This window comes from Aegilops tauschii, chromosome 6 (genome assembly GCF_002575655.3).
Source record: "Aegilops tauschii subsp. strangulata cultivar AL8/78 chromosome 6, Aet v6.0, whole genome shotgun sequence".
Classification (NCBI taxonomy): Eukaryota; Viridiplantae; Streptophyta; class Magnoliopsida; order Poales; family Poaceae; genus Aegilops; species Aegilops tauschii.
The window spans coordinates 472,747,562-472,819,650 of NC_053040.3; the positions used below are offsets into that span (position 1 = coordinate 472,747,562).

At 44.9% G+C, this 72,089-nt stretch overlaps 3 protein-coding genes and 3 long non-coding RNA genes across 6 annotated transcripts; 4 read left to right on the forward strand and 2 right to left on the reverse strand.

The window, feature by feature from the left end:
- The first annotated feature begins 326 nt into the window (after positions 1-326).
- On the forward strand, positions 327-1,894 carry LOC109770913 (BTB/POZ and MATH domain-containing protein 1). The gene has a single exon (XM_020329628.4). The coding sequence runs from the start codon at positions 500-502 to the stop codon at positions 1,553-1,555; it is 1,056 nt and encodes a 351-aa protein (XP_020185217.1). The 5' UTR covers positions 327-499; the 3' UTR covers positions 1,556-1,894.
- Positions 1,895-8,414: 6,520 nt separating this feature from the next.
- On the forward strand, positions 8,415-12,779 carry LOC120966655 (uncharacterized). The gene is made up of 2 exons (XR_005760828.3): positions 8,415-10,087; positions 10,969-12,779. It is a non-coding gene; the product is annotated as an uncharacterized lncRNA (long non-coding RNA).
- A 4,408-nt stretch (positions 12,780-17,187) lies between these two features.
- On the reverse strand, positions 17,188-19,879 carry LOC109770912 (uncharacterized). Its single transcript, XR_002234697.4, has 4 exons — positions 18,968-19,879; positions 18,757-18,876; positions 18,193-18,310; positions 17,188-17,826 (listed from the first exon to the last, which is right to left on the reverse strand). It is a non-coding gene; the product is annotated as an uncharacterized lncRNA (long non-coding RNA).
- A 26-nt stretch (positions 19,880-19,905) lies between these two features.
- LOC120966656 (uncharacterized) lies at positions 19,906-21,949 on the reverse strand. The gene is made up of 4 exons (XR_012188208.1): positions 21,838-21,949; positions 20,947-21,093; positions 20,612-20,750; positions 19,906-19,968 (listed from the first exon to the last, which is right to left on the reverse strand). It is a non-coding gene; the product is annotated as an uncharacterized lncRNA (long non-coding RNA).
- Positions 21,950-63,172: 41,223 nt separating this feature from the next.
- Positions 63,173-64,726, forward strand: LOC109785521 (BTB/POZ and MATH domain-containing protein 1-like). Its single transcript, XM_020344114.3, has one exon. The coding sequence runs from the start codon at positions 63,246-63,248 to the stop codon at positions 64,317-64,319; it is 1,074 nt and encodes a 357-aa protein (XP_020199703.1). The 5' UTR covers positions 63,173-63,245; the 3' UTR covers positions 64,320-64,726.
- Positions 64,727-69,681: 4,955 nt separating this feature from the next.
- On the forward strand, positions 69,682-71,268 carry LOC141026210 (uncharacterized). The gene has a single exon (XM_073502206.1). The coding sequence runs from the start codon at positions 69,682-69,684 to the stop codon at positions 71,266-71,268; it is 1,587 nt and encodes a 528-aa protein (XP_073358307.1).
- Positions 71,269-72,089: the final 821 nt, after the last annotated feature.

The window sequence follows — 72,089 nt, forward strand, 5'->3', positions numbered from 1 at the left end:
CGCCCTCAATCAGGCCGCCTAGCAGAAGAAGGTGGTTAGGATTAGCAGCGGTGACACCCTGCTTCTATGTCAAAGAGGAAATCGCCGACGCTCCAACCCGAGCCGTGCCAGTCGCCGCTTCAGCCAACACCGACGATGCCGGCTCTGATGTGTCCTCGAAGTAGGTGTCTTCCATGGCTAGAACTATGATGATTTATTAATAAGTTTAGAATAATTATATTATATTTGTATGCCAAATGCAATGGTGTATTTGCATTTTAAGGAGAAAATTGAGGGTGTCGTTTGAGATTTACCCTTAGAAGACTTGCAGACGAAGCCATGTGGGCCCCGGCGGCGAGTCTTCCAGAGTAAGCCATCAGCTCCATCTCCTTCCTCCGTCCGGCCGTCCCCCTTTCCCCTTTCACACCGCAAGAAAACCCTCGCCCAAATCTACAGCAACCAACGCCCCCGTTTCATCTACGAGAGCTGCGAGCTCACAATTCCGCGGAGCAGCTCGGCCATGGCGTCCTCCGTCGCCGGCGGGTTGCCGTCGAGGTCCGCCATCGTGGCCGACACGACCAGCGGGCACCACCTTCTCACCATCCACGGCTACTCCCGCACCAAGGACATACCCACCGGAGAGCGCGTCAAGTCTCACCCTTTCATCATCGGCGGCCATCGCTGGCGGATCGACTACTACCCCGGCGGCGTGCGCCCGGAGGTCGCGGACTACGTGTCCCTCTCCCTGATACTAGAGGAAGATGGCCCGGCGCCGGTGAAGGCCCAGTACGACATCTGCCTCGTTACCAAGGAGGAGGAGGCGGAGCAAGCCGCGTCGATGGCGTCGGCACCGGTCGACGAGTTCGCTCCCCGGAAGGGCTGGGAGTACTCCAAGTTCGTCAGGAGGGTGGAGCTGGAGAGCTCAAAGTATCTCACCAACGATTCGTTCACCGTCCGGTGCGATATCGTTGTCGTCCATGGTTACCGCGCCGCGGCCGGCATGGCGGCCTTGGTCTCTGTGCCCCCATGTGACCTGCGTGAGAACCTTGGCAGGCTCCTCGACACCGGGATGGGCGCCGACGTGGTGTTTGAGGTCGGCGGCGAGACCGTCGCGGCACACCGGTGCGTGCTCGCGGCCTGCTCTCCGGTGTTTGCCGCCCAACTCTTTGGACCCATGAAGGAGGGTAATGCCGGCGTCGTGCGCGTGGAAGACATGGACGCGGAGGTGTTCAAGGCGTTGCTCCGTTTCACATACGCCGGCTTGCTGCCGGAGACGTTCAAGGAAGACGCAGTCGTATGCCAGCATCTGCTCGTTGCTGCGGACAGGTATGGCATGGGGCGGCTAAAGCTGATCTGCGAGCAGAAGCTGTGCGAGTACATCGACATCGGCACGGCAGCAACCATCCTGACGCTGGCCGAGCAGCACCGCTGTGAGGGGCTGAAGAAGGCCTGCTTCGATTTTCTCGCCGCTCCACCAAATCTGAGGGAAGTCGTGGCCACCGACGGCTTCCAGCATCTGATCGCGAGCTGCCCTTCTCTTATGGTCGAGCTCATGGCTATGTCCCCTACACATTAGCCAAGTGATGGATATGCATGCCTCTGAGTGTTGTAGCAATGGTGAAACATGGTTTCTAGGCTCATGTACTAATCTGGGTACCTCTCTTGGTGTATCCGTGGCTCTACCTAGTTAACAACCGAGATGCAAAAATTAGCCTCATTTCGCCCCTGTTTTATCAGTTCATTGCATCTCTAACTGTGCCTATTAACCAGGACGTGCGTTGGAATCAGAGGTGATAAAATGCTCAGGTTTTTAGGCAATGGTAGCTTGTGGTTTCAGGTCTTTGTTATCTGATATTGCGCTTGTGGTTCCATGGTTTCTGAACCTTATTGAGATAATACTATTATGTTCTTATTATCACCTACTGTGCTAGTACATGATTTCATCTACATTTCTCAAGGAGATGTCAACACATTCTTTTATCTACTCTGCTTGTTAATCAAATGGTATTTTGTTATCAGATAGCTTGATCATGCATCTACACTGGCCCTGTTATTTACTCCATTTTGCCCTCTCCTTGTGCGTCAAAAAACAGGGTTGACACTCACACTAGTTGGAAATGAATTTATTACCATGGAGTTCTGCAGCTATAACAATTAATACACATACCTTTGAGGTTTTGGGGATGTGGGAACAGGGGCATCATGGAGATTCTGTCAAATCATGAAAACCAGTTTGCCGCTAGGATTGTCGTTGTTGGTATCTGTTAAGGACAACAATTTGATTCTGTCAGAGGTATCATGTTGGTTAAGGCCAGTCGCATTACAAGAAATTTGCATGGGGGTCATGGGATGCTATCCCAGTTCAGCAAATTAGAACATCCAACATTTTCTTTTCTTGTTTTCAATGCGATCCAGGTTGCCTGTGAAATTGTAAGTCGATCTTCAGGGAGCAGCAAAGCCATTTCCTATCTTATATTGAAAGCAGGCAAGTGCTCATTGGTAAAGAAAAGGGGAGCATGTGTTTTGTGTTGGTGATAGGTACTATCAACAGAAAGACAACACTCTGTTCTTTGATTACCAGAATTTTCGTACCAAAAGATTCTAATTGATGTGGTGTTGCTGTTTCCCAATAGAACTGAAGTCTCGCAGCAGGCATGAATAGTTCTGTTGGCTGGACCGCTGCGCCAAGAGGTTCTTCTCCGAGGACGAGTTCCCCTCCATCCCTGAGTTATCCACTAACCCAGGTACGCAGAGTTTTGGTTGCTTTGTCCCTTTTTGTACTAACTGATTGATTGCATGTGCCGATTGATGGAGCGATCTCTTTTTTATGTACTGTCCTCTGATTATGCTGTTGCTACAATGCTACTTAGCTTAACTGATTCCCTATGTTTACCAAGAGAGGTACTGATTTACATAACCCTCAGCGCTCCCCTGTAAATTATGGGAAAAATTAAATTAGGTTTTACACTATTTTCGCACAAACATGTTCACGGGAGAAGAACCTTTATGATACTTAGCTTAACTGATTCCCTATGTTGGATGAACTCGAGCCGGAGACCATCGTGGTGCTGGGGCGCACGGCGATGGCGGAGAGTGGGCGAGGTGGTGGAGCTTCCCGTGAGCACCGCGCTAACCCTAGATCGGTAGGGATTGTAGGTGGGGATTGTGGCAGCGATTAACCTCGTAAGTCGTGCCCCGGCCCCCACCTCTGTTTATATAGCGCGGGTCATAGGGGCCCACCAACCATGGTTTGGTTGGGCGCCCCCGATCAGGGCGCGCGTCAGGGGCCTGTTCGACCCGTTGGGTTCGAACGGGAGAGAGATCAACCTAACATTCTCCCCCTTGATCTCAACTTTACTTTTAACTTTATACTTTCTAGTTTATTTGTTTCATCACATATTGGTACATAGAGCATGTTTCATCGTCACGACTTAATTGCCGTTAGAATCATACAGCTACAACATGCGTTATGTTCAGAAACAAATTCTGTTCCTTTTGGGCCTATCCAGGAATCATAAGGCTTTCCCTTAAACCCATGCCGGCTAAGTGTTCCTTGAACACATTGGGTGCTAAGCCTTTCGTTAGCGGATCCGCAAGCATATCCTTTGTCCTTATATGCTCGAGACTTATAGTTTGATCCTGGATTTTATCTTTCACAACATAATACCTTATCTCTATTGTTTTGGCAGCATTACTCGACTTGTTGTTGTGAGCGTAAAATACCGCGGGCTGGTTGTCGCAGTACATCTTTAGTGGTTTGTGAATACAATCTACCACTTTCAAGTCGGGTACAAATTTCTTTAGCCATATCACCTGCCCCGTGGCTTCGAAGCATGCTATGAATTCTGCATACATCGTGGATGACGCAACTATCGACTGTTTGGAGCTTTTCCACGAAATAGCTCCCCCAGCGAGGGTGAATATGTATCCTGACGTGGATTTTCTATCATCTCTGTCCCCCGCAAAATCTGCGTCTGAATACCCTTTTATCTCTAGGGAATCACTTCTCCTGTATATTAGCATGTAGTCCTTCGTGCCTTGCGCATAACGCAATGCTTTCTTTACCATCTTCCAGTGCTCTAGGCCTGGATTCTCTTGATATCTACCGAGTACCCCGGTGATAAAAGCTAAGTCAGGGCGAGTGCACACTTGTGCATACTGTAAGCTGCCAACTGCCGAAGCATATGGTACTGCTTTCATTTGATCGATCTCATACTCGTTCTTGGGACACATTGGAATTTCCCAAAACTGTCGCCCTTGACTATTGGAGCAGGTGTGGCTTTACTCGCATGCATATTATACTTTCTAAGAACCTTCTCTAAATATGCCTTTTGAGATAGTCCTAAGACTCCATTGTTCCTATCTCGATGAATTTCTATGCCCAAAACATATGATGCTTCACCAAGATCTGTTATGTCAAAATTTGAGGATAAGTATTTCTTTATTTCTTGTAGTAGACTAACATCACTACTAGCAAGCAGGATATCATCCACATACAAGATTAGGAAAATATATTTCTCATTTTTAAACATTTCATAAATGCAATTATCCTCAATATTTTCTTTAAATCCAAAACTTTTAATCGTTTGATTAAACTTTAGATACCATTGCCGAGAGGCTTGTCTTAATCCATAAATGGATTTCTTCAGGCAGCATCCCATATTTTCCTTGCCTTCCATGATAAAACCCTTGGGTTGTTTCATGTAGACATTTTCTTTTAAATCACCATTCAGAAATGCCGTCTTAACATCCATTTGATGTAACTCTAAATCAAAATGAGCAACTAATGCCATTATGATTCTGAAGGAATCCTTACATGAGACTGGAGAAAATGTCTCATTGTAATCTATCCGTTCTCTTTGGGTAAATCCTTTTGCCACGAGTCGTGCTTTATACTTTTCTATATTCCCTTTAGAGTCATACTTAATTTTGTAGACCCATTTACAGCCTACTGTTTTGGCTCCTTTGGGAATTTCCTCTAAGTCCCAAACATCTTTGGAACTCATCGATTTCATCTCGTCTTCCATTGCCTTCATCCACTTCGATGAATGAGGGCTTCTCATGGCTTCTTCATATGAGGTGGGATCTTTTTCCATATGAACCATTTCTGTGTTATAAACTTTAAAGTCAGTAGAAATAGCTGACTTTCTTGGTCTTGTAGACCTTCTAAGGGCCTCAGTTTCTGGCACATTTTGTGCCTCAACTTCTGGCACTTCTTCTAAAATTTGCTATTGCACCTCCCTTTCATGCTCAACAATGGGTTCAGTCGGCTCCTGACGGACAGGTTCCGGGTCTTCCCTCATAGCTGTCATGGGTGGAGTTGCAACTGGTAGTGAGAAAAATGGCTCCCGAATCATCGGATTAGGTGCATGTACCCTCTTCTCCTCAAGATCAATTTTCCGAGCTACCAAGCTCCCCCTCATCATTTCGTCCTCTAAGAAGACTGCATGTCTCGTTTCTACAAACTTTGTATATCTGTCAAGGCAGTAGAAACGAAAACCTTTTGATCTGTCTGGATAGCCAATGAAGTGGCAACTTACTGTTTTGGGATCTAACTTTGCAATGTTTGGATTAAACATTTTGGCCTCAGCAGGGCACCCCCACACCCTGAAGTGTTGTACTGAGGGCATCCTTCCTGTCCATAGCTCGTACGGTGTTTTGGGCACCGACTTGCTTGGTACTCTATTGAGAATGTGAATGGCGGTTTTGAGCGCCTCCATCCATAATCCCAATGGCAAGTTGGAATAACTCATCATGCTGCGCACCATATCCATAAGGGTGCGGTTGCGCCTTTCAGCTACTCCATTTTGCTGAGGCTCGCCCGACATTGAATACTGGGCTACTATGCCAGTCTCCTGCAAGAACTTTGCAAAAGGTCCAGGGACTTGGCCATATGGAGTGTGTCGACCGTAGTACTCTCCCCCACGGTCGGACCTTACTATCTTTATTCTTTTATCGTGCTGATTTTCAACTTCAGCTTTGAATATTTTAAATTTATCCAACGCTTCCGATCTTTCTTTGATTGGATAAATATAACCATAGCGAGAGTAATCATCTGTGAATGTTATGAACGAGTCATATCCATCCACACTTTTCACCGGAAATGGTCCACAAATATCAGTGTGAATGATTTCTAGTGTGCCCGTGCTATGGATTGCACCTTTTTTGATTTATTTTATGTACTTTCCTTTAACGCAATCTATGCATTGTTCTAAGTCTGAAAATTCTAACGGAGGAAGAATTTCACTTTTGACTAATCTTTCTATTCTCCCCTTCGAAATATGGCCCAAGCGACAGTGCCATAATTTCGATGAGTCGAATGTTCTTTTTCTTTTCTTTTGTTCTTTATTCGACGCGGAAACATGTTCTTTCACATTGCAAACGGAATAAACTTTTTCACGAAGTGATAACAAATAAAGGTCATCATGTAGTAAAGCATCACCCACATAAGCATTATTTAACCAAATGGCACACTTGCCATGTCCAAAATAACATTCATAATTATCTTTGTCTAAACAAGAAACACTTATTAAGTTTCTATGACATGATGGAACAAATAAAACATCTCTAAGTAGAAGATTGAATCCATCAGCTAACTCCAAGGAGATATCACCTACAGCTTCAACTTCTGCTTCAACTCCATTCGCCACTTCAATGCGTCTTTCGCTTCTTAGCGTAGTCTGCGTCGAATGGAATCCCTGTAAAGAATTTGCAACATGTACAGTTGCTCCTGAGTCAATCCACCAAGTGGATTTTGAAAACTGTGCATACAGGGATTCATTTACAAATGAAACTATATTGTTACCTCTTTTTGCCATGATTGACTTTAGCCAATCAGGACAGTCTTTCTTGTAATGCCCGGTCTTCTTACAGTGGAGACAAGTGTCTTTGTCCACTGAGAAAGGCTGTTGCTGACGCTGATGCTGATAGGAAGCTTTTCCTTGTGGCTTTGAAGGAGAACTTTTGTTGTTTTGATTGTAATTCTTTCTCTTGTGACCCTGCACATAGTTGAGTGTACCACCATGTGAGGCTTTGAGTCTATCCTCTTCTTGGACACACATTGCTATTGTCTTTTCAATGTCCCATGTTCCAGGTGACATATTGTAGTTCACAACAAAAGCTTCAAACTCCTTCGGCAGTGAAGCCATGACAAGGTGGACCAGGAGCACTGGTTTGATCTCCAGATCCACATCCATGGGCTTGAGCTTTGCTGCCATATTGCTCATCCTGTGGATGTGCTCTCTTATTCCATGACTACCACCTGTGTAGCGTTCTGTCACCAGTTGCTCTAACACCTGGGTGGCATATATCTTTGAAGAGCCAGTTCACTGGCTCTTTATCTTTGAAAGCAACTCCCCTGCGGAAGTGCACTCTGCAATGGAGCCCACAATGGCGCTCTCAATTGTATTCTTTATAAAGGCCATGCACTTTTTGTTTGCATTGACCCACTTTTGGTTATCTATGAGGTAGGACATAGTCCCCTTTCTTTTTAGCCCATGCAGCATCATCATCAGTGGCCTCTCTTACTGGCTCTGTGGGTCTGACCGGCTGTGGTTTCTTCACAACCCAGTCAAGATCAGCACAAACAAATGCCAATTCAACTTTCTTCCTCCACCCAGTGTGGTTGTCACCTCTGAGTGTCGGAACTTCTTTTAGGCAACTCATCAAGTGAAAGCCTCCTGAAATCACAATTTAAGTGACATCAATATAACAATCATATGCATTAATCTAACATTGGTCAAATTAAACATATAATTGTCTATGCAATTAAACCTATATTACCGTTGGGCAAAAATTAGGAATAAATGCACCTTTAAATTTCAATAATAAAACATGATCATGTTATTAACAACGTTGGTCATAAAAAATAACATAATCATATTCATTTTAATAGTCACTTTAACATGCTCTTAAAAACTTAATACTATGTAAACTTTTATTTTCTTTGTAAAAGAGCATTAATTATTTACGCAGCGGAAAAACATGAATAAAAATTCACAAACTTTTTACATTTTACAGAAACTTTTCTATGACCGAATAAAAAATCAAGAACTTTTTAGTTCTACAGAAACTTTTACTTTATAAAATACATAAACTTTTCTTTTTCTGAAATTTTCTATTCTCTGAATAAACAGAATTAGGTGCAGCAGAGAAAAATGCAGCTGGCCCGGCCTACCGCAGCCCAGCCGACCTTTGCTCAGTGCGGCCCAGCCGTGCGGCGGCGCCCGCAGCTGCTGGGCTCGGCCCAGCGCGCGTGGCGGCCTTGCCGCAGCCGGCCTCCTGCCACTTACGGCCCAGGGGGGGCCCGTGCCAGCTAGGGTTTGGCTCCTGGCCGTCGGATTCAATCCGACGGTCCAGCGCGCGGATCGGGCGAACAAAAACGCCCCCCGGTCGATCCGGCCGTAACCCTAGCGCAGTCCGCCCCCACGCGCCTCTCTCGCTCGCTCTGGTGTGAGCACGGAGCTGCGCCTCGGCCGTCCTGTCCGGCCGCCGCCGGCGGCGGCGAAAGCCACCGCGCCGCGCGCGCGTCCTCTTCCTTCCCCTTTCTCTGTTTCTCCCCATCTCCCGCAACAGAGAGCGTGAGAGAGAGCAGAGAGGCGCAGCCGGCCTTCCCGATGCGGCGGGTGGAGCCACGCCGGCCACCGGCGACGGCGTCGAGCCGCGCTGTGCGAGCCTTCCCTTTCCCCCTTCCTTTCTCTTTCCCTTTCTCTGTTTCACCCATCCACCACCTCCTTCTTTTAGAGAGAGAGAGAGAGAGCCGTGAGCTGCGGTGCGCGATACGGCGGCGCCCTCCCTGTCCCCTTTGCCGGCGTGCGCGAGCACCTCGATGGTGAACGCGCCGCCGTCAAACGGCTCGGTGGCGGTGCCTGTACTTTGCCCCTATGGGGGGGGGGGGGGGTGGTTCTTCGTCCCTGTCGCCTCGGCTTGCCGATGCGCGACGGGATCGAGAGGAACAGGCGCGGCCTTACGGCGGCGCTCTTTTCTTCTTTGCCCTTCTAGGGTTCTTTGGGGGAGGGTAACTTTTTTCTTTGTGATCTATTTCAACTGAAAAAATCCTATACCCAACCTGTCTGATACCATTGATAGATCCATGGGATCGTGTAGGGTAGGATTAGATCCGGTGAACCTACCTTCTCCAGCAGTGGATGAACTTGAGCCGGAGACCATCGTGGTGCTGGGGCGCACGGCGATGGCGGAGAATGGGCGAGGTGGCGGAGCTTCCCGTGAGCACCGCGCTAACCCTAGATCGGTAGGGATTGTAGGTGGGGATTGTGGCAGCGATTAACCTTGTAAGTCGTGCCCCGGCCCCCACCTCTGTTTATATAGCGCGGGTCGCAGGGGCCCACCAACCATGGTTTGGTTGGGCGCCCCCGATCAGGGCGCGAGTCAGGGGCCCGTTCGACCCGTTGGGTTCGAACGGGAGAGAGATCAACCTAACATCTTCCACATTTGAAGGCATCATAGTTTTCTTTCTCCGTAGAACTTGGTGTCTCATATGCCATATACCGAACAAAAACATCCGGCTCTGTTGATTTTCCTTGCTCTAAGTTTGACCGTCAAAGCTATACTTTGGGAATTCTGCAGTGGCAACTATAGATATGGGTCTGGTTTTGAGTTTCCATTTCTCCTCTTTCATGCAAAGGTTGCTATGTATGGTTGATTGATTGAGCTTTACGGATTATGTTTCCTTCCTCTCTACCTTCAGCGAGCGCAAGGGTCAGCATTCAGCAAAAGATTGAGTGTAATGCTTAACCATGTTTGAATTTAGCTTCTTGTTTTTTTCTCTCTTTTGATTTTCGAAACGAGTATATGTTGATTATGAACTTATTGCCCTCATGATAACTCATTTTCCGGTTTTGATTTTGTTTTATGTTTCATGGAACAGTGACATTTAAGGTGTATGGTATCGATGGGCAAGGGGGGAGTAACCTTCAGGGACCTGGTAGAGGTTTTATGGGACCCATAACATTCTAACAGGGGCATCCATGTCAGAGCAAGAAAGATGTGACCGTTTCCTCATTTCTTCTTCACATAACTGGCATCCTAACATCAAAAACACATCAAGGGAGAATAAATACTTTTCCGAAGCGCTCCATGCCACTCAATCGTAGGTTTCTCTGTAGCTGCAAATGTTTAAATTAGCATGCTTCGCAGTGCAAAATTCTATGTCAGAGCAGCAAACAGAGGTTTTCATTTCATGCAAATCCTGTATTTCCTGGCGTAGTGTATTAACTCGCAAGTAACTAACTAAATAGACAAAAAAAATGTGACATTTTCCTTATTTTCTCTTCAAATAATTAGTATCCTGCCATGATGAACGCATCAAGTGAGCATAACATCTGAAGGGGATCCTGACACTAAGTTGCCCTAGGTTTCTTCATAGCTTCAACTGTTCGAAGTAACGCCTGCCTATGCTGTGCAAAGATAATACTGTGTAATGCAGCCTTTTATTATTAGTTCAAAATAATTATTATTTAGGAACCCATCCTTTCTTAGTCAAGTGCTCATTACCAGTTACATCCTTAAGACTTAGCATTAGCATGTAGTAACCGTTCACCCTTATATAAGGAAGAATTTCAGTGTCACTTCGAACTTGTTGTGTTATGCTCTTTTCAAGCTCATATACAACAGTACAATCTCAAAGTAACGCGATTTGAATTGGCGCCTTTCAGCAAGTACAAACAAAGGTGTTTGAAGAAGCCGGGTACGCATGGGATTGCATGCTGTCATTAGAAGATTTTATGACGCTACATAACTGAACCTTGCTTACCACTCTTATGCGAGCTGTAATACCATGGCAGGTTCATATGGACAAAAACAAATAATAGCTTATGTAGTAGTTATACTGTTATCCAGTGTGTCTATTACTAGTACTCACCTATAAACTACATTTACAATTCTATAGCATTTCTTCTCTGTATGTTGCTCTTGTTCTGTACTGCTGGATTGGAATTGAAACTTAACGCAATTTGAATTGACGCCTTTCAGCAAGTACTGACAAAGGTGTTGGAAGGAGCCGGGTACACACAGGATTCCACGCTATCAGTAGAAGATTTTTTGACGGTACAAAGCTAAACCTTGCTTACCTTTCTTATCATAGCTGTAATACTGTGGCAGTTTTGTCTGAATAATAGAAAAACATAGCTAATTTGGTTATACTATTACCCAGTGTGGCTACTAGCACTCATCTACAATCTATATGGACAGTTGCATAGCTATATTGTTTTTGTTCTGTAGTTAGGATGGCGCGTGCAGGTTTCAGTAGATGAGGATGCAAGGAGCTCTCTGTCTGCTGGAAACAAGTGCCCATAGCCAATACAGCGTGCTGACAGAACTGTTTGAGTTCTTGCGTACCTGTCCACATAATGCCCGAATCTTACAATGCAGTGCCAATTTAGAGTCATTTTTCTTTCTGTGTTTCAGGGTATTAATGATGCTGTGTCAATATAGAGTGCATCTTGTTACAGTTTCCAAACTTTCAAAACGTTGCAAACTTAAATTGTTAAGTACAGGAAGTCAGTATTTGTACGGGAAATCATAATCTCACCTTGGGTTCATGTGAACTAGGTATTTGTAACTTGGCGAAAATTCATATATAGTATTTTAAAAATTGTGAAAAAGCGTGCTGGACGACACACATAACATGTGAAAAGTGGAAAATATAATTAGTTATGCTACTTATATTTCCTTTTTTCCGTCAGCTAGAAAATGCTCTTATTTGCTCCCCAAATTTCAAGAGTATGTGTCTTCTTATCCTCGATATTGATTATTGTTTTGACTTTTTTTAAACTTGTTGATACGATTTTCCGCTAATGTTAATGTGAAATTCAGTAGACCCGCAGACCAACATGCTTTTGATAATAATCTTGCTCGTAATTTGGTCGATGAACCCTTAGATGTCATCGTAGAAAACCTTGCAAACGATGTACTCCCTCCGTCCGAAAAAAGTTGTCCGCACCTTAGTTCATTTGTAATTTTGTGAAAAAACCCTTCCACCTTTTAAACTGTTGCTAATCAGCCCCCCACTGCTTCTTCCTCCTTCCTCCGTCGCCCGCCCGCACCGTGGTCGCCCCAGCCACCACCGGCACCAGCTGTCGGGCCCAGAGATCGACGACGGCCAACCTGCGCCGGCCACACGGAGACTGCTCAAGCTCCTGCTGCTCCGTGTTCATCGAGAAGAACTGGAGCCCCCACCAGCGAGGCCCTGGCCCCCGATCCGGACCCCAATCCGCCCCCCGGCAGCGAGGCCCTGGCCGTGCTCTTCCTCCGTGCCTCTGGACTGCCCGCGGACTTCGCCGCCGGCGGCCACGAGATCACCGGGAAAGACGAGGATGAGGGGTACGTGACGGCCGCGTCCAGGGGCGGGAGCAGCACGGCCGCGTCCCGGAGGAGGGAGGAGTTCCAGGGGCTCGAGGAGTAGGACGGCTGCAGCGACGCCGGCCCGCCCAGTCCCAGCAGCAGCGGCTACGCCGGCGAGCAGGGGAAGAAGAAGGTCCTGCTCTTGCTGCTGTTGCTCCTCCGCCCGGAGCTCCTCTGCAGGACCGTCGGCTGCTGGTGGTGGTGGTGGTGGACGCCTCTGCTGCCACCCCTCTGCCCGTGCACGTGGCAGTGCTGCTACTCCTCTGCCCTGCTCCTTGTGCTGCCGCTAGAGCTTGTGTTCCTCAGGAAGAAGGATGTAAAATTCAGTTAAAATTTCAGGGTTCAATTAATCTGTACTCCAAAAATTTATTGTGTAATTTCAGCAATGCAGCATTGAGCCTGAACCTTTTTGACAGTACACAAGTTTGAATTGTGAGTAATATCCTAATCTGTATAGTGACTGTAAATTGTCCCAGTGATGCATTCCCAAGTTTCAGAAATCCCAGAAACAGTTAACAGTTTCAGTTAACTGTTTTTCAGACAAAACGGAATTTACCAAGTTGTTGCTGCACCCGTTTAGTCCTATTATCATCACTTGTCACTAGATCTAGTGGTAGATCAAATTTCAGTCACGATGTTTATATTAATAAGAAAACAAAAAGGAACAAGTCTGTGAGGATGATATCTCTACTGCTTGCTTTACGTCAATGTTTTAAACTTTTGTTAGCTCGCAGCTCCTGAAGGTTCAGACTTTTGTTGGATTAAAAGCTTCTTGCTAAATTATTGGATTAGATTATAATGCCATGCAACTTCTTGGATTAAGAAGTTGACTAAATTATTCAGCTGTAGTAGTTTGATGTTGACCCTCCTCCTACATGACACTGGACAATTGAATTGTTGTTGACCCTCCTCCTACATTACATTGGACAATTGGACATGTACTGAAGGAGTACTCCAGTAGGAGTGCATGTACAGGTTCAGTAAAGTGCTATGGTTGTCGAGTGTGTTAGGAAAAAAGTGCTATGGTGATGGACTAAGCAATCAACCTGAAATTAAATCTCCTTTTATGCCTTTTAATGCTCCCTGTGTGCATTCTTTTGTAATCTTGATCAATTGATCAATCTTACTGTTATGACCGGCATATTAGGGGCTTAGCCCAGTGGGCTGTGGCCCAAGTTATCTTATTGTTATTAGGGGTTTAGTCCAATGATCTTATCGTTATTAGGGTCGTTTGCTTAGGAGTCTAAGTAAACCTCTCTATATAAGGGGAGGAGATGTATCAATCTAATCAAGCAAGAAGCAATCATTATTTGCTCGGCTTCCCTTAGGGAGCCAGGAGACCTAACCCTAGCCGCCTTTTGCGCCGCCACCGCCTCTTCTCCACCACGCAAGGACGGCGCCCAAGCCGCCGGCCGCCGCGCCCTCGTCCTCGTCTTCCTCCATCTTTCCCCTACAATCTCCGCCCTAGAACCGGCAGAACCCTGGCTCCTAACACTTACACACTGAGCATTGTACCATTTGGTCAGTTCAGACTTTATGCATTTCCACACTCCATTTATACAGACTCCATTTCCATAATTGCTCCAGGAACAACCATTAGAAAGAAGAAAATGTTTAGGTTCTGTTAACAATCAGGTTCTGTTAACTGAGCATGTTTAGGTAATTTATTTGGATTACTTGGAATTATTTGGATTTATTTGAATTACTTGGAATTATTTGAAAAGACTAGCCCTACTGCAAAAAATTCATTACATGAGTACACTGTAGGACAACATTAATCAAATTTCATTACATGACCTTTCTGAATTTTGTCATGGTTTCAGACCTAACTAGCACAACTTGACCCATTCACCACAACTGTCCCAATTCAAACAATTTGGAATTTCTTAATTCATCTACAGAGTGGCCACACTAGGAGTACTTGCTTCTTAATTTTGGCATTTTCTAATTTTTTACTAGGACTAGTTTCTAATCTGAATTTTTATGTCTTAACTTGGGCTGCTTGAGCCTTCCACCATTTTAACAAAAAAGGATAAATAAATCCTTCAAGGCGTCCAAATTAACATCAGCATCAGTACTGTCAATACATTAAGTGCAACACTTTTTTTCTTTCTGAAATCAATACTCAAACTTTCGAAGAACAGCCTATATGTTTTGTTCAATACACAGATCAATATGCGTTGACAATTGAATGCAGAAACACAAAATGGCAGAATCTTACTGCACATAATGTTAACATAATGGCAGAATCTTACTGCACATTATTTTGCTTCAGATACACAAAATGGCAGAATCTTACTGCACATAATGTTAACATAATGGCAGAATCTTACTGCACATTATTTTGCTTCAGAGACAAATGGTTCCAAAAAGATCAAAATTTCCAGACTTTGGGCACGAGGAGAAGGACCTACAGACTTGAAGAGCACTTGGGCACTTGGACATGGAGGAGGAGCCTGGGATGTTGAGGAGGAGCCGTCGTTGTCAGGGTTATGCGCATGATTGACTGAAATGATATGCGCATGGGCATCAGCATGGGAATTAACTCACTTCCATAGCAGTAACTTAAAAGAAACATTTGTTAATTAACTAAAATTAAGTTAACAAAAAGGAAGGCATGGGCATGGGCAAGTTAACTCAAAAGGAAAGTACAGTAAGGAGTCATCTCAAAATTCTAACAGTTGATACAATGCTCACACTAGTGAACTGGGATTAAAGATTCAGTTTTTATGCACTGTACTGACATTGTCATTGTGGTTTCACTGAAATAAAGGTTCAATGTTCATGGCCTATAGGAGTATTCAGTGTCATTGGGATCAGACTACCACTAACCACGGGCAGGTCGGCTGGAAGGACGGCGCGACGGCGGCGCCGTTCTGGTGATCCAACCTGCTCAGCTCGCTCGCCACAGACATCTTCCATGGGCTGTTGCAGGAAGGGAAGACCGGAGGATCCACAGGTCAATGGGGATCCGCACCCGCATCCCAAAAGGAGAGGGGAGAGGATGATAGCGCAGCTCGTTGGTGAATCCATGAGCGACCCCGTGTCGTCCGTAGCACGGCGACGTCAGCAACGAGGCAGTCGAGGAAGGGGATGGGGAAAAGGTGGGAAATTTAGGGATGGGGAAAGGGGAACGGGGGAGGTGCGTGGGGGAGAGGGGTGCTGCGCGGGGAACGGTGAAGCTTCGCGGCGCGGCGTGGTGGAGCTGCAAGGCGTCGCCGGCGTCGCGGAGAAACGGTGGAGCGGCGCGGCGGAACGGCATGGTGGTGCTGCGCTGTGTCGGAGACGATGGATCGCGGGTTTGGTCGGAGAAAGCTAAAGGTTTTTTTTCGCAAAATGACCACGGTGACAACTTTTTCCGGACGGAGGGAGTAACTATTCTACCTATGCAATAAAGTAGCCATGATGGCATCTTACATCTTCTATATCTAAATAGGGGCACCCCACTAGCTGATTTTCCTAAATCCTCGTGCAGCCACGTCATCCCAATTGTTATAGCCGTTGATGCAAAAGAGTTCAAGAGTTTGCAGCCGTCTGATCATGTTTTGTGCAATTTACTGAGACTTGCCACCGCTAAGTGGAAAATAACGATTCGATTCTTCGGTCGCACTGTCCTTTCGTACGTGGGCTAGAGTTGGATCTGTCGCTGTTGGGCTGGCTACCGAAATCAACATATGGTATGTGGGCTGTAGCCCATGCCTGTTAGGTTCCCACTCACGGTCATCTTCCCTGCGCCGCGACTCTCATCCCCGTCGTTATCTCTTCCGCCGTCGCAACCGTAACCTCTCATATGCCAGATGAAACTGCAGCATTAATCAGCCACATTACGGTCCCTCTGTTACCCTGCAATTGATAAAGAATCGCTGGATTTAACAGGGTGGGCATCGCCTTTGTTTTTAGGCTGGTCATAGTGGGGAGTATCATATACTAGTATCATGCATATGATACTAGTGTATGATACTACATCCATAGTGCATAGTATCATAGATTAGTATCATAGGTAGTCTCATTTATTGCCATGCATGACACATACTCCCTCCGTTCCTAAATACTTGTCTTTTTAGGCATTTCAACAAGTGACTACATACGGAGTAAAATGAGTGAATCTACACTCTAAAATATGTCAACATACATCCGTATGTGATAGTCATTTGAAATGCCTAGAAAGACAAGTATTTAGGAACGGAGGGAGTACTAGCCTAACATTTATTATGTTAATTAGTACCATAGATAGTCTCATTTATTGCATGCATGACACATACTAGCTTAACATTTATTATGTTACGGTATCTACCTATGTTACTATAACCATCTCTCTTTTTTAATTGTTTGCGAGTACCAAGTGCATGTTACTACTTATGTTACCCTCACTATAGCCAGCCTTAGGTGCTGCCATCCTCTCACAAGACCGTCGATCTGCCTTGCCTCCGACGACACCCTGGCTGTTGGGTCGCAGGTCGGGCCGCGGTTCAATTGCCGAGCACCCAGATCTTCCAGCAAGACAGAGCTGAGTCGACCTGCGCGCATTGTTGCTCTCCTCCAGACTTCCTCCGCCAGGTCGTCCGGTCCGCCTCGACCCCAAATTTTCTCTTAGTGATGGGAGGTTGGCTGCTGGTCCGTCGTTCCATTGCCGGCCACCCACCGGTGCTCTCATCCGTACCTCCTCCGCCATGCTTGCCCATATGTCTCGCCTCTTGATCTTTCTGTGAGTGTTGGGACCGCCTCTTGATGTTTCTACTAGTGGTTGGGGCACGTGCATGGCGCGCCGCCTGAGCAGAAGCTCGGCGGTGCTAGGTAGGACACACCCCTTCCACTCTCCTATTTTGTACCAAGTGTGCTCAGTTCATGTATAATAGTACAAGTATCATATAAACAATTGTAGCCAGTGACGGCTGACACAATAGTATAAGTAGTTATTCAGTGACTTCTAACTACCTCAGATCCATTAATCAGGACACAAGTAGGGAAATATCAACAAAGAACAATCGGTAGCATAGTTTTATAACACAAAAAGCTACACTTGTGAAAAGAGAGCACATAGCAAATCAAAATCAGATGCCCGTATGACCTTGTCCATCAGGCTCAGGTCAAAAAGCTCGAGGGTGGGCGTCCTCATGTCAGCAGTACCATTGGCTGTGTGGCGCTGGTTGGACATCGGCAAGGAGCCTTGGGGATCAGCCAGAACATGGCATGGACGGTGGCGTCAGTCCCGCCACCCTCGGGCCGCGACCGCATCATGAGAGAGCTGTTGTTCTCAGGGAGAGGACCAAGGTACTGCCTCTGGATTCTTGTGTGAGCGTCACCGACAGACACGGCGGCGGCGGTGGCGGTTCTCGCATCCGAGTCTCCAGTGGTGAGGCCGGAGAGGTGGAAGGGTCCGAAGAGGCTTCCATCATTTGAATTGCCCAACGGGAAAAGTCATTCAAGGCACAGTATGTCCAAATCAACCCAATCATTGCAATAATCGAGTTCAATGTGGGAATATACCTGCAGTTTTATAGAAGAATGAAACAGCCAAATACAAATGACCAAAAATCTCAAATTATCCATATGTATGTTCTTGAAACACATGACCTGAACAAGAAATTTAAGCCCACCTCACACAGAGTAACATGCAGTGGAGTGACCAATCTATATTCATAAGTACTGGGCAGCAAAGAGCAAACTGTATTAACATTATTCCAAAAGCTATTATTGGTGGATACACCTAAAATCTCACCAGGCATCATTTTTTTAGTTTATGAACATAAATTAAACACCTCACATTAATCTTGCCAAGCAAAGAGCAAATTCAAAGCATAAGTGGGGAGGCAAGGTAATAGAGAGACAAAGAGACAGTGCAGAAGCTAATACATGTGTAAGGGTAGGAGCACCATCATCGAGCCCATCCTCAGCTAGCGGGAGGGGATATAACCCAGCCACTGCAGCATGATCGTGGTCGCCATGCTTGCTTGCATGGTACCTCCAGCACCTGCCATATGTATAAAGATTAATTCAGCTATAAACATGTCAGAACTCCTGATGTGGTTAGATATATGTAGATAAGACTGTTGGGTTGAACAAACTAATTAATCTGTAGAGAAGACTGAACACACAATGACCTCTTGACCGCTTGAGAGCATGAGCTGACATAGATCAATTCAGTAAGAGTTGTCTACATAGCAATCTGGCCGGGTTAATTTAGAGAGGGATTATCAGTTATTATTATGAAATATACGGAGTAGACAATATCAGGAAATTAAGATCAACCTTCGGAACAAAAAGTTGAGGCAGGTGGTGGTAAAATATGGTACAATATAATTCTAGAAGCAGTACGCACATATTTCTTCAAGGAAATTTTACAGAAAAGAACAATTCTGAATATAAACCTAGAACCACTACCCTAAATGAGAACTATCTGAAAAAGATATTAAATACCTATTTTTGTCGCTATGAAATTTCAGCTCCTTTGTGTTGGCCAGCCAATAGCTTTGGTTACAGAAATGGCCAAAGGAATAAGTTGGGATTTGTCATCTATTTGCATTTTCGCTTTTTTTCCTACATAGGTCACAATATACAATGTTCAGTTTATACCCATGCATTGATGAAATATTGAAGGAAATGAAATATTGAAGAAAATGGTACATACTTCATCCCAGAATTTTCCTTGTGCCGGTCCTGGATACACAGGAGCCTTCAGGCAAAGAAGAGTGAATCTGCACGAAGCAGTCCATCCTGAGTAGGGAGAGGCCATATAGTTTAAGCAGCACGAGCGAGTTTGCAAGGTCATGAGGCTTGCAGCGCAGGCAGGAGCTCCCCGACAGCGGCAGGCGTGGCGTCTATAACTTGCAAACATTTGTCATGTCTAAACAAAAACCTAAATCAAACATGTGGGCGAAGAAATTTAAGTAGCTCAGAATGCTAATCAGGGGATAAAGCCTAATTTGAGATGAAATTGATTAGGAGAAGAGAAGGAATGTGCAGATTGTGTAGTTCTACAAATGTGAACAAATCAGAAGCTACTTTAGGAAAATATGATGAAATAATATACTTCCATATTGCTATACAAAAGCAAATTCAAACTCTGATAGACTATCAACTTGAAAAGAATTAATCATGGCCAGCTTTAGTTTCAAAACATAGAAAGTATGGTTTATTGTTCTCCCAAATTTACTTTGGAGAACGTCCAACCAAACTCAACAAGAATGTACTATTGGAGAAGTAAGTTGGCTGGAAGGTTCTATTTCAAACAACTGCCTGCAAAGCACTCTAGCGAAAAACACTAACAGGCAATGGAAATGACCCAAAATGAACTAAAGATTACAAAATTGTCTAAAGAAAAGTTAGTCCTGCAATACCACATAAGATTCACTTAAGAATAGTCGATAAGCTAAACACACATCACATATGTAGGGGATATAAACCAACATGTAATAAGGAAAGTATGAATCTTGACTATGTAAAGTATGTATTATTATTGATACCTTCAGTAGACCATTCACAATATCTAAGAAGAAAATTCAAAATGCACCACTTCATCAGTCTAGAGTTTGAATCCTCCAATAGAATAAAATTAAATAAACATGTAGCAAGTGTATCCAACCTCAGCCATCAGAGTAGAGCATGGACCTGCATTAATAATCATATAATCTGCACCAAGAAATAATCTTGATTAAGAGAACATGCCATCTAGTTTCAAATTATTCATTTCTTTCAACAAAGTCAACTAACACAACCTACAAATATGTAGAAGCATTAATTCATCAAATAAGTAGTACGAAAATTTGCAATACATCATAATGTAACCGATATCCAATGAAGCAGTACCAAAGTTTTGCTTAGGGATTTCCAATCAAGCACTTCATTCCAAATTCTCAGTGGAACTTTTTAAGATAATATATCAACCAAGCAACCTCCTTTGGCTAAGTTCCAGCATACAAAAGCAACAACGACTGTGTCTAATTGAACTCCCATGAAAGAAACAGAATACACTAAGAAGTTACAGAAGGGGGGACCATATTTTACTTGCCAGCAAACAAATATTGTTTTCTAGCTTCTCATTTATACCAAAGGGAAAACTTTTAGAAAACATAACTGAGAAATTTGAAGATGCTCCAGAGTTAATACGAGCCAATAATTAATTAATTATCCATGACCCAATTACCCATATCTAATATTACCACTTCATTGGTAAAGGCCCATAAATGACTATATCATTATGCAAATGAGAAAGTAAATACCAATACTACTAAAGGATAGTGGTATGTAAGGAAAAAATATATAGGATGCCTACTTTCTTAGAAAAGCACCATATCAGTACTTATCCAACAAATTTCTCAAATTTTTGTTTCTGATTTGAAACTGATCGAGCAAATTGTCCCATTCTTCGCGTCATCATAGCACGGGAGGCCAATTTTGCTTTCGTCGAGGCACTGCAAAGACATAGGTTGGGATAAATGTTATTCTTATTGGAACTGAATATGTACAATCTTGCGACATCCCTAAATATCAAATGGATGCAACTTAGCAGCATCTATTTCTTTTTCAATCAGTTTTGGGTGCTTTTTTAGACAACCAGTAAATCTCTAGGCGACAGAAATATTTTGTGTACTATTGGCTTCTGCATACCTTTTCGACAGAGAAATTGCAACAGTGTAGTGTGATTTTTGGGTCAACAAATATATTTCCCTTTACACATCTGAGATAAACCATGGCTCTTGCCATGAATTTTCTCACCCCGTCAACTATTAAAATCATGAAATGGAGAACCTGCGACTGCATGACTGGAAAGACATAAGCGATATATAAAAATTAAGCTCAATGAATGTGAAGTTTGGAACTCCAAGACACATACGAGAACTCTGCAACCAATTATTCAGAAGCTTCATATCATGCTACGTGAGATACCCAATAGAAGGAAACTACATATCAGAATTATGATATTATTCGATAAATCTACACATACAAAAAGATTTCACATTATATAGATCATTAGAAGTGTTTTTTATTCAGTACTTTGTGTCACCAACTTATCTTTATTGTTCTCTGTCAGGAAACATGATACACCTTGTACCACAGATGCATATTAGATAGATATGTAGCCTGCTATTTCAATACAATGTTTAGTGGATCTATAGTACAAATACTTATTGTCCCAGCATCAGGTTTAATTCATATTTCATCTCGCCACCATCAGCCAACACAAAAGGGCCAGCAATCAAATACATCAATCGGCTAACCTGCAGGACAGTAAGAGAAACTTCATAAACATCCAATCCTATAACTGACAAAATCTACACACAAACGAATTCACATCAGTCTCTCAATTTCATCTCTTGCAATATATGAAACACGAATCCTGTCACTACAGAGCGTAGCAATCCAGAACAACCTCCTAAATGTTCCAGATCCAAAATCCAAACAGATGCCAGATCGACGCAGGCAGAGTGGAACCGTCGAACCAGGCAACCAAAACAGAGCCTTGATTGGACCCAACGGCAAGCAAGCAACGAAACGAACCTGCGATAGCAATGGAGGTGATGGAACTCATCAAAGCTAAAGCTGTTGTCGCGGCCGTCCACCTCCTTCTGCTGCAGAACCGACTCCACCTCCACGACGCCCGCATCGGAGCCACAGCCTCAACCACCCTTTGTGTGTGCACCGGCTTACCCACCTCGTCGAGGCACAGAAGAATAAGAGAGGGAAGTAGGAGAAGACGATGGGTTGGATGCCGCCAGAGGAGGAGATGGAGCCGCGGAGGAGAGCCGAAAGGAGAGGTTGCGTGCGGGGATGAGGCGGCGATCGCGCTAACCCTAGCCGCCACTCAGGGAAGAGAAAATGGGAGATGGGGAAAATGAGGGGATCGATGGCTGGACGCGTTTTTAACCTTTTCCCCTTCATCACAGTAAAAGACACGTGGCATAGGGCGGGCCATTGGCACGCCTCTGAGCGTTCATGTGCGCACTTATCAGCCTACGCACATCCGTTGGTCCAGGTTAATCCTTGATCTGTATATATATGTCTGTAGTCAATCTTTCCATATGCTATCTTTTGGACGAGTTTGGTTATATACACATGAATCAGGAAAACTTGTGTCTATATATATATATATATATATGTCAACTTTACATTAAACCAAACATGCCCCCTAGCAATTTCATGTTGTAATTTCAAAAAAATTCCTATGCACACGCAGGATCATGGTGATGCATAGCAACGAGAGGGGAGAGTGTTGTCCACGTACCCTCGTAGACAGAAAGCGGAAGCGTTAGCACAACGCGGTTGATGTAGTCGTACGTCTTCACGATTTGACCGATCAAGTACCGAACGCACGGCACCTCCGAGTTCAGCACACGTTCAGCCCGATGATGTCCCTCGAACTCCGATCCAGCCGAGTGTTGAGGGAGAGTTTCGTCAGCACGACGGCGTGGTGACGATGATGATGTTCTACCGACGCAGGGCTTCGCCTAAGCACCGCTACAGTATTATCGAGGTGGATTATGGTGGAGGGGGGCACCGCACACGGCTAAAAGATCAAACGATCAATTGTTGTGTCTCTAGGGTGCCCCCCTGCCCCCGTATATAAAGGAGCAAGGGGGAGGTGCGGCCGGCCAGGAGGAGTCCTACTCCCGGTCATGTCCGTGCGGGAGGGGCGTGCGGCCCTTGCCCTGGCCGCCTCTCCTCTTCTCCACTAAGACCCACTATGGCCCATTAACCACCGGGGGGTTCCGGTAACCCCTCCGGTACTCCGGTAAAATCGCGATTTCACCCGGAACACTTCCGATATCCAAATATAGGCATCCAATATATCAATCTTCATGTCTTGACCATTTCGAGACTCCTCGTCATGTCCGTGATCACATACGGGACTCCGAACAACCTTCAGTACATCAAAACATATAAACTCATAATATAACTGTCATCGAAACGTTAAGCGTGCGGACCCTACGGGTTCGAGAACTATGTAGACATGACCGAGACACGTCTCCGGTCAATAACCAATAGAGGAACCTGGATGCTCATATTGGCTCCCACATATTCTACGAAGATCTTTATCGGTCAGACCGCATAACAACATACGTTGTTCCCTTTGTCATCGGTATGTTACTTGCCCGAGATTCGATCGTCGGTATCTCAATACCTAGTTCAATCTCGTTACCGGTAAGTCTCTTTACTCGTTCCGTAATACATCATCCCGCAACTAACTCATTAGTTGCAATGCTTGCAAGGCTTAAGTGATGTGCATTACCGAGTGGGCCCAGAGATACCTCTCCGACAATCGGAGTGACAAATCCTAATCTCGAAATACGCCAACCCAACAAGTACCTTCGGAGACACCTGTAGAGCACCTTTATAATCACCCAATTACGTTGTGACGTTTGGTAGCACACAAAGTGTTCCTCCGGTAAACGGGAGCTGCATAATCTCATAGTCATAGGAACATGTATAAGTCATGAAGAAAGCAATAGCAACATACTAAACGATCGAGTGCTAAGCTAACGGAATGGGTCAAGTCAATCACATCATTCTCCTAATGATGTGACCCCGTTAATCAAATGACAACCCATGTCAATGGCTAGGAAAACATAACCATCTTTGATTTACGAGCTAGTCAAGTAGAGGCATACTAGTGACGCTCTGTTTGTCTATGTATTCACACAAGTATTACATTTCCGGTTAATACAATTCTAGCATGAATAATAAACATTTATCATGATATAAGAAAATAAATAATAACTTTATTATTGCCTCTAGGGCATATTTCCTTCAGTCTCCCACTTGCACTAGAGTCAATAATCTAGATTACACAGTAATGATTCTAACACCCATGGAGCCTTGGTGTTGATCATGTTTTGCTCGTGGAAGAGGTTTAGTTAACGGGTCTGCAACATTCAGATCCGTATGTATCTTGCAAATTTCTATGTCTCCCACCTGGACTAAATCCCGGATGGAATTGAAGCGTCTCTTGATGTGCTTGGTTCTCTTGTGAAATCTGGATTCCTTCGCCAAGGCAATTGCACCAGTATTGTCATAAAATATTTTCATTGGACCCGATGCACTAGGTATGACAACTAGGTTGGATATGAACTCCTTCATCCAGACTCCTTCATTTGCTGCTTCCGAAGCAGCTATGTATCCCGCTTCACACGTAGATCCCGCCACGACTCTTTGTTTAGAACTGCACCAACTGACAGCTCCACCGTTCAATGTAAACACGTATCTGGTTTGCGATTTAGAATCGTCCAGATCAGTGTCAAAGCTTGCATCAATAACCATTTACGATGAGCTCTTTGTCACCTCCATAAACGAGAAACATATCCTTAGTCCTTTTCAGGTATTTCAGGATGTTCTTGACCGCTGTCCAGTGATCCACTCCTGGATTACTTTGGTACCTCCCTGCTAGACTTATAGCAAGGCACACATCAGGTCTGGTACACAGCATTGCATACATGATAGAGCCTATGGCTGAAGCATAGGGAACATCTTTCATTTTCTCTCTATCTTCTGCAGTGGTCGGGCATTGAGTCTTACTCAACTTCACACCTTGTAACACAGGCAAGAACCCTTCATTTTGTCAAGGTATGTGCTTTGTGAAAGTCCAATTAAGCGTCTTGATCTATCTCTATAGATCTTGATGCCCAATATATACGCAGCTTCACCGAGGTCTTTCATTGAAAAACTCTTATTCGAGTATCCCTTTATGCTATTCAGAAATTCTATATCATTTCCAATCAGCAATATGTCATCCACATATAATATTAGAAATGCTACAGAGCTCCCACTCACTTTCTTGTAAATACAGGCTTCTCCAAAAGTTTGCACAGAACCAAATGCTTTGATCACACTATCAAAGCGTTTATTCCAACTCCGAGAGGCTTGCACCAGTCCATAAATAGATCGCTGGAGCTTGCACACTTTGTTAGCTCCCTTTGGATCGACAAAACCTTCCGGCTGCATCATATACAACTCTTCTTCCAGAAATCCATTCAGGAATGCAGTTTTTACATCCATTTGCCAAATTTCATAATCATAAAATGCGTCAATTGCTAACATGATTCGGACAGACTTAAGCATCGCATCGGGTGAGAAGGTCTCATCGTATTCAATCCCTTGAACTTCTCGAAAACCTTTTGCAACAATTCGAGCTTTATAGACAGTAACATTACCGTCAGCGCCAGTCATCTTCTTGAAGATCCATTTATTCTCAATGGCTTGCCGATCATCGGGCAAGTCAACCAAAGTCCACACTTTGTTCTCCTACATGGATCCCATCTCAGATTTCATGGCCTCAAGCCATTTCGCGGAATCTGGGCTCACCATTGCTTCTTCATAGTTCGTAGGTTCGTCATGGTCTAGTAACATAACTTCCAGAACAGGATTACCGTACCACTCTGGTGCGGATCTTACTCTGGTTGACCTACGAGGTTCAGTAATAACTTGATCTGAAGTTTCATGATCATCATCATTAACTTCCTCACTAATTGGTGTAGGTGTCGCAGAAACCGGTTTCTGCGATGAACTACTTTCCAATAAGGGAGTAGGTACAGTTACCTCATCAAGTTCTACTTTCCTCCCACTCACTTCTTTCGAGAGAAACTCCTTCTCCAGAAAGATTCCAAATTTAGCAACAAAAGTCTTGCCTTCGGATATCCTATGAAGACACATTTCTCCGATTTGGGTTCGAGCTTATCAGGTTGAAGCTTTTTCACATAAGCATCGCAGCCCCAAACTTTAAGAAATGACAACTTTGGTTTCTTGCCAAACCACAGTTCATAAGGTGTCGTCTCAACGGATTTTGATGGTGCCCTATTTAACGTGAATGCGGCCGTCTCTAAAGCATAACCCCAAAACGATAGCGGTAAATCAGTAAGAGACATCATAGATCGCACCATATCTAGTAGAGTACGATTACGACGTTCAGACACACCATTATGCTGTGGTGTTCCGGGTGTCGTGAGTTGCGAAACTATTCCGCATTGTTTCAAATGAAGACCAAACTCATAACTCAAATATTCTCCTCCACGATCAGATCGTAGAAACTTTATTTTCTTGTTACGATGATTTTCAACTTCACTCTGAAATTCTTTGAACTTTTCAAATGTTTCAGACTTATGTTTCATTAAGTAGATATACCCATATCTGCTCAAATCATCTGAGAATGTGAGAAAATAATGATATTCGCCACGAGCCTCAATATTCATCGGACCACATACATCTGTATGTATGATTTCCAACAAATCTGTTGCTCTCTCCAGAATTGTTGTTTTTTTTGCCTATTTCAGAGTTTCGTAGAAAAAGAATATCAAATGGGGTCCAAACGGAATGAAACCTTTGGGAACGTGATTTTCGGAACGAACGTGATCCAGAGGACTTGGACCCTATGTCAAGACATCAACCAGGAGGGCACGAGGTAGGGGGGCGCGCCTACCCCCCCCCCCCCCCAGGCGCGCCCTCCACCCTCGTGGGCCCCATGTTGCTCCACCGGCGTACTTCTTCCTCCTATATATACCTACATACCCCCAAACTACCAGATACGGAGCCAAAAACCTAATTCCACCGCCGCAACCTTCTGTACCCATGAGATCCCATCTTGGGGCCTGTTCCGGAGCTCCGCCGGAGGGGGCATCGATCACGGAGGGCTTCTACATCAACACCATAGCCTCTCCGATGAAGTGTGAGTAGTTTACCTTCAGACCTTCGGGTCCATAGTTATTAGCTAGATGGCTTCTTCTCTCTTTTTGGATCTCAATACAATGTTCTCCCCCTCTCTTGTGGAGATCTATTCGATGTAATCTTCTTTTGCGGTGTGTTTGTTGAGACCGATGAATTGTGGGTTTATGATCAAGTTTATCTATGAACAATATTTGAATCTTCTCTGAATTCTTTTATGTATGATTGGTTATCTTTGCAAGTATCTTCGAATTATCAGTTTGGTTTGGCCTACTAGATTGATCTTTCTTGCAATGGGAGAAGTGCTTGGCTTAGGTTCAATCTTGCGGTGTCCTTTCCCAGTGACAGTAGGGGCAGCAAGGCACATATAGTATTGTTGCCATCGAGGATAACAAGATGGGGTTTATATCATATTGCATGAGTTTATCCCTCTACATCATGTCATCTTGCTTAAAGCGTTACTCTGTTCTTATGAACTTAATACTCTAGATGCATGCTGGATAGCGGTCGATGTGTGGAGTAATAGTAGTAGATGCAGGCAGGAGTCGGTCTACTTGTCTCGGACGTGATGCCTATATACATGATCATACCTAGATATTCTCATAACTATGCTCAATTCTGTCAATTGCTCAACAGTAATTTGTTCACCCACCGTAATACTTATGCTCTTGAGAGAAGCCACTAGTGAAACCTATGGCCCCCGGGTCTATTTTCCATCATATTAATCTTCCAACAACAAGCTATTTTCATTGCCTTTTATTTTACTTTGCATCTTTATCATAAAAATACCAAAAATATTATCATATCATATCTATCAGATCTCACTCTCGTAAGTGACCGTGTAGGGATTGACAACCCCTTATCGCGTTGGTTGCGAGGATTTATTTGTTTGTGTAGGTGCGAGGGACTCGTGCGTGGCCTCCTACTGGATTGATACCTTGGTTCTCAAAAACTGAGGGAAATACTTACGCTGCTTTACTGCATCACCCTTTCCTCTTCAAGGGAAAACCAACGCAGTGCTCAAGAGGTAGCAAGAAGGATTTCTGGCGCCGTTGCCGGGGAGTCTACGCAAAAGTCAACATACAAAGTACCCATCACAAACCCTTATCTCCCGCATTACATTATTTGCCATTTGCCTCTCGTTTTCCTCTCCCCCACTTCACCCTTGCCATTTTATTCGCCCTCTCTTTTCTGTTCGCCTCTTTTTTGCTCGCTTCTTGTTTGCTCGTGTGTTGGATTGCTTGCTTGTCACGATGGCTCAAGATAATACCAAATTGTGTGACTTTACCAATACCAACAACAATGATTTCCTTAGCACTCCGATTTTTCCTCTTACCAATACTGAATCTTGTGAAATTAATACCGCTTTATTGAATCTTGTCATGAAAGATCAATTCGCCGGCCTTCCTAGTGAAGATGCCGCTACCCATCTAAATAGCTTCGTTGATTTGTGTGATATGCAAAAGAAGAAAGATGTGGACAATGATATTGTTAAATTGAAGCTATTTCCTTTTTCGCTTAGAGATCGTGCTAAAGCTTGGTTTTCGTCTTTGCCTAAAAATAGTATTGATTCTTGGAATATGTGCAAAGATGCTTTTATCTCTAAATATTTTCCTCCTGCTAAGATTATCTCTCTTAGAAACGATATTATGAATTTTAAGCAACTTGATCATGAACATGTTGCACAAGCTTGGGAGAGGATGAAATTAATGATACGTAATTGCCCTACTCATGGTTCGAATTTGTGGATGATTATACAAAAAATTTATGCCGGATTGAATTTTGCTTCTAGAAATCTTTTAGATTTGGCCGCGGGAGGCACTTTTATGGAAATCACTTTAGGAGAAGCTACTAAATTCCTAGATAATATTATGGTTAATTATTCTCAATGGCACATTGAAAGATCTACTAATAAAAAAGTGCATGCGATAGAAGAAATTAATGTTTTGAGTGGAAAGATGGATGAACCTATGAAATTATTTGCTACTAAGAGTGTCTCTTCTGATCCTAGTGATATGCCTTTGTCTACTTTGATTGAGAATAATAATGAATCTATGGATGTGAATTTTGTTGGTAGGAATATTTTTGGTAACAACGCGTATAGAGGAAACTTTAATCCTTGGCCGTATCCTAGTAATTCCTCTAATAATTATGGTAATTCCTACAACAATTCTTATGGAAATTTTAATAATATGCCTTCTGAATTTGAGACTAGTGTTAAAGAATTTATGAATTCACAAAAGAATTTCAATGGTTCGCTTGAAGAAAAATTGCTTAAAGTTGATGAATTGGCTAGGAAGGTTGATAGAATTTCTCCTGATGTTGATTCTTTGAAACTTAGATCTATTCCTCCTAAGCATGATATCAATGAGTCTCTCAAAGCCATGAGAATTTCCATTGATGAGTGCAAAGAAAGAACCGCTAGGATGCGAGCTAAGAAAGATTGCTTTATGAAAGCGTGTTCTTCTAATTTTTGGGAAAATAAAGATGAAGATATAAAAGTTATTGATGTGTTCCCTATTAAATCTTTGTTTAGCAATATGAATCTTGGTAATGATGGGACTGAATATGATCCACCTTTACCTAGAAGGAGTTCCAAAAATTCGGAGTTTTTAGATCTTGATGCAAAAATTGGTAAAAGTGGGATTGAAGAGATCAAAACTCTAGATATTAATGAACCCACTATTTTGGATTTCAAGGAATTTAATTATGATAATTGCTCTTTGATAGATTGTATTTTCTTGTTGCAATCCGTGCTAAATTCTCCTCATGCTTATAGTCAAAATAAAGCTTTTACTAAACATATCGTTGATGCTTTGATGCAATCTTATGAAGAAAAACTTGAGTTGGAAGTTTCTATCCCTAGAAAACTTTATGATGAGTGGGAAGCTACTATTAAAGTTAAAATGAAAGATCATGAATGCTATGCTTTGTGTGATTTGGGTGCTAATGTTTCCACGATTCCAAAGACTTTATGCGATTTACTAGGTTTCCGTGAATTTGATGATTGCTCTCTAAACTTGCACCTTGCGGATTCCACTATTAAGAAACCTATGGGAAGAATTAATGATGTTCTTATTATTGCATATAGGAATTATGTGCCCGTAGATTTTATTGTTCTTGATATAGATTGCAATCCTTCATGTCCTATTATTCTTGGTAGACCTTTCCTTAGAACGATCGGTGCAATTATTGATATGAAGGAAGGAAATATTAGATTCCAATTTCCGTTAAGGAAAGGCATGGAACATTTTCCTAGAAAGAAAATAAAATTACCTTATGAATCTATCATGAGAGCCACTTATGGATTGCCTACCAAAGATGGCAATACCTAGATCTATCCTTACTTTTATGCCTAGCTAGGGGCGTTAAACGATAGCGCTTGTTGGGAGGCAACCCAATTTTATTTTTATTTTTTTGCTTTTTGCTTCTGTTTAGGAATAAATATTTGTTCTAGCCTCTGGTTAGACTTGTGTTTATGTTTTAATTAGTGTTTGTGCCAAGTTTAACCTATAGGATCTTCTTGGATGATAGTTATTTGATCTTGCTGAGAATTCCAGAAACTTTCTGTTCACGAAAATAATTTTTAAAAATCACAAGAACGTGATAAAATATTGATTCCAATTGCTGATGATCAATAAACAAATTTTCTAGGTCGTCCTATTTTGGCTGAATTTTTGGAGTTCCAGAAGTTTGCGTTAGTTACATATTACTACAGACTGTTCTGTTTTTGACAGATTCTGTTTTTCGTGTGTTGTTTGCTTATTTTGATGAATCTATGGCTAGTAAAATAGTTTATAAACCATAGAGAAGTTGGAATACAGTAGGTTTAACACCAATATAAATAAAGAATGAGTTCATTACAGTACCTTGAAGTGGTCTTTTGTTTTCTTTCGCTAACGGAGCTCACGAGATTTTCTGCTGAGTTTTGTGTTGTGAAGTTTTCATGTTTTGGGTAAAAGATTTGATGGACTATGGAACAAGGAGTGGCAAGAGCCTAAGCTTGGGGATGCCCATGGCACCCCAAGATAATCTAAGGATACCTAAAATCTAAAGCTTGGGGATGCCCCGGAAGGCATCCCCTCTTTCGTCTACTTCCATCGGTAACTTTACTTGGAGCTATATTTTTATTCACCACATGATATGTGTTTTGCTTGGAGCGTCTTGTATGATTTGAGTCTTTGATTTTTAGTTTACCACAATCATCCTTGCTGTACACACCTTTTGAGAGAGACACACATGATTCGGAAATTATTAGAATACTCTATGTGCTTCACTTATATATTTTGAGTTATATAGTTTTTGCTCTAGCACTTGACTTATATCTTTTAGAGCACGGTGGTAACTTTTGTTTTATAGAAACTATTATTCTCTCATGCTTCACTTAGATTATTTTGAGAGTCTTAAATAGAATGGTAATTTGCTTAAATAATCCTAATATGCTAGGTATTCAAGATTTGTAAAAACTTTCTTATGAGTGTGTTGAATACTAAGAGAAGTTTGATGCTTGATGATTGTTTTGAGATATGGAGGTAGTGATATTAAAGTTGTGCTAGTTGAGTAATTGTGAATTTGAGAAATACTTGTGTTGAAGTTTGCAAGTCCCGTAGCATGCACGTATGGTAAACGTTATGTAACAAATTTGAAACATGGGGTGTTCTTTGAGTGTCCTCCTTATGAGTGGCGGTCGGGGACGAGTGATGGTCTTTTCCTACCAACCTATCCCCCTAGGAGCATGCGTGTAGTGCTTGGTTTTTGATGACTTGTAGATTTTTGCAGTAAGTATGTGAGTTCTTTATGACTAATGTTGAGTCCATGGATTATACGCACTCTCACCTTTCCATCATTGCTAGCCTCTTCGGTACCGTGCATTGCCCTTTCTCACATTGAGAGTTGGTGCAAACTTCGCCGGTGCATCCAAACCCCATGATATGATACGCTCTTTCACACATAAACCTCCTTATATCTTCCTCAAAACAGCCACCATACCTACCCATTATGGCATTTCCATAGCCATTCCGAGATATATTGCCATACAACTTTCCACCGTTCCGTTTATCATGACACGTTCATCATTGTCATATTGCTTTGCATGATCATGTAGTTGACATTGTATTTGTGGCAAAGCCACCATTCATAATTCTTTCATACATGTCACTCTTGGTTCATTGCATATCCCGGTACACCACCGGAGGCATTCATATAGAGTCATACTTTTTTCTAGTATCGAGTTGTAATCATTGAGTTGTAAATAAATAGAAGTGTGATGATCATCATTTTCTAGAGCATTGTCCCAAGTGAGGAAATAAAATAATAAAAAAAGAAAGGCCATAAAAAAAGAAGGCCCAAAAAAATGAGAGAAAAAGACAGAAGGGACAATGTTACTATCCTTTTTACCACACTTGTGCTTCAAAGTAGCACCATAATCTTCATGATAGAGAGTCTTTTGTTTTGTCACTTTCATATACTAGTGGGAATTTTTCACTATAGAACTTGGCTTGTATATTCCAACAATGGGCTTCCTCAAATGCCCTAGGTCTTCATGAGCAAGCAAGTTGGATGCACACCCACTTAGTTTCTTTTGTTGAGCTTTCATATATTTATAGATCTAAGTGCATCCGTTGCATGGCAATCCCTACTCCTTGTATTAACATCAATCGATGGGCATCTCCATAGCTCATTGATTTGCCCCGTTGATGTGAGACTTTCTCCTTTTTTGTCTTCTCCACATAACCCCCATCATTATATTCTATTCCACCCATAGTGCTATGTCCATGGCTCATGCTCATGTATTGCGTGAAGGTTGAAAAAGTTTGAGATTACTAAAGTATGAAACAATTGCTTGGCTTGTCATTGGGGTTGTGCATGATAAGAGCATTCTTGTGTGACGGAAATGGAGCATGACTAAACTATATGATTTTGTAGGGATGAACTTTCTTTGGCCATGTAATTTTGAGAGGACATAATTGCTTAGTTAGTATGCTTGAAGTATTATTATTTATATGTCAATATTGGACTTTTATCTTGAATCTTTCGGATATGAATATTCATACCACAATTAAGAAGAATTACATTGAAATTATGCCAAGTAGCATTCCACATCAAAAATTCTGTTTTTATCATTTACCTACTCGAGGACGAGCAGGAATTAAGCTTGGGGATGCTTGATACGTCTCCAACGTATCTATAAATTTTTATTGTTCCATGCTATATTATATTCTGTTTTGGACATTATTGGGCTTTGTTATACACTTTTATATTATTTTTGGGACTAACCTATTAACCGGAGGCCCAGCCCAGAATTGCTATTTTTTGCCTATTTCAGAGTTTCGCAGAAAAAGAATATCAAACGGAGTCCAAACGGAATGAAACCTTCGGGAACGTGATTTTCGGAACGAACGTGATCCAGAGGACTTGGACCCTACGTCAAGACATCAACCAGGAGGGCACGAGGTAGGGGGGCGCGCCTTCCCCCCCCACAGGCGCGCCCTCCACCTTCGTGGGCCCCATGTTGCTCCACCGACGTACTTCTTCCTCCTATATGTACCTACGTACCCCCAAACTAGCAGATACGGAGCCAAAAACCTAATTCCACCGCCGCAACCTTCTGTACCCGTGAGATCCCATCTTGGGGCCTGTTCCGGAGCTCCGCCGGAGGGGGCATCGATCACGGAGGGCTTCTACATCAACACCATAGCCTCTCCGATGAAGTGTGAGTAGTTTAGCTCAGACCTTCGGGTCCATAGTTATTAGCTAGATGGCTTCTTCTCTCTTTTTGGATCTCAATACAATGTTCTCCCCCTCTCTTGTGGAGATCTATTCGATGTAATCTTCTTTTGCGGTGTGTTTGTTGAGACCGATGAATTGTGGGTTTATGATCAAGTTTATCTATGAACAATATTTGAATCTTCTCTGAATTCTTTTATATATGATTGGTTATCTTTGCAAGTCTCTTCGAATTATCAGTTTGGTTTGGCCTACTAGATTGATCTTTCTTGCAATGTGAGAAGTGCTTGGCTTTGGGTTCAATCTTGCGGTGTCCTTTCCCAGTGACAGTAGGGGCAGCAAGGCACGTATAGTATTGTTGCCATCGAGGATAACAAGATGGGGTTTATATCATATTGCATGAGTTTATCCCTCTACATCATGTCATCTTGCTTAAAGCGTTACTCTGTTCTTATGAACTTAATACTCTAGATGCATGCTGGATAGCGGTCGATGTGTGGAGTAATAGTAGTAGATGCAGGCAGGAGTCGGTCTACTTGTCTCGGACGTGATGCCTATATACATGATCATACCTAGATATTCTCATAACTATGCTCAATTCTGTCAATTGCTCAACAGTAATTTGTTCACCCACCGTAATACTTATGCTCTTGAGAGAAGCCACTAGTGAAACCTATGGCCCCCGGGTCTATTTTCCATCATATTAATCTTCCAACAACAAGCTATTTTCATTGCCTTTTATTTTACTTTGCATCTTTATCATAAAAATACCAAAAATATTATCATATCATATCTATCAGATCTCACTCTCGTAAGTGACCGTGTAGGGATTGACAACCCCTTATCGCGTTGGTTGCGAGGATTTATTTGTTTGTGTAGGTGCGAGGGACTCGTGCGTGGCCTCCTACTGGATTGATACCTTGGTTCTCAAAAACTGAGGGAAATACTTACGCTGCTTTACTGCATCACCCTTTCCTCTTCAAGGGAAAACCAACGCAGTGCTCAAGAGGTAGCAGGGTGCCCCCTCACCGTATATAAAGGAGTGGAGGAGGGGGAGGGGCCGGCCTCCTATGGCGCGCCCCATGAGGAGTCCTACTCCCACCGGGAGTAGGACTCCCCCTTTCCAAGTAGGAGTAGGAGAGGAGAAGGAAGGGAGAGAAGGAGAGAAGGAAAAGGGGGCGCCGCCCCCCTCCTTGTCCAATTCGGACTAGAGGGGGAGGGGGCGTGCGGCTGCCCTGGCCGCCCCTCCTCTTCTCCCACTAGGGCCAATTAGGCTCAATATACTCCCCGGGGGGTTCCGGTAACCCTCCTTGTCCAATTCGGACTAGAGGGGGAGGGGGCGCGCGGCTTGCCCTAGCCGCCCCTCCTCTTCTCCACTAAGGCCCAATAGGCCCATTATACTCCCCGGGGGGTTCCGGTAACCCCCCGGTACTCTAGTATATGTGTGAAACCTCTCAAAACACTTCCGGTGTCCGAACATAGTCGTCCAATAGATCGATCTTTACGTCTCGACCATTTCGAGACTCCTCGTCATGTCCATGATCATATCCGGGACTCCAAACTACCTTCGGTACATCAAAACACAAAAACTCATAATATCGATCGTCACCGAACTTTAAGCGTGCGGACCCTACGGGTTCGAGAACTATGTAGACATGACCAAGACACGTCTCCGGTCAATAACCAATAGCGGAACCAGCATGCTCATATTGGCTCCCACATATTCTACGAAGATCTTTATCGGTCAAACCGCATAACAACATACGTTGTTCCCTTTGTCATCGGTACGTTACTTGCCCGAGATTCGATAGTTGGTATCTCAATGCCTAGTTCAATCTCGTTACCGGCAAGTCTCTTTACTCGTTCCATAATACATCATCCCGCAACTAACTCATTAGTTGCATTGCTTGCAAGGCTTATTATGATGGGTATTACCGAGAGGGCCCAGAGATACCTCTCCGACAATCGGAGTGACAAATCCTAATCTCGATCTATGCCAACTCAACAAGTACCATCGGAGACACCTGTAGAGCACCTTTATAATCACCCAGTTACGTTGTGACGTTTGGTAGCACACAAAGTGTTCCTCCGATATTCGGGAGTTGCATAATCTCATAGTCATAGGAACATGTATAAGTCATGAAGAAAGCAATAGCAACATACTAAACGATCAAGTGCTAAGCTAATGGAATGGGTCAAGTCAATCACATCATTCTCTAATGATGTGATCCCGTTAATCAAATGACAACTCATGTCTATGGCTAGGAAACTTAACCATCTTTGATTCAACGAGCTAGTCAAGTAGAGACATACTAGTGACACTCTGTTTGTCTACGTATCCACACATGTACTAAGTTTCCGGTTAATACAATTCTAGCATGAATAATAAACATTTATCATGAAATAAGGAAATAAATAATAACTTTATTATTGCCTCTAGGGCATATTTCCTTCACTTTTCAGGTATTTCAGGATGTTCTTGACCGCTGTCCAATGATCCACTCCTGGATTACTTTGGTACCTCCCTGCTAAACTAATAGCAAGGCACACATCAAGTCTGGTACACAGCATTGCATACATGATAGAACCTATGGCTGAAGCATAGGGAACACCTTTCATTTTTTCTCTATCTTCTGCAGTGGTCGGGCATTGAGTCTGAATCAACTTCACACATTGTAACACAGGCAAGAACCCTATCTTTGCTTGATCCATTTTCTACTTTTTTAAAACTTTATCAAGGTATGTGCTTTGTGAAAGTCCAATTAAGCGTCTTGATCTATCTCTATAGATCTTGATGCCTAATATATAAGCAGCTTCACTGAGGTCTTTCATTGAAAAACTCTTATTCAAGTATCCTTTTATGCTATCCAGAAATTCTATATCATTTCCAATCAACAATATGTCATCCACATATAATATTAGAAACGCTACAGAGCTGCCACTCACTTTCTTGTAAATACAGGCTTCTCCAAAAGTCTGTATAAAACCATATGCTTTGATCACACTATCAAAACGTTTATTCCAACTCCGAGAGGCTTGCACCAGTCCATAAATGGATCGCTGGAGCTTGCACACTTTGTTAGCACCCTTTGGATCGACAAAACCTTCTGGTTGCATCATATACAACTCTTCTTCCAGAAATCCATTCAGGAATGCAGTTTTGACATCCATCTGCCAAATTTCATAATCATAAAATGCGGCAATTGCAAACATGATTCGGACAGACTTAAGCATCGCTATGGGTGAGAAAGTCTCATCCTAGTCAACCCCTTGAACTTGTCGCAGACCTTTCGCAACAATTCGAGCTTTGTAGACAGTAACATTACCGTCAGCCTCAGTCTTCTTCTTGAAGATCCATTTATTCTCTATGGCTTGCCGATCATCGGGCAAGTCAACCAAAGTCCACACTTTGTTCTCATACATGGATCCCATCTCAGATTTCATGGCCTCAAGACATTTGCGGAATCTAGGCTCACCATCGCTCCTTCATAGTTCGTAGGTTCGCCATGGTCAAGTAACATGACTTTCAGAACAGGATTACCGTACCACTCTGGTGCGGATCTTATTCTGGTTGACCTACGAGGTTCAATAGTAACTTGATCTGAAGTTTCATGATCAATATCATTAGCTTCCTCACTAATTGGTGTAGGTGTCACAGGAACCGGATTCTGTGATGAACTACTTTCCAATAAGGGAGCAGGTACAGTTACCTCATCAAGTTCTACTTTCCTCCCACTCACTTCTTTTGAGAGAAACTCCTTCTCTAAAAAGAATTCATTCTTAGCAATGAATGTTTTGCCTTTGGATCTGTGATATAAGGTGTACCAACAGTTTCCTTTGGGTATCCTATGAAGACACATTTCTCCGATTTGGGTTCAAGCTTATCAGGTTGAAGCTTTTTCACATAAGCATCGCAGCCCCAAACTTTAAGAAATGACAACTTTGGTTTCTTGCCAAACCACAGTTCATAAGGTGTCGTCTCAACGGATTTTGATGGTGCCCTATTTAACGTGAATGCAGCCACCTCTAAAGCATAACCCCCAAACGATAGCATAGATCGCACCATATCTTGTAAAGTACGATTACGACGTTCGGACACACCATTACGCTGTGGTGTTCCAGGTGGCGTGAGTTGCGAAACTATTCCGCATTGTTTCAGATGAAGACCAAACTCGTAACTCAAATATTCTCCTCCACGATCAGATCGTAGAAACTTTATTTTCTTGTTACGATGATTTTCCACTTCACTCTAAAATTCTTTGAACTTTTCAAATGTTTCAGACTTATGTTTCATTAAGTAGATATACCCATATCTGCTCAAATCATCTGTGAAGGTGAGAAAATAACGATACCCGCCGCGAGCCTCAATATTCATCGGACCACATACATCAGTATGTATGATTTCCAACAAATCGGTTGCTCGCTCCATTGTTCCGGAGAACGGCGTTTTAGTCATCTTGCCCATGAGACACGGTTCGCAGGTACCAAGTGATTCATAATCAAGTGGTTCCAAAAGTCCATCAGTATGGAGTTTCTTCATGCGCTTTACACCGATATGACCTAAACGGCAGTGCCAAATAAGTTGCACTATCATTATCAACTCTGTATCTTTTGGCTTCAATATTATGAATATGTGTATCACTACTATCGAGATTCAACAAAAATAGATCACTATTCAAGGGTGCATGACCATAAAAGATATTACTCATATAAATAGAACAACCATTATTCTCTGATTTAAATGAATAACCGTCTCGCATCAATCAAGATCCAGATATAATGTTCATGCTTAATGCTGGCACCAAATAACAATTATTTAGGTCTAAAACTAATCCCGAAGGTAGATGTAGAGGTAGCGTGCCGACCGCGATCACATCGACTTTGGAACCATTTCCCACGCGCATCGTCACCTCGTCCTTAGCCAATCTTCGCTTAATCCGTAGCCCCTGTTTCGAGTTGCAAATATTAGCAACAGAACCAGTATCAAATACCCAGGTGCTACTGCGAGCATTAGTAAGGTACACATCAATAACATGTATATCACATATACCTTTGTTCACCTTGCCATCCTTCTTATCCGCCAAATACTTGGGGCAGTTCCGCTTCCAGTGACCAGTCTGCTTGCAGTAGAAGCAGTCAGTCTCAGGCTTAGGTCCAGACTTGGGTTTCTTCTCCTGAACAGCAACTTGCTTGCTGTTCTTCTTGAAGTTCCCCTTCTTCTTCCCTTTGCCCTTTTTCTTGAAACTAGTGGTCTTATTGACCATCAACACTTGATGCTCCTTTTTGATTTCTACCTCCGCAGCCTTTAGCATTGCGAAGAGCTCGGGAATCATCTTATCCATCCCTTGCATGTTATAGTTCATCACGAAGCTCTTGTAGCTTGGTGGCAGTGATTGGAGAATTCTGTCAATGAAGCTATCATCCGGAAGATTAACTCCCAGTTGAATCAAGTGATTGTTATACCCAGACATTCTCAGTATATGCTCACTGACAGAACTATTCTCCTCCATCTTGCAGCTGTAGAACTTATTGGAGACTTCATATCTCTCAATGCGGGCATTTGCTTGAAATATTAACTTCAACTCCTGGAACATCTCATATGCTCCATGACGTTCAAAACGTCGTTGAAGTCCCGGTTCTAAGCCGTAAAGCATGGCACACTGAACTATCGAGTAGTCATCAGCTTTGCTTTGCCAGACGTTCTTAACGTCGTCAGTTGCATCTGCAGCAGGCCTGGCACCTAGCGGTGCTTCCAGGACGTAATTCTTCTGTGCAGCAATGAGGATAATCCTCAAGTTACGGACCCAGTCCGTGTAATTGCTACCATCATCTTTCAATTTTGCTTTCACAAGGAACGCATTAAAATTCAACGGAACAACAGCACGGGCCATCTATCTACAATCAGGTACTAAGTTCATGATAAAATTTAAGTTTAATTAATCATATTACTTAAGAACTCCCACTTAGATAGACATCCCTCTAATCCTCTAAGTGATCACATGATCCATATCAACTAAACCATGTCCGATCATCACGTGAGATGGAGTAGTTTCAACGGTGAACATCACTATGTTGATCATATCTACTATATGATTCACACTCGACCTTTCGGTCTCCGTGTTCCGAGGCCATATCTGTTATATGCTAGGCTCGTCAAGCTTAACCTGAGTATTCCGCGTGTGCAACTGTTTTGCACCCGTTGTATTTGAACGTAGAGCCTATCACACTCGATCATCACGTGGTGTCTCAGCACGAAGAACTTTCGCAACGGTGCATACTCAGGGAGAACACTTATACTTTTATAATTTAGTGAAGGATCATCTTATAATGCTACCGTCAATCAAAGCAAGATAAGATGCATAAAAGATAAACATCACATGCAATCAATATAAGTGATATGATATGGCCATCATCATCTTGTGCTTGTGATCTCCATCTCCGAAGCACCGTCATGATCACCATCGTCACCGGCGCGACACCTTGATCTTCATCGTAGCATCGTTGTCGTCTCGCCAATCTTATGCTTCTACGACTATCGCTACCGCTTAGTAATAAAGTAAAGCATTACAGGGCGATTGCATTGCATACAATAAAGCGACAACCATATGGCTCCTGCCAGTTGCCGATAACTCGGTTACAAAACATGATCATCTCATGCAATAAAATTTAGCATCATGTCTTTGACCATATCACATCACAACATGCCCTGCAAAAACAAGTTAGACGTCCTCTACTTTGTTGTTGCAAATTTTACGTGGCTGCTACGGGCTTAGCAAGAACCGTTCTTACCTACGCATCAAAACCACAACGATAATTTGTCAAGTTGGTGCTGTTTTAACCTTCGCAAGGACCGGGCGTAGCCACACTCGGTTCAACTAAAGTTGAAGAAACTGACACCCGCCAGCCACCTTTGTGCAAAGCACGTCGGTAGAACCAGTCTCGCGTAAGTGTACGCGTAATGTCGGTCCGGGCCGCTTCATCCAACAATACCGCCGAACCAAAGTATGACATGCTGGTAAGCAGTATGACTTATATCGCCCACATCTCAATTGTGTTCTACTCGTGCATATAACATGAACGCATAAAACCAGGCTCGGATGCCACTGTTGGGGAACGCAGTAATTTCAAAAAAATTCCTACGCACACGCAGGATCATGGTGATGCATAGCAACGAGAGGGGAGAGTGTTGTCCACGTACCCTCGTAGACCGAAAGCGGAAGCGTTAGCACAACGCGGTTGATGTAGTCGTACGTCTTCACGATCCGACTGATCAAGTACCGAACGCACGGCACCTCCGAGTTCAGCACACGTTCAGCCCGATGACGTCCCTCGAACTCCGATCCAGCCGAGTGTTGAGGGAGAGTTTCGTCAGCACGACGGCGTGGTGACGATGATGATGTTCTACCGACGCAGGGCTTCGCCTAAGCACCGCTACATTATTATCGAGGTGGACTATGGTGGAGGGGGCACCGCACACGGCTAAAAGATCAAACGATCAATTGTTGTGTCTCTAGGGTGCCCCCTGCCCCCGTATATAAAGGAGCAAGGGGGGAGGTGCGGCAGGCCAGGAGGGGGCGCGCCAGGAGGAGTCCTACTCCCACCGGGAGTAGGACTCCCTCCCTATTCCTTGTTGGATTAGGAGAAGAGGGGGAAAGAGGTGGAGGAGAAGAAGGAAAGGGGGGGCGCCGCCCCCCTCTCCTTGTCCTATTCGGACTAGGGGGGAGGGGCGCGCGGCCCTTGCCCTGGCCGCCTCTCCTCTTCTCCACTAAGGCCCACTATGGCCCATTAACCCCCCGGGGGTTCTGGTAACCCCTCCGGTACTCCGGTAAAATCCCGATTTCACCTGGAACACTTCCGATATCCAAATATATGCTTCCAATAAATCAATCTTCATGTCTCGACCATTTCGAGACTCCTCGTCATGTCCGTGATCACATACGGGACTCCGAACAACCTTCAGTACATCAAAACATATAAACTCATAATATAAATGTCATCGAAACGTTAAGCGTGCGGACCCTACGGGTTCGAGAACTATGTAGACATGACCGAGACACGTCTCCGGCCAATAACCAATAGCGGAACCTGGATGTTCATATTGGCTCCCACATATTCTACGAAGATCTTTTCGGTCAGACCGCATAACAACATACGTTGTTCCCTTTGTCATCGGTATGTTACTTGCCCGAGATTTAATCGTCGGTATCTCAATACCTAGTTCAATCTCGTTACCGGTAAGTCTCTTTACTCGTTCCGTAATACATCATCCCGCAACTAACTCATTAGTTGCAATGCTTGCAAGGCTTAAGTGATGTGCATTACCGAGTGGGCCCAGAGATAACTCTCCGACAATCGGAGTGACAAATCCTAATCTCGAAATACGCCAACGCAACAAGTACCTTCGGAGACACCTGTAGAGCACATTTATAATCACCCAGTTACGTTGTGACCTTTGGTAGCACACAAAGTGTTCCTCCGGTAAACGGGAGTTGTATAATCTCATAGTTATGGGAACATGTATAAGTCATGAGGAAAGCAATAGCAACATACTAAACGATCGAGTGCTAAGCTACCGGAATGGGTCAAGTCAATCACATCATTCTCCTAATGATGTGACCCCGTTAATCAAATGACAACTCATGTCAATGGCTAGGAAACATAACCATCTTTGATTAACGAGCTAGTCAAGTAGAGGCATACTAGTGACACTCTGTTTGTCTATGTATTCACACAAGTATTACGTTTCCGGTTAATACAATTCTAGCATGAATAATAAACATTTATCATGATATAAGGAAATAAATAATAACTTTATTTTTGCCTCTAGGGCATATTTCCTTCATTTCAGAACTCCTTTCTAACTACAAAGTTCATCTAGACATAACACAAACGTTGAATACTTCATCATTGCCATTATGTAGATGATTGCAAACTAAGTGGGGAGTTGCAGACCAAAATTTGTGTTCATTTAATTTTGAAACCTGTTCCTAAATGTACACATCTTGAAAAAAAAACAAATGCACTAATAAGAGTGGTACTCTGCTGGTGAAAAATAAACAGAAGACTATTCACGTGCATCATATCCCACAATTAATTTATGATGCTAGCGGAGCTGTAAGAAAACAGCTGGATATGCATAGGGTACAAGCACAACATGGCTTGGATATGTCGTGGCCTAATCTACCTTAGCTAGTAGCAATGGTGCTGCACGGTGTTAAGTGCAAACTTCTTTTGAATGGCCTTGCTTATTCAGTGTTTTTAATTATTGTGCAAACTTTAATCCTAATTTAGCAGACCTCATCTGGTTCTCAAATGAAATGTACTACAGCTCAAAGAGCAGCAGCTTTCTTTGCTTCAGCCTTCCGCCCTAACAAATCAAGTGCCCATTCAATCTGCAGGCTGCAGTTTCAAGTAATCACAAGGCAAAACAAGCACAAGAGAGTAGCCTGAACCCTGCAAGCCAAATTGTATTCCTCACATCTGAACCCACAGTGTCTTGAACAATGTTCGGCATCACCAGTGCAGACGTATCGTATCAAACAGATCGTCCAAATTCTAAACATTAACAAATTCAGTTTTCGTTGCTCCCACCGAATATACGGCCTTAATACCGACAGAGCATAAAGTAAGAAACGTAGAGACATGAAAGCAATACCTCTCGCCTTTGAGGTTGTCGTCGACGCCTCCGTCATCCCCAAGATCCTCCTTCGACGTTCCGCTCGCTTAAGCTCTGAAAACAACACGCACCATAGTACACAGAGGAAACACAACATTAAGCAGTCAGCAGTCCATAACTACCATATACACATCGAATCTGATCCGACGAAGCAAGAAAGATTCAAAATCTACTCGCCGTGTCGTGATTGTCCTGGTTGATCAGGAGTCCAGGAAGGCTTCCCCGAGCTGGCTTTGGCACATGAGCGAATCCTGAAGCAGAGAAACACCAGAAGAAACAGATCATCGCCATGCCAATCAAAAAAGAGAGGTCTAGTGAAGATCAAAGAAACACCACAACAACCTATTCGACTATATCTCTTCTTTAATAATTTCTTTTCTTCTTTGTAATTCTAATTAGTCAACATGGCAGAAGGATTTATCCCTATTTAATCTTACATTAATATCTAAATTTACGGTTGGCATATATGTTAATACCCCCAGCCTAAAATCTGAGAAGAGCAAAAACAAAAAAACTGAGAAAGTTCCCTTGGTTATTCTAAGTTTCCGTTGAACTGGCGAAATCATCTGTAGGTAGTTCAAGTTTTACGCCGCATACAAGAACTGAACGTCCTCGGACACCTGACAAATGTAGGACAATTCAGGCAAGCAACAATATATTGAGGATGAAAAAAAATGCTTATCGATACATGAGTTGAGAAACCAATCATATACCTTCATATTTAACAACACAATTATCCAAGAAAGATGTTAAGCCTGGAGAGCTCTTCAACTGAATGAAAAACAGCAAGTCTGCATATCAATTAACAACAGAAGAGACAGATTGTTAGGAAATCCAGCAGTAAACAAAAAACACGCTGCTAATTCTTAATATCCTAAACCTGTAAGATTGTACACACGAAGTCATGTCAGTAATTATTACGCCAAATCAGTATACCACCGCCATAGTACTACACCGTCTAATTACCTATACAATTAACAGACTAAAGAAAATCATTTCAACATGAATTAGACGAACATTACAGAACTAATTAAGGGATATTTAAGGTGTAAATGCAGGTACATACCTCTGCTTATAGAAGTCTCTGTTACAGTACTCTCTTTCACAGCTTGATTACAGATCTAAGTTTCTATATATTAACAAATATATTTCTTCAAGTCAGAGGCAGAAAAAAGAGAACACTCATTCAGTTACCATTTTCTAACCTTTACATCCTCGCTCCTCTTCCACGAAAAGCATGCTAACTGAATAATATTAGTACTCCCTGTCATAAGAATGATATTAATTAGAAACCAAGAAATGTCAGGTTGCTGGATTAGTTCAAGGGACACTTTAGACAGCCAAAATAACAATAGCACGCACGCATCAGATTCCTCACTATTTTTGCGTGGCTGACCTGACTGTAGAGAAGGTTATGGAGGATTGTGTGACGGAAGGAGGCGGCTGCGTGTGACGAGGGGGGGGGGGGGGGGGGGGGGGGGGGATGCGATGGTCGGTGATGCTCTCCCATCCGCCGCTGCAGCTCCCTCTCCTCGTTCCTCTCTTTCTCCCTCCTCTCCTTCATTCTCTCTCTCTCCTGAAGGGACCAGTCCATTAGGCTGGATCAAATCGAGCGCCCCCGCCGTAGCCCTTGGCCTGCAGGCCGCCGCCGCAAGCCTCTGATCCTGCGGACGTGGCACTCGTGAGAGGGCGCCCATGCCGCGACTGTTAAAGGGTTCTATGAGTATTCGGACGTGGGCTGGGCCGTTGTCCTTTGTCCGGCCATCCTAGATTGTTGAGAGCATCTCCAGCCGTTGCCCCCCAGGGGCGCCTAAAATCGCCGCCTGAGGGTGACCTGGCGAAAAAAATGGGTCTGGGGCGAGTTGATCCCCAGCCGCGGGGAAAAAAAATTGTGTAGCAAATTTACGCAAAGTTCGGCTAAAACACGGCAAATTTTGGCAAACTTGGGTTTATATTCGCGGAATTAAGTCGAGTAGTCACCATTACATATAAAAACTAATAAAAAAACTTGCTAAAGGCCGAGAAGTCGCTGTCGTCGCCGCCATCGTCGGCCTTCTCCTCCTTGACTTGGGCGCCCCTGCTGGACCCCTCCCCGGCTGGTGGCGGCGGCGGCGCGTCGTCGTCGTCGTCGCTGTCGTCGATGATGACGACTCCTCCTTCGTCGCGGCCTCGGCGGCGCTGCTCGAAGCGCCGCAGGGCGGCGCGCTGGCGCTCCGTCGCCATCTTGATGGAGTCCTGGCATGCCCATTCAAGGGCCGCGTCGTCGTCGAGCTCGACCTCGCCGTGCTCCGTCTTCACTGGCGCGAGCCCCGGCTCCGTCTTCACCGGCGCGAGCCCCGGCTCCGTCTTTGGCTTGACGAAGCGCGGAGGAGGGCCGACGAGGAGGCGCGCCGGCCGCCCTCGTTGATGACGATGCCGGGCTCGGCCTTGACGCCGAGCAGCGTCGGAGTGCCGGAGGAGTGGGAGGAGGAGCGGGAGGAGGAAGAGGAGGAGGACGCGCCGAACCTCCTTGGCGCCCATTGCCCGTCGCGTCGGCGGTGCGCCGGGGCGGCCGCCCTCGCCGGGGGGTACGCCAACGGCGGGTCGTTGCCGCCCTCAAGGTGCGTCAGCACGCCCTCAAGTGTGCGGCCGGGGGCGCCCCACCACAGGTGGCGCCCCTCGCTGTTCTTCATGCCGCCGACCACCGGCGCCCCGTTGGTGGACGCCAGCCGCTGCTGCTGGCGGCGCTCGAAGTACACCGCCCAAGCCACGTGGTTGTCGGCGGCGTACTGGGGGAGGAAGAGCTCGGCGTCGGTGAGGGAGGCGCGCACGATCTCGGCCTCGTCGGCGAAGTAGGATGGTTTGGCCACGGCGTCGGGCAACGGGGGAATGGGCACTCCCCCATTGCTGAGCCTCCAGCCCGTTGGCCCGGCGCGCAAGTCCGGCGGCGCCGGGATGTTCGCCTGGAACAGGAGCCAGGACTCCTGTTCGCGGAGCGAACGGCGGCCGAAGCCGTTGGCCGCCGCCTCGTCTTCGGGGAACGCTCGGCCATCGGGGAGATGGAGTGGCTGGGGAGAAGAGATCGGCGGCGGCGCTCGGGAGATGGAGTGGCTGGGGGAGAAGAGATCGGCGGCGGCGCTCGGGAGAGGGAGGGCTAGGGGAGAAGAGCTCGGCGGCGGCGCTCGGGAGAGGTGGAGAGGTGGCACTCATCACAGGCGAGCGAGGCCATATATAGCCGCGCCGCATCCGTGTGTACGCGTCCGAGGGAGGGGAGGCGTCGGCGCGCCGCCCCGTGAACGCGTCGCCCGTGAGGAATCAATGGCAAAGCTGACCGGCGGCAGCCTTGCCATTGATTCCCCGTGGGAAACCGAGGCGTCGGGAGAAGACGAGGCGGGCGGTGTCGCTGACGCGGCTGGCCCGCGGCGCTTTCGCGCCAAAAACGATTCGCCCGGCGCCCCCGAGCGCCCCGGGTTCGGGTTGGGTCCGCCGGCACCAATTTCGGCCCGAGCCGGCGAAAAAAGGCCCCTGGGGACGTGACTGGGCCGATTTTTTGACGCCGACGGCCGAAAAATCGCCTAGGGGGCCTTGTTGGGGGCGCGGCTGGAGATGCTCTGAGCAAGGCAGCCGCTGAGTCCTTTACATGTCGTTGCTCTGCTCCGAAAGGCGTTGGGGGCAGCGAGAAGCCCGACTAAATCAGCAACGATGATTTCCATAGGGAGTGTACCTTCAGGATGATCACATCAGCATACCAGGTGAGCATCGATGCGCTTACATTCATCTGCGAGATGGTGAATACCACTGTTGACATACTTCTGTGTGGCATGTTGTTCATATTATTCCTTTGCAGTTGCTTCCCACTAGCCACACCGCAGTCTACGTCATCGGATGCTACCACGCCGCACACGCCTCTGATAGTCTCCTGTCCAGGCACATGTCCGTGCATTGAATTCACCGGGTTGCCTTTTTCACTTGAACATATGGTAGCAAATATGTTCTTAGATAGAAGTGCTCTTCTCAATAGGTCATTATATACCAACAGAAATTTGAAGGGATGCTAAATTGTTATCGCGGACATCTACGTTGTGACCTTTTCTCTATGCGATTTTGTTTTCTCTGCGCACATTGTGCATTGGCAAAATGCACCGTGTCCTTCCCTCGATGTTTTTCCTTACTGCTATTTGTCGATAGCTGTGTGGCGAACATATTAATAGATAAATTGTTTTCTTGCTCAGACAAATAACCAAGGTCAGTGCTTTGAATTAAAAATAAATAGTTTTTTATTTATATTGTGGTTAAGGCTTAATGTTTGGACCTTATAGTACTTTGATATGCTATTCGTTTTGGAATATAAGATTAGTTTGCATCCGTGAAGTGGGGATATTTGACAGGCAGATACAATTAACTTTTATGGCCAAAGTCAGTCATCATCATGTCTTATGTGGCAAAGGTGACCCATTCATTATTTATTTGTGAGACCCCATAATTGAGGTCAGAATTTTCTTTCCCACTAATTTGTTTGAATGCTCAATGCAAATTTGGAGGCTTTTTCCCACTGTTTCTTTGGAAGATCCTCTATGTAAATTTAGTGTTCAATATAATGCAGCCGCTCCATGTTTTAGGATATAGTGTTTCACTTAGTTTTTTCATAATACTTACATGAATATATATATATATATTATTGTTGGCCCACTTTTTTTGTATATGATAGTTGTAAACTTAAAGATAGCCATTTTGTGTTTAATATAGTTCCAAATTAATTGTGGCAATTTTTCATCTAGAGTGCTAATTGGAAAATTATTCTCTTATACAGTCACTGCTCTTAAGTAATGATTTTTTTCACATTATGAGGATGATTTTTCATATGGAGTGCTAGGGATCAAGATAAATTGTAGCATTGTGCCAAATTTTACAAGTATTCAAACCACTTTTTTGTTCGGATGCTTTAGTGTTATTTCCTTTGTATTAGAGACTTCTTACACATGAGAATAATTTTGCGCTAGTGGCAATCCCCGAGTCAGCTAGCAAATGTTTTTCAGCCTGCATATCCTGTGTGTCCGTGTAAAATTATTCATGTATATCAGTAGGAAGTTCTGCTCCTGTGTGTCCGTCATGGGTTTGCGGAATTGCGGCAAGGGTAGCGAACTTCCTGAGTACGTCGACAGGTTCTGTACTCTGTTCTTCAGGATGTTTTTTGTCTTCAGTATTTTTTGGTCATGTAGTACAACCGATCGAATCAGCCCTCGCTTGCCTTCCGTTGCGTCCTACACCAGTTTTTCATCTCCCTCACTTAACTTCTCATTATGGCTTTTAATAAACGCAAGTTCATATAGGATTCGGAGTAAATAGCAACGACAATTATTAATAGGTTACAGGTCTTTTCCCTTCGTCTTCCTCCTACCTTGATCGGAGATAGTTCTCCACATCTATTAAAACTCTCTGCTGAAACTGCTCTACAGGTTTCAGCTTCAGGTTCATTCACCTCTTTAAATTGAGGCATGAGAAGGAGGAGCCACCAAGGCTGGGGATGCGTCTACATTGCCCCTAGCCACTGGAGGAAGCGGTCAGTTTTTCCCCTACACACCTAATTGTCTACAGTTTCGAATTGATTTTTGCTTTTGCAAGAATTCGAAACTGCAGGACGCATGTTCATTTTACCCCAACATGCACGGTGAATTGTACTTCCGTCGAATTGTACTTCTCTTTATGTTGTTTGCAAGGTAGCCATTGTTACAGATCCAGGCAGGATAATTAACTACACTTTCAAGGACCTGTACTACATGTTGTTTCAGGCAAGACAGTGTTACAGATCCATCAAAAAATAAATTACCATTTTGTTTTCCACACATGTTTCCTATGTAATGGCTTTTGGTTGTGCGTGGCTTGGGAAATTTTTTGATTTCCTTATTGTTCGATCATATGAATGTTCATGGCACAGATAGTTCTTTATACACAAGCATAAGCTGAAATATGGTTTATGGTAGTATGAGGTATGTTCAGTGAATTTTCGAAGATAGATACTCCGAACGATGTCTTTTTCAAAGTAAGTTCCATGGGCATCTACATAGAATTTTTTTAATGCCAACAAAGAGATCCCGCAGCAACGCGCGGGGTATCATCTAGTTCCCTTAAAAAAGAAAACATGTGTGGCCTGGTGGCTAGTCTTCCAAAGGAAGCCATCAGCTTCATCTCTTCCCAACGTCCGTTCCACTTTCATTGCGCAAAACCCTCACCCAAATCTGCAGCACAAATACCCCTCCCCCAAACCCATCAATTCCGCGGAGCAGATTGGCAATGGTGTCCTCTGGCGCCGGTGGAGAGTTTTCGAGGTCCGCCATCGTGGCCGACACGACGAGCGGGCACCACCTGCTCACGATCCACGGCTACTCCTGCATTAAGGCCATTTTCACCGGAAAGCGCATCAAGTCCCTCCCTTTCGTCTTCAGCACCACCGCTGGCGGATCAAATGTTACCCCAACGACATGAACTCGACAGTTGCGGATTTTGTGTCCCTCTCCCTGGTGCTATACGAAGACGTTGCGTCGGGGGTGAAGGCCTAGTACGACATCTATCTCGCTGTCAGGGAAGAGGAGGCACATCAAGCGGCGTCGACCTCACCTCTTTGGCAGGTTTGTCGAGCCGAGGTCGTCATCGCTCGCAGCTTTGTCACGTGGCGTTCCGGCACCACCGCGTCCTCCTGTTGCTCGCATCAACTTCTGCTTAGTTTGACCATGGTCGCCAGGGATGGAGGCGAGAAGTTTATCTGAGGGGGGCAATGATATATGTATGATCGTTGGAGGGGGCTATACAGAAAAATTTAGGCATTAACTCTGCAAATCCATATATTACATAGGCGTGATTTAAGGAAAAAACCATCTTGGGGGGGGGGGGGGGGGGGGGGGGTGGGTTATGACTGGATCTGTTTCTGACAGTCGCAACACTATCTGAAGCCGGTTGTAACTTGACGAAAGTTCATATCTACTCCCTCTATAAGATGTTTACTGATCTAAAATGTCTTATATTAATTTACAGATGGAGTAGAATTTTAAAAGAAAAACTTTGCATGACAGCACACATAATCTGAAATTAGGGAAAATTGTATGGTCATTTATAGTAGTATAATGTTTGGACCCCGATAACGCCTGAATGTTGAGGATTTGACCATGACAAATTGAATGTTTTCGATGGCAATTTTAGTGACGTGAGGATGACAATTTTAGTTGACAAGCATGGCAAATCCGTGCTCTGTGTATTTTTTTTTGCCAGAAAATTGCCGTGTGTGTCAACTAAACTTAACATCCTTGCGGCACTAAAATTACCATCAAAAATATTCGATTTGTCATAGTTAAATTCTGAACTTTCGGGATTTATCGTATCCATGGCGGCTTCCATCCTCGCGTCACTAAAAAACAGTTAGGCTCCTTGTAATTTTTATTATGTCTGAGTGCAACGTATTTCCTGTGAATTTTTAAATAGATCTTAGTTCTTCCGCCAAAAAAAATTAGGTACACGTTTGGGCACGATGTGCCGGCCGAACGATTTGGCCGGTCGCTCGCGAGCCACGCGATGAGCCCCCATCGTACGCCTCGCGCATCACCCTGGCCCACCTAATCTTGTCCCTTTTCCTTCTCCCCCCGATCCCCTCCTTCTCTCTCGGCCTAGCACGCTGGTGGCCACGCTCCTCGTCTTCCTCCTTCGGATCCCGCCGCCGGCTAGCCCAATCCCGTGCAGGTCCCTACCTCCAACCTCAGCACGCCTTTGCCCACTTCTCCGCTGCCCCCCGGCTGCAAGTTCCTCCCGCCCTGGCGAGCCTGAGTTGGAAGCTGCCATGGATACGCCTTCTGCGAGCAGCTGCACACGTGCTGGAACCACCCACCGTAGATGCTACAAGCTCGGTGGCGCCTGCACCTATGTTGCAACCGATGACCCCAAAAAACTGTAACCGATTGATTCAAAATCTTCAACCGGCCGTATATAAAGCTTCAACCGGACACCATGACTGAAAAAAGCTACAATCGTTTATATGAAAGCTTTAATCGTGGTTTGCAAAAGTTTCAACAGACCACCCGTACAAACTAAAAAAGCTACAACTGTTTATGTGAAAGCTTCCAACTGTATTTGAAAAAGCTTCAACCGACGAAATAGATAAATTTCATGCGACCACTACGAAAGAAAAAGAAGCTACAACCGTCGAATTTGGAAAGCTTCAGCCGTGAATTGAAAAGCTTCAACCCGCTTTATACAAAGCTTCAACCAGCTGTATAGAAAGCTTCAACCTCGCGAGTACAGAACGAAAAAGTTACAATTGTTGACATGAAAAGTTTCAACCCTATTTTTGAAAAGCTTCAACCAGAGACCGCGACAAAAAGCTCGAATCGGCACCTCACCATTGATGCAACTGACTACCGCGGTGGCTTCCCGGCGGAGCTGCAGCGGCAACCAGGGATCAGCAGGGTCGTTTTTTTGTTGAGTCCATTTTTTTTGCTGCACGAGAGGGGGCGGGCCATGGGGCACCTGTGCTCCAACCGGCGAGTGGCGACGGCGACAGGGACGACGGCGAGGTAGACGCCCATGGCTGGGTGTGGGATGGCCCGCGGCGCTTGCCGTGGCTCGTCTCAATCGCACTTGTTATCGAGGGAAAAGATGAGGCAGAAGGTATACGACGATGCGGGAGGACTCGATCTGACGGTTGGGAGGCAGTACATCGAACGACATGGGCTCGACCGGCCCAACTGTTGGGCCGGCACACCGGCGCAGATCACTGCCCAAAAAATAATGCTGCTTGTGTTTTCTTTTTCTCATCTCGAAAATGGTTGTATTTGTTTGCCAAGTTCCAAAAGTAGGCGTCTTCCTATCCTCGATATTTATGATTGTTTTAACAAAAAGAAAGGTTAACTTGTTGATACTACGATTGTTCCCATGTGGGGCCCGGCCGGGGCCGGTGGCGAGTCTTCATCTCCGTACGTTCCTATTTACCCTTTGGTTTTCTCAGAAGAAAAAAATTACCCTTTGGCTGCGCAAAACCCTCGCCCAAATCTGCAGCAACAACCCACATCAATCTCGCGGAGTAGGTTGGCAATGGCGTCCTCCGGCGCCGGCAGAGGGCCGTCAAGGTCCGCCGTCGTGGCCAACACGACGAGCGGGCACCACCTTCTCACCATCCTTATTTGGATCATAGCCTTTATTTTTATTTTCTCGGAAAGAAGGTTAAAACCATGGTATGCACACAACCATCCTTATTAATTATTAAGCAGAGCACGTAACAAAAAACAATTACGGCTGAACCATGACAAGATATGAAATAAACACCTACGACTAAGTCGACTTCTTCCACAACAACGCCTTCAAAAGGGATAAATATCATTGCTTAACCGTCGTCATGTCTGTCCGAAGATGGCCTGGACAAGGATTTTCATCCTGGTTGCCGAGAGCAGCCAATGAAGACCAGCACAACAACAAGCGCACAATACCTTCAGCAAGGTAATAACGCATGTCTGTCACTGATGTGCCCGACGAATAAAGATCAGGACAAAAAAATTCACCTCCGACATGAAGCGGTGTTAGGATTGGGGTTATTAAATTCGTATGCCCTTCATCCCAAAGAAATCTCAAGATGAACTCAAACCTCATTTTATTTTTCATCTGAGAAGTCTAGCTAATACACTTGCACTCTATCCTTCAACACTTTCTTACCAATCCTCCAAAATTCCTATGTTTTTCTTCTGCACCATCCAAATACACCTCTTACGAAATTTATGTGTCATATATCATGTAGAAATCTTATATATACCTAAATAGTTGATCCCACTATCTCTATTATATTAACATACACACACTAGTAAAAAAGGGCCATTTGTCCCGGTTCATAAGGCCCATCTGTCCCGGTTGGGGAACCGGGACTAAAGGGTCGTTACTAATGCCCTAGGCCTTTAGTCCCGGTTCTTATACGAACCGGGACAGATAGGCCTCCACGTGGCCGGTGTTGCGAGCCCAGGCAGGAGGCCCTTTAGTCCCGGTTGGTGGCACCAATCCGGACCAATAGGCATCCACGCGTCAGCTGTTCAGGGGCTAGGGTTTTTGTTTTTTTTGAAAGGGGGGGATTGGGGGTTTTGTATGGTTAATTAAGGTGTTTCATATATTGTGTTAGGTAGCTAATTAATTAATAGAGAGAAGTGTCCTGTCGTATCTTCGTGCTTGGTCGACGCTACGTACTATACGTGGCCCTCGACACGCTAGCTATATAGTAAGCAAATGAAGGAAACCATTAAGTACAGAAGTTCGTCATGCATACCGAGAGAAGTGATATCGACCTCTCCTTCTCCAAGAGATTGCGCGAACAACAAAGTTTCGTATATCTATCCGACGCTACTGGCTACATATATACAATATTAAGATCTCTTACAATATAATCTTCCCTAATTAAATATGAAGTCAGCTTCAACATGGTATTCTCCGGCTTTATTGATGACGTGGTCAAGAAAGAATCCCGTCAATTCCTCTTGAATTGCTTTCATGCGATCTTGTTCTAGGAGTTCATTCCGCATCTGCCACAACTAATTTGAAGAAGGGGGTCAATACATATATATGAATGAAACTCAACAGAAATGATGGTGTAATAAAATGAAATTGTGAATATTATTGCTTACGCACCTCATATTGTCTTTTAGAGTAGCCCCGCTTATTTTTGCAAGTCGCGTTGTAGATGAACTCGCACATGTAGTTCCACAGTAATCATTCTCTTGTTCCTGCCACAAGCACTTTATGAGAAATAGAGGTCAATCAAACTGATAAGGGAGCATTATAAATGTCATTGATGAAAGTAGCTAGAATCAACGGGAGATGCGCGGAACTAGCTAGCTAGTAGTACTTACTTTCGGGTATTTATATCACAGCTCCTTCGGCAGTCCCGGAGCTTCTGCGGTGAACTTTTTCCAAACCCTGCAAGACAAAGAAAATAATTATTACTTGAGATATCAGGAAATGAACAAAAAGTTGCCGATATGGTGCGATAATGATCGATTGAACTTACTTGTTGAGAATTTAGTCATGTCCGCATAGGTCTCGGGATCTTTTCGTCTCGAGTCTAAAACGGTTACTACTCCCTGCTCAAGCTTAATCTCCAAGAGAATATAGTGGAAGCTGCGCACGCATGCATAACTCATCAATTACATTACTATAACCTCGCTCGAGTAATAAGGAAAACCGAATATGCACAAGACAGTAACACTCACTCGAAGTTGTAAGGAAAGAGTATGGTATCTTTGTTTTGATTTTTTACCAATGATTTGAGCAAGTTGGCCTTGGCATCTTTGGCATTCTTTTTAACCTGAAATTCATCTATGAGATTTGGGTTAATGAACCCAATAACATACATTTCTGCTTTTCTGCACTCGACGATCTTCAATCTGCATAATATAGTGAGGATAATTATAAATACATGCAATGAAAGAGCTGAGCTATATACAGAGACTTAATGACAGAAGTAGTACTTACAGACAGTAGCAAGTGACCGTTAATTTATCGAGGGCCTTTTGATTGAAAAACTGGAAGAACTCCTCAAATGGAACAGACAACACATCAATTCCAACGAGGTCGTGCTCCTCTTTAACTCTCAGATACAAAGTATCCGTCCCCCCAGACTCTGCAGGTTTCCATGTAACAATCATGGAATCTTCGCATCATCGTTGTTAGAGATTTTCATCTTTGACGAGAGGCTTCCCGTAATGGTATTTGTGTTCGTCCACCTCCAAGAAATCATAATGTACATCGTCGGGCAGGTAATCATCAAGATTGGTATAACCGGGCACCATCCTCTGATCATTAGCGACGATATCGCTAGACACCTTGAGCGGGGGGCACGATTGGTTCGCTTGTTTGCCGAGCTGGGCAATTTTTTTCCCAGCTCGTCGTTCTGCTAACCTTCGATCACTGACAGTACTTCCCGAAAACTTCGCTTCCTTATATGCTTTTTCAGTAATGCGCTCATAGTTGTTTTTCGGCGGAGACTTTGGTGGTTTCTTCAGGGCATTGATAGTGCGCTTTACTTTCACCGGAGGTGGATGTTTCTTTGCTTTCACCCCTTCAAAGAAATCCTTCACTTCTTTTCTCACGATCTTCGCATTTTCCTCCACGGTCCTCTCGTGTGGTAACTTCTCTAGAGGCGCGAGAGATGGTCCGTATCTGTATTGCCTCCCGCCTCTGGCTATACTGCTAGACGCTGGAGCAGACGGAGCGGCTGCGGCTGTCTTCTTTCGTGCTTGCTTACGAGGCGGAGGAGAAGGAGTACGACGCGCCGGAGCAGCCGGGGCGGCGGCGGGTCTCTTCTGCCCTTGCTGGCGAGGCGGAGAAGGAGGAGGCTGGCTGCTCGGGCGCGCCGGCGCAGGCGGAGAAGGAGGCGGAGTGCCGCCACGCGCCAGAGAAGGAGGCTGAGTGCCCTGATCACTCGCCGGAGGAGGAGGCGGAGGAGGAGGCTGAGTGCCCTGATCACTCGCCGGAGGAGGAGGCGAAGGAGGAGGCGGAGTGCCCCGACTTGCCGGAGAGGAGGAGGAGGCGGAGGCGTCCAGTTCGGAAGGTTGATGAGCTCCTTCCGACATAGGCATGGAGTCTTCAGACAAGAACCCAACCGAGTCTCCCCGTCACCCGTAGGGTGGTCAAGCTGGAGGTCCTCAAATCCTTCTGTGATTTCATCCACCATCACCCTAGCATATCCTTCTGGAATCGGCCAGCAGTGAAAAGTTGCGCCAGGTTCAGAAGGTGCAACAGAGCCAACAGCCGCCTTGACTTTCAATTCCATCCACTGCGTCATAAGGAGGCAATGCTGAGACTCCGTGATAGCATCGACGGGGTAGCTAGCAGGAGCCGTGGAGACAGGCTCCTGAAGCAGCTCCGTGGAAGCCACGCTGCTTCTCCGCTGAGATGGCGGGGTAGCTTCGGGTGTAGCTTCGGCAAGTCGCGTGCTGCGAACTGCGTCTCGTTCCTCTAGCGCTTGTACCCTTGCGTGCAGCGCCTGTAGTTGGGTCAACTCCTTTTTCTTCTTCCTCTCCCGGCGTTTGTAACCGCCTGCGTCGGGAAATCCAGCCTTCCACGAAAGGGAGCCTGGCGTGCCTCGTGTCCGTCCGGGTTGCTCAGGATTCCCTAGGGCCTCTGTGAGCTCGTCGTTCTCTCTGTCCGGAACGAACGTCCCTTGCTGCGCTTTTTCGATATACTCCTGAAGCTTCTCGATGGGTGTGTTCGGCTGCTCGTTGGTCCAAACGCACTTCCCTGTTACAGGGTCCAATTTTCCCCCAACCCCGAAGAACCAAGTCCTGCAACGGTCTGGCCAGCGTCGCGTCTCTGGTTCGATCCCTTTATCAATGAGGTCATTCTCAGCCTTGTCCCACAACGGCCGGGCTTTCAGGTAGCCACCTGACCCCGTGCGATGGTGATGCATCTTCTTTGCAACATTTTTCTTGTTTGTCGCTGACATCTTCGCTGCTCTCTCAGATTTCTTTGTGGTGACAAATGCGGGCCACTGATCTTTGATCTTCTCAAATCGGCTGATGAATTCTGGAGTCTTGTCTTTGTCGACAAACGATGATTTCAGCTCATTCTTCCACCTCCTGAATAGCTCAGCCATCTTCTTATGAGCATAAGCCTTGATCTTTGGCTTTTTAACTGGATTCTCCAGATCCTCCTCTGGCGGGAAGGTGAAATTTTCCTGCAGCGCGGTCCAAAGATCAGCTTTCTGCCTATTGCTGACATAAGACACCTGAGAGTCTTTGTCCTTAGGCTTCAACCATTGCTCGATGCTGATCGGGATCATGTCCCTAACTAGAACCCCGCACTGAGCATTAAATTTTTGCTTGGTCCGGAGGGGTTCAATCGGTTGGCCAGCGCGATCAATTTCGATGATCGTGTACCTTTCATCCGTGCTCAACTTTCTCTTCGGGCCTCGTCTCGTTACCGAAGTGTTGCTCGATCCGGAGGGCTAGAAAAGAAGAAAAGAAGAAAAGAAGAGAGTTAATATGTGTACATACCAAAAACAATTAATGCATCAATTAGCTATAGTCAGCACATGCTTAATTAATTAATATATATAATTGGCCGGACTCCGTTCGGTCACCGGAGCCGTCATAACGGTGTCCTTCCTCCTCCATTCGGTCACCGGAGCCGTCATCACGGTGTCCTTCCTCCTCCATTCGGTCACCGGAGCCGTCATCACGGTGTCCTTCCTCCTCCATTGTTTGATCATCGTCGTAGCCTGCTTCTTCATCCTGTATTTCCAGACCATCGGTGCATGTGTCGTTGAGAAACGACAAGACGGCATCACTTCCATGTGCGATTATCTCCCCCAACACCGCTTCTTTTGCTTCGTCTCGGGGGTGCGGATCCATAGTTTCTTCAAATATTTACAACATGGCAATTATTATTCAAACATGACAGATGGATATATTAGTGACAAACGTAGAACTAGCTAGCTAAGCACAATAAGGAATCATATTAGTGGCCTGGCCTCGACGCTTCTCTAGGGTTTGGGTGGCCTCGGCAACGCTTCACGTTTGTCTAGCTAGTGTCAAAGGATTCAACAAAACCCCTCGGCGTCGACCCCTCGACGACCCTCAAACCCTCGACGACCCTCGACCCCTCGGTGACCCTCGACCCTCTGCCCTAGTTCCCGACCCTCGACCGCTCGGCGATCCTTGACACCCTCATTCCCGATAAAAAAGAAGAAGAAAAAAGAAGAGGAGAAGAAGAAGGAATAGAGGAGTGGAAGAAAAAAGTCTTCCACTCCTCTATTCCTTCTTCTTCTCCTCTTTTTTTCTTCTTCTTCCTCTTCTTATTTTTTCCGACGTCCCATGTCATGTCCGACGCCCCCCCGCCTCATGTAATGTCCGATGTCCCCCTCACTTTAACAAAGAACTACCTTAAAAAAAGACTTGCTTCGCCGCGGGTGCTCAATCGGTGCGACGTGGACTCGGTGGAAACACTTTATGAAAATGCGGTGGTGGCCGGGCCGGGCGGTTTTCTTTTCCTTCTTCATTTTTTCCTTTGTTTTTTCTTATATGTTTGTTTTCGTTTTCACTCTACATTTTCGTACATATGAAAAAAATAAAGTTTCTATACAAAAGTGCACAATTTTTATGAACAAATTACAACATCTAAATTAACTACACATCTAAATAAATATAACTACACATCTGAAATGTTCCTAATATTAAAACTAAACTAAACATAAACTAAAATAATCTAAAAAACATGAAAAAACATCTAAAAATAGCATCTAAAAAACATGTCAAAACATCTAAAAATCTAATATATAGCTGCGGGGCAGGGGCGGAGGGCACGGCGGAGGGGCCGGCGCCGGCGCCGGAGGGGCAGGGGAGGGGCGCAGGGGCGCGGGACAGGGGAGGGGCGCGCGCGAGAGCAGGCTGGTGCTCACAGGGGGCGGCGGGGCACGGTGGGCGGCGCGTCGGGGCCGGCAGGGGTGCGAGGGTCGACGCCGTCGTACGTCAGCGGCGGCGGCGACGACGTTGAGCAGCCTGACAGTGGCTGTGGCGGCGGCGACGTCGAGTAGCCTGACGGCGTCGGTGGCGGCGGCGACGACAAGGTGGAGCAGGGGCGTCGGTCGGCGACGGCGAGGAGGAGCAGGGGCGTCGGGGGAGAAGAAGTGATGGATTTGGTCAAAACTGCTAAGTGTTTTCTTATATACCCAGGGCATTGGTACCGGTTCGTGGCACCAACCGGGACCAATGCTCCCTTTAGTCCCGGTTGGTACCACCAACCGGGACCAAAGGGCTCTTTTCAGCAGCCCAAAGGGCGGGAAGCGGCGGCCTTTGGTCCCGGTTGGTGGCACCAACCGGGACTAAAGGGTGGGCATTGGTACCTGTTGGTGCCAAGAACCGATACTAATGCGCCCCTTTAGTACCGGTTGGTGGCACCAACCGGGACCAAAGGCCCTGTGCTGCCCCGCATCGCGGCCGAAAGTTTAGTCCCACCTCGCTAGTTGAGAGGGGCATGCATTGGTTTATAAGCCCCACTGCCGCACCCCTCTCGAGCTCCTCTCCTTTGCAGGCTTACGGGCCTAATTGTCACTGCTATGCCAAATGGGCCTACTGGGCCTTCTGCGGGCCCGAATCCTGGCCCATTAATGGGTTTCTAGTCGTATTCAGGCCGTGGTGGCCCAGTAGGTGGCAATTTTTTATTTTTTCCCAATTTTTTGTTTTATTTTTTGCTTTTTTTTGTTTCTACTTACAACAAAATACTTATTTATTTTATTTTGTTTCTAATTACTTATTTTTTTGATAATTCTTTTTGCTATTAAAGTTTCTAACAAAAAGGTTCTTTATGAAAATTCTATTTGCTTTTAATGATTTTGAACAGAAAATACTTTGATAATTTTAGTTGCATGAATTTTATATAATTTTAGTAGAGGTTGCTTATAATGTTTTGAACAGAAAATACTTTGATCATTTTAGTTTCCTAAATTTCATTTATGTTATTAAAGTTTATGTTATTTTTTAATTTTGTTTCTACTTATATTTTATTATAGTTTATATTATTTTGTTTCTAATTACTTATTTATTTCATTTTATGATTATTCTTTTTGCTATTAAAGTTTGTAACAAAAAAGTTGGTTATGAAAATTCATTTTGCTTTTAATGATTTTGAATAGAAAATACTTTGATAATTCATTATTTCACCCACGTAGCATGTGCAAGAAAGTAGAGAGGCTTACGGCAAAAACTGGATGCAATTCGTGTACAAAATGGACAATCTCTTTCGAAGTATCAGAGTTTCATACGGAAACTCGTCTGTTACAAAGGGATTTCATTTTTTGAACTTATTTGAACTCCATAGTTTCTCTGTGTTCAAAATGCACCATTCAAAGCCACATCATCAATTTTCAACCCTTTCTGACTTCATTTGTTATTTTTCATGCATTTACTGATTTTTTCAGCTATAAGACCCTGAAATTGAAAAGCACTACAAATGAACTCTGAAAAGGTTGAAAGTTGGCATGGTATCATCATTTCACCCACATAGTATGTGCAAGAAAGTAGAGAGGCTTACGGCAAAAACTGGATGCACTTCGTGTACAAAACGGACAATCTCTTTCGAAGTATCAGGGTTTCATACGGAAACTCGTCTGTTACAAAGGGATTTCATTTTTTGAACTTATTTGAACTCCATAGTTTTTCTGTGTTAAAAATGCACCATTAAAAGCCACATCATCAATTTTCAACCCTTTCCGACTTCATTTGTTATTTTTCATGCATTTACTGATTTTTTTCCAGCTATAAGACCCTGAAATTGAAAAGCACTACAAATGAACTCTGAAAAGGTTGAAAGTTGGCATGGTATCATCATTTCACGCACATAGCATGTGCAAGAAAGTAGAGAGGCTTATGGCAAAAACTGGATGCACTTCGTGTACAAAACGGACAATCTCTTTCGAAGTATCAGGGTTTCATACGGAAACTCGTCTGTTACAAAGGGATTTCATTTTTTTGAACTTATTTGAACTCCATAGTTTTTCTGTGTTTAAAATGCACCATTCAAAGCCACATCATCAATTTTCAACCCTTTCTGATTTCATTTGTTATTTTTCATGCATTTACTGATTTTTTTCAGCTATAAGACCCTGAAATTGAAAAACACTACAAATGAACTCTGAAAAGGTTGAAAGTTCGCATGGTATCATCATTTCTTCTTCAACTAAATTTAACCTCTTGACAATAGGGTCGGTTGGAATTTCCGGTTCAACCACCTCCTACATAAATAAAATCTATGTCACGTTGGTCGGCATAATTGTCATAAACAATAAATGAACCAAATAGTTATAAAAAGATAATATACCACATCCGAATCATAGACAGGACGAGGGTTGACGGGGGCGGATACCAGAACCATCGCACTATATAATAACAAGGAATAATAAAAGTAAGAAAATTAGACAAGTATCTATCTGAAGTAAGAATTTTTTTCTTTCAAAAAGAAGATAAGAACAAAAGGCTCACCACGGTGGTGCCGGCGACGAGATCGGCGCGGGCGATCGACGGCTGTGAAGACGAGGACGGGGCGTGACGGACCGCTAAACCTAGACAAATCTCGGAAAAAATGGAGCTCGGAGGTCGAGTTTCGAGAGGAGAAAGCTTAACTAGTGTGGCTCAGGCATTTCATCGAACACCTCACATGCATAAGAGGTGAGCTAGAGCACCCAAATGCCCTTCCTCGCCGGCCAGCAAAAAAAGAGCACTGTGGAGTGCTCTGCTCGCGGGCGATGGGGTATATATAGGCAACTAATTTGTCCCGGTTCGTGGGTGGAACCGGGACTAAAGGCCCTCCTTCTGTCCCGGTTCCTGCCACGAACCGGGACCAATGGTTGTGGGCCAGGAGCGATGCCCATTGGTCCCGGTTTGTGCCAAGAACCGGGACAAATGGGCCCAGACGAACCGGGACCAATGCCCACGAGGCCCCGGCCGGCCCCTTGGGTTCACGAACCGGGACAAATGCCTCCATTGGTCCCGATTCGTGGAAGAACCGGGACTAATGGGCTGGCCAGGCCCGAACGAAAGCCCCTTTTTCTACTAGTGACACATGCCACCTCATCAAAGGGCCATCATAACATGCATGAATAAAAAAGTTTTCCATTATTACTTGATTCCATGCACACATCCCACCACACCGCATATGCCACCTCATCAAAGGTCCACTCAACATGCATGAAAATTTTCCCCTTATATCATGCCACTTATATTAAATAAATATTTTTAACTCAATAATCAAATATAGTTTATAATATGTATTTTTAGTTTTAATTCGTTTATTATTAATTCAACAATTCATGTCCCATACAATCAAATCACTCAAAACATATGCAATTGATCCTCACAGCAACCCGCGAGGTATTCTCTAATTCTCAACATGTGGCATCCTATCCTATGTTTTTTCAATTCCTATGGTTTTAATTTTCTGCAATCCAAAAAGGACCTAAAATGGGTTGTGGGGAGTGTCAATAAAATTTATAGGAAAAATTATAATCTCGTCTTCTCACCCTAACATGATAAAAGTTTACATCGAGGTCCTTGGACTACTAAACGACCACTGGCGCCGGTTGAATGGGCCACCACCGCACTACTATTGCCGTTACGGTCCCGAAGCCGACCTGATCTTATCGATGATAGTCAATAAGTCTTCGTACACATGCCCCTAAAGATTAGTGCCTCGGATCCACGGTCATCGTCGTTGAACTCAATCGATTAGAAGAACTTGACACCAGATATCGCCATCGCCTATGTGCGACGAGAGACACTAACCTTGTCGTAGCAAGGAGTTAACAAAAATTTACGTCAGAGCTCCGTCGAATTTGTTGCGACGAACGGACTCGAGGTGGATTGAAGCCCGAAAGATGAAGCGCTCATGCGATGACTAAAATCCTAACATATCTATTGGTCGGAGTCGAACACGTATTTTCGCTAGCTTGGCAAGAACTCATATTGGCAATTAGAAGAAAAAAACTAAGAAAAATCATGAATGACAACACACACTTGTGAATTTTGGAAAAGGTACATGATCCATTTTAGTCCGTGCTTAGTAATATAAATATCAAATTTTTTGCAAGTTGTGCTACTTCCATTTTTCTCTTCCCACTTAAAAAATGGTCATATTTATGGTTGTTTGACATTCTTTTCGAAACTCTCAGATGTAAAATTCGTTCCAGCCATTACAGAGGATGACGTGTGGGGCCCAGCCCAGTGGGGATTTGGGCCTTGGCCCTTGGGGGGAAGCTTCCTCTAGAAGCCGCCATCAGTCTCGTCTCCTTTCTCCGTTCCTTCCCCTTTCGCCGCCGCCGCCGCCGCCGCGAGAGCTGCGAGTGCCCGTTCCGCGGAGCAGGTCGGCAATGGCGTCCTCCGGCACCAGCGGGAATTCGTCGAGGTCCGCCATCGTGGCCGACACGGCCAGCGGGCACCACTTCCTCACCATCCACGGCTACTCCTGCACCAAGGACCTTCCCACCGGAGAGAAGATCAGTTCCAGGCGCTTCAAAGTCGGCGGCCACCGCTGGCGCATCGACTACTACCCCAACGGCTCAGGCTCGGCGGTCGCAGACTACGTATCCCTCTCCCTAATCCTCGACGAAGATGTCGCGGCGGGGGTGAAGGCGAAGCATTGCTTCTGCCTCTCTGGGGAGGCGGAGAAAATTCAAGCGGCGCGGCTGACGTCGGCGCCGGTGGTCACATTCTCGTCCAGGAGGTCTTGCTTCTTCAACTGGTACTCGACCTTCATCAGAAGGGAAGACCTTCAGAAGTCCAAGAATCTAAAGAACGACTCGTTCACCGTCAGGTGTGATATCCTCGTCGTCCATGGTTACCGCGCCCAGGACGCGGCGGCGGCGGCTTTCGTCTCCGTGCCCCCGTGCGACCTGCGGGGGGACCTTGGCATGCTCCTCCAGACCGAGAAAGGTGCCGACGTGGTGTTTGAGGTCGGGGGTGAGACCATCGCCGCGCACCGGTGTGTGCTGGCAGCCCGCTCGTCAGTCTTCGCCGCCGAGCTCTTCGGACCAATGAAGGAGGGCAAGGCCGAAAGCGGCATTGTGCGCGTGGAAGACATGGAGGCGGAGGTGTTCAAGGCGCTGCTCCGTTTTGTGTACACCGGCTCATTGCCTGAGATGCGCAAGGAAGAGGAAGATGTCACCTGCCAGCATCTGCTCGTCGCGGCAGACAGGTATGGAATGGACCGGCTGAAGCTGATCTGTGAGGAGAAGCTGTGTGAGTACATTGACGTCAACACCGCAGCGACTATCCTGCTACTATCCGAGCAACACCACTGTGAGGGGTTGAAGAAGGCGTGCTTCGATTTTCTTGCGTCTCCGGCAAATCTGAGGGCCACCGTAGCCACCGACGGCTTACAACATCTTAGCGTGAGCTGCCCGTCTCTTATGGTCAAGCTGATGGCCATGTCCTTGGGGCATTAGCTGAGTGATCCATGTCAGAGTGGTAATGAGCTAGCAGTCTTATACTCGGTACATCGCTACATCTATCCTAATTGGCTATTGAGATGCAAAATGTCACATTTTGCCCCTGTTTTGTCAGTTCATTGCATCTCTTCAACTGTGTGAATTAACCGGGAAGTGCATTGATCAGAGGGCATAGAGTGCTCAGATTTTTTGGCAATGGTAACTTGTGGTTTCAGGTCTTTGTCATCAGATTATTTTGCTTATTTTAGCATTGGGTGCTCCATGGTTTCTGAACATCGTGGTTTAAGGTCTTTGTCATCACTCATCAAACATTGTGCTTATTTTAGCATCGGATGCTCCAGGTTTCTGAACTTTGTTGACCTATGTTATGATCAATTAATTCTTGTGGTACATGATTTCATCTATGAGTATTTTCAGGTATCTGTGCCAATTGAGCCTGAACTGGGCATGTTGATGTTAGTTTTCTTGTTATATTATTTCCCATGCATTCAGGATGAGTAGTGAAGAACACTTGTGCTTGCTCTTTCTCAAGGCGATGTCAAAGTAGTCCCTTATCTACTCTGCGTGTTAATCAACAAGTGAATTGTTATCAGATAGCTTGATCATTTTATCTACACACACTAGTCCTGTAAACTCCTCCCTTTCGCATTCTCTTTGTGCGTCAAATTTCTAGTCGGAAATGAGAAGGAAGAAATTTATTACCAAAAGATTCTGTAGGATATGGTATAATGATCAATACCCACGCCCTTGATGATTTGTGATTTCAGAACAGGGGGCATCATGAAAATCCTCATCAAATCATGAAAATTAGTAGTGCTTCTAGGATAGTGGCTGTAGGTAATGTGTTAAGTAGTACATAATGTTTTGCTTCTGTTTATCAGAGGAGGTGTCAGTTATAGACATCAGGCTGGTTTTATCTTTCATTTCTGTTCTTTCTCACAGAGGTTGCTATGCAATGCATAGTTGATGGATTGAACTTCAACGCCAGCAAAAGATTGAGCACAATGCTTGGTCAAGTTTGAATTTAAATATTTACTTTGTTATTTTGATAACTAGTGTATATTTTGTTATGGACACCCTGGTCCTCATGATAACTCATTTTCTAGTATTGATTTGGTTTTATGTTTCATGGAACAGTGATATTTAAGGTGTATGATATTTTTGGGAAGGCAAAAGTTACCTTCAAGGACCTGGTAGAGGTTTTACAGCATCTAACAGGCTCATCGTTATCAGAGCAACAAAGAGCGTCTCTTATTTTTTTTGAACCTGTATTTCATGGCATAGCACCTTCACGTTGCAATTGCACTTTTACAACAACAACAACAGATGTGACTGTTTCCTTATTTCTTCTTCAAATAATTGGCACCCTTCCGTCATAAACACATAAGTGAGCATACATACTTTTCCGCTTAGTACTGAGTAGTAGACACATAAGTGCAAACTCCTATTTCAGGGCAGCAAACAGGGTTCTTATTTCATACAAATCCTCCATTTCATCGCATAGTACATTAATACGCAAGTAACTGACTGAAAAAACAGAAGACAAATGTGACAGGTCCCTTGGTATTCTAACATGGTCAACCCATCAAGTTAGCTAACTTCTGAAGGGGACCCTGATACTGAGTTGTAGGTTTCTTCATAGCTTCAGCTGTTTGAAGTAACATATGCCTATACTGTGCAAAGATAATACTCGGTCTAATGCAACCTTTTACTATTAGTCAAAAGGAAATTATCCCTTTTGCATTATTATCTTTGTGACTCAAATTCAGGGTCGACACTAGTTGGAAATGAAGAAAAAGAAGGGATTTGTTACCAAGAATTCTGCAGGATATGGTATAACAATTAATACCCATACTCTTCCTGAGGATTTGGTGATTTGGGAACAGGGGCATCATGGAAATTCTTATTAAATCATGAAAATCGGTTTGCTTCTAGGACTGTTGTTGTCGGTAATGTATTAAGTACATGTTCAGGACAGTGTTTTGCTCCTCTTTACCAGAGGAGTTGTCACACTGGTTGAGGCCAGTAGCATTAAATCGTCCAACATTTTCATGGGCTTCATGGGATGCTACCTCAGTTTAGAAAATTAAATAGCCCAACATTTTTCTTTCATGACCTATGTGTGGTTAAGGCTGCCTACGAAAGATTTGCAGCTGTGTATCAGATTAATCATACACCATGCAGTTTTGCCAAAAATAAAATAAAAACGAATACTGTGTTTGCAAATAACTGACACCATGGGCTTCCTCTACTCAAACTTCAAATACCGAAGCTATTTTTTTTTCCAGGAAAACGCAAAGGACCTTTGTGTTTCATTGTATTGAAAAGAGAGAGTTTAATGTTACAGCCCTCCTAGGAGGCAGATTACAGTCCGAGAACATGAACTAATGCACATCCCAGGTTGGGGGCAAGACTACTCTAAGTCCAGCAGCGCCTTCCACAGCCCAAAGTCTGGCCTCCTCCTTGATGCCGTGAACTAGTGTTTGGATGGAAGGGCGCGCGTCGTTGAAGATGCAGTCGTTTCGGTGCTTCCAGATCATCCAGAATGTCGAAGCTATAATAAGGAGATTCATCAGTGCCAGGTATAGACATCAGGCTGGTTTTATCTTCCATTTCTATTCTTTCTCAGAGGATGTATGGTTGTGGACTGAACTTTAAGGATCTTATTCTTTTATTTCTCTCTACCTTCAGCAAAAGGTTGGAAATGAAGAAAAAGAAGAGATTTGTTACCAGGAATTTTGCAGGTATAAGAATCAATACCCATACCCTTGAGAATTTGGTGATTTGGGAACAAGGGCATCATGAAAATTCTCTGTCAAATCATGAAAACCAGTTTGCTTCTAGGATTGTCATTGTTGGTATGTTTTAAGTACATGTTAAGGACAACAATTTGGTTATGTTCATCAGAAAAGGTATCACGTTATTTAAGGCCAGTCTCATTACAAGAAATTTGCGTGGGGTCATGGGATGCTATCTCAGCTCAGAAGTTAAAACATCCAACATTTCCTTTTCTTGTTTTCGATGCAGTCCAGGTTGCCTGTGAAATTGTAAGTCGATCTTCAGGGAGCAGCGAAGCCATTTCATATCTCTACTTCTCTACTCTTATAAAAAACCGAGTTGGTGATGATGGTGTGCCTGCCATCCTGCAATATGGACCGTCCGATCTATATCTGACGGATAGAAAGCAAACTATGACAATTTTGCAAAAAGATACCCGCACCCCTCTCCACATTTGCAGATAAGGACTTCCCTCGTTCATCTTTGTCTCCCACGAGATAAACAGCTCGTATAAATGCATCTTGATGTTCCATGCAACGCATGGGCCTCTCGCTAGTCTTATAAGAACAACAAAGTTGGTGATGATGGTGTGCCTGCCATCCTGCAATATAGGCCGTCCGATTTATATCTGACAGATAGGAAGGAAACTATGGCAATTTTGCAAAAATATACCCACATCCCTCTCCACATTTGCAAATAAGGGCTTCCCTCGTTCATCCTTTTCTCCCACAAGATAAACTACTCATACAAATGCATCTTGATGTTCCGTGCAATGCACGGGCATCTTGCCAGTCTTATATTGAAAGCAACACAAGTGTGTTGTGTTGGTGATCGGTAGTGTCAACAGATACACAAGACTTTGTTCTACGGTTACCAGAATTAATTGATGTGGTGTTGCTGTTTTCTCCATTTGAATCGAAGTCTCGCAGCAGGTACCAGTGGTTCTGCCAGCTCGACCGCAGCGCTAAGGGGTTCCTCTCCATCCCCGAGTTCTCCACCAACCCGCTCTCCCAGGTCCGCAGAGTTTTGGCCGCCTTCCCCCTTTTTTGTATGAACTGATCGACTGCACATGCCGATAGTGATCTTGGTTTTAAGTACTATCCTTGGATTATGCTGTTGCTACACTACATAGCTATGCAGCCTGTGGTGCCCCCCTGCTAGGTTTCGTGCAGATTTCTGCAGCCAAGAGAGGTACTGATTTACATAACCCTTGGTGTTCCTCTGTAAATTGTGGGAAAAAGTGAATTAGGACTCCATCTAGAAGGTGTACTTGAGGGTTTTAGATTGTTTTTTCAGACATATAGCCCCAAGACAAAGACCCAACACTACTGTCAGGCATGTCAGATGTGTTGCTGCGACATTGAGTGTCAGATACCCCAAAAATTCTGGAAATAACCATCTTGATCAGAAATCAACTGATAGTCACCTAGTAGTAAGTAATAATAGTCATAGCTAGGTAACTGAAGCTGATCCATTGTAGTGATATGCCGACCTGTTCAATGCAAATCAGTCGGTGAATACCTTCTTGTTGATGATCATGGTCTATCTCAATGCTATGAAAAGGATTAGCATAAGAACTTTTTTCACAGTTTGTGTTTAAGTCATGTGGAACCTGAAAATTTATTTCATTAACATCACTATGAATGAAAGCATCTTCCACATCTTGTTGGAAAAACGCTCCAGCTTAGTTTAGCTTCAGTAGATGCGAATGTCATCATAGTCTTCAGGATAGGACCTATGATTTAGCAGCAAGCTTCATTCCAGAAAAAGGTAATATCAGTAGTCCATCAAAGTTCAGTGGCCCATATAATTATTTTGCCAAAAATACATGCTGTAGAAGATCGGCTGCTCATTTTCTTTCCCCGTAAAACTTACTACTATCTCATATGCCATATCTCATGCAGTTCTACAAGAGAAAAAATGATTGTTGATTCTTGTTGTTCTATGTTTGACTGTCAAAGCTATATTTTGGAGATTCAGCAATGTCAATTATAGGCATGGGTGTGGTTTTTTGAGCTTTCATTTCTCTTCTTTTGTGCAGAGGTTGCTACGTATGGTTGATAATTTGAACTTTAAAGATTTTGTTTCCTTCCCCTCTACTTGAACGCAAGGGCCAGCCTTCAGAAAAAGATCGAGTGTAATGCTTAATCGTGTTTGAATTTATTGTTTTCTTTCCTTTTGATTTTTGAAACGAGTATATGTTGAGATGGACTCTTTGGTCCTCATGACAACTCATTTGCTGGTATCAGTTTGGTTTTATGCTGCATGGAACAGTGATGCTTAAGGTGTATGATATCGATGGGCAAAGGGAAAGCAACCTTCAAGGATCCGGCAGAGGTTTTACCGGACCTAACAGGATCATCAATGTTAAACGTATACTTGTGTAATTATAACGTTGAGTCTGTAAACTGAGTCCTCTCCTAGATAATATGATCTAGCAACGCTCGTGGCCTGCGTGCGTCTTTTCCAGGAGCGCTTGCTCTCTCCCTACGGGGATATATGTATCTGTACTTTGCAACTCTATTGACTCAGTGAATATAGAAATCATCTCTCCAACTTGGTATCAGTTACCAGACGCACCATGGCCGCGGCCTCTCCCTCCACCGCCGCCGCCACGAGCTCCGCCACCTCCCCCGGCGACCACTCGTCCTCTTCGACGGCGCCTGCTGCGGCCTCCTCCACTGCTTCCTCCCTGCCGTTCATCTTCGGCACCTCCCCCTCTCTCATCAACGGCACCTCCCCCGCCTCGGGCACCCAGTTTGCCCCCCTGTTCAACGCCGGCGTTCCCCCTGCTCCTCCGGCGCCCGCTCCCCACCTTCCCATCTTCCAGGATCACATCACCAACCACATCCAGTTCCTCCTCAACCCCGCCGATCACAACTATCACAAATGGAAGACCTTCCTCATGGTTCTCGTCCGCTACGGCGTCTCCTACCTCATCGAACACCCGCCGCCACCCAATGCTTCCGCCACCTACCTCGAGCTCGATGCCCATGTCGTTCTATGGATCTACGCCACCCTTTCGGACACCATGTGTGATCACGTCATCAGCGCCACGACCACTTTTGCCCTCTGGAACAAGATCCGCGACTACTTCCTTGCCAATCGCGCCGCTCGCTTCATGATCCTCAACCGCAAGTACCGCAACCTCAAGCAGGGTGATCTGTCCGTCTCCGAGTACGCTCGCCGGATGAAACTCCTCACTGACGCTCTTGCCGACATCGACCGCGCCGTCACCGAGGTGGATCTCACCACCCAGTTCCTCCACGGCCTCGACAAACGGCTCGACACGATCCGGGTCGTCCTTGGTGATCAGGACCTGCCCTTCGACACCGTCCTCTCTCGGGTCGTCCTGGCCGAGGAATCCCAGGAGCATCGCGCGGCCGAAGAGAGCGCCTCCATGTTCGCTCTGACGGGTGGCGGCGCCTCTGGTGCCGGCTCCAGCACGGGCGGCCGTGCTCCGACGGATCGTGCCTCAGCTGGTGCTCCGGTCGCTCCTCCACAGCCGTTCCCGCACCCTGGCCGTGGACGCGGTGACCGCGATGGTGGTGACTGTGGTGGCCGTGGCCGCAGTCATGGACGCGGTCGTGGGCGTGACGACAACTCTGGACGCGGCCACGTCGCTCCTCCCCTGACGTCGCCCTTCACCGGCTACTTCGCGCCCTATGGGATGGCGATCCCCTACCCGCGCTCCGACTGGATCCCGCTGAATGCGGCCGGCGTTCTTGGTCCGCGCCCCGGATCCCATGCGCAGGCTTATCCGCTCCTCCCCGCCATGCCGGCGCCAACCGCTCCGTTCCACCAGCATCCTTCCTCGTCATGGGAACACGCGGCCATGCTCAACGCCGCCTACAGCAATGGTGGCTTCTCCTCCGCTCCTGCGCCCGAGTGGTACTTCGACAGCGGCGCCTCCTCTCATGTCACTGGCAACCAAGGTAACCTCACCCAGTCTAGTTATTCATTAAAGCACGTTCCTTCTAGCATACTGGTTGGCAATGGGCACCACTTACCCATCACGGCTACTGGCTCCACTTCTCTTCCTCCCAATGATTTTCGCCTTACCGATGTCCTCGTTTCCCCCTATGTTGTCACTAGCTTAATTTCTGTTCGTCGTTTTACTAAGACAATTCATGCTCCGTTGAATTTTACCCTTGCGGTTTTCTTGTGAAGGATCTTCGAACTCGGAGGGTTCTCATGATCTCCGTTAGCAACGGTGACTGTTGGGGATATTACTACTGAGTATAAACCGGCCAGGAGGGGCCGGGTTATACGCGTAATGAGTTATTCATATTGAAGACCATGAAGACAAGGAGTATGGCGCTTTACGGAGGAGATCTAACACGAAGGCCCAGGGCCCAAAAGCGGATTAGGGCCCATAGACATAAACCGCCATATGATATGTAACTTGTGTTGTAAGATAGGAAAGGGTAGAAACCGAGCCGGACACGTTTATGAGCCGGCCTCGGGATTCTGTAAACCACTGGGCATCAACCTGTGTATATAAAGGGACGACCCGGCGGCGGTTTAGGGACAAGAAACAACAACTCGAGAGCCAGGCATAGCGGATTCGCTCCCTGGTCATCGAAACCCTAGCAATTCCACATCAACTGGATTAGGCCTTTACCTTCACCGCAAGGGGCCGAACCAGTATAAACTCCTTGTGTCCTTTGTCCCGCTTTAACCCCTTTAAGCTAACCCGTCGCGATGGCTCCACGACTAAGTCCTCTCACTAGGACATCTGCCGTGACAAAACCACGACAGTTGGCGCCCACCGTGGGGCTATCGCACGATGGTTTCAAGTTCTTAGAGGGCAGCTTCGAAGGGCTCAAGGGATACGCGGTGGGCCGGATGACCAAGAGTCGTCGCGGCAAGCTCTACATCGACGACGCAGGCTGGGGCCCCGAGGCCGGCTCAATTGAGTACGGGTACCAGGTCCCCTTTGGCGTTATTCATGTTTTCATTGGCAAGATTGGCGAACCGGGCCCTGAG

What these genes read in the sequence shown, in the direction of transcription:
- LOC109770913 (XM_020329628.4), top strand. Translation starts at nt 500, where the DNA reads ATGGCGTCCTCCGTCGCCGGCGGGTTGCCGTCGAGGTCCGCCATCGTG.
- LOC109785521 (XM_020344114.3), top strand. Translation starts at nt 63,246, where the DNA reads ATGGCGTCCTCCGGCACCAGCGGGAATTCGTCGAGGTCCGCCATCGTG.
- LOC141026210 (XM_073502206.1), top strand. Translation starts at nt 69,682, where the DNA reads ATGGCCGCGGCCTCTCCCTCCACCGCCGCCGCCACGAGCTCCGCCACC.